This window comes from Pongo abelii, chromosome Y, assembly GCF_028885655.2.
Source record: "Pongo abelii isolate AG06213 chromosome Y, NHGRI_mPonAbe1-v2.0_pri, whole genome shotgun sequence".
NCBI lineage: Eukaryota > Metazoa > Chordata > Mammalia > Primates > Hominidae > Pongo > Pongo abelii.
The window spans coordinates 32,539,082-32,611,170 of NC_072009.2; positions in this window are offsets into that span (position 1 = coordinate 32,539,082).

Consider the following 72,089-nt stretch of genomic DNA (forward strand, 5'->3'; position numbering starts at 1 on the left):
CCAATCCACTCCTTTTCATTCCACTCCATTACCTTCCACTCCATTCCACTCCACTTAACTCCATTCCATTCCATTCCATTCCTTTCCTCTCGACTCCACATCACTCCACTCCTTTCATCTCCACTCCACTCTACACAATTGCACTTCCCTCCTTTCGATTCCATTCCATTCTCTTCCTCTTACTCTCCTCCATTCCACTCCACTCCACTCCATTCCTCTCCATTAAACTCCATTACATTTTATTCCATTACATTACAATCCATTGCATTCCCTTCCACTTCATTCCATTCCATGCCACTCCACTCCACTAGACACCAATCTGCTTCATTCAATTCCTATCCACTTGTCTCCATTCCCTTCCATTCCACTCCATTCCATTCATTTCCACTCCATTCCACTCCACTCCACTCCTCTCCATTTCACTCCATTCAATTCCATTGCAGTCCATTCCGTTCCACTTCTTTCCATTCCTCTCCATTCCAGTTCATTCCAATCCAATCCACTCCACTCCATTCCGTTCCTCTCCATTCCACTCATCTCCCTTCCTTCCCACTACACTCTACTCCACTCCATTCCGTGCCATTCCATTCCACTCCACTGGACTCCACTCCACTCCTTTAGATTCCATAGTACTCCATTTCACTGCATTCCAATACACACCACTGCGTTCCGTTGCATTCCCTTCCATTCCATTCGACTCCTCTCCATTCCACTCCACTCCACTCCACTCCATTAGAATCCATTGGATTCCATTTCAGTCCATTCCATTCCGTTCCACTCCATGCCACTCCACTCACCTCCACTCCCCTCCACTCTACTGCATTCTGTTCCATTCTATTCCATTCCAGTCAACTCTACTCCTTCCACTCCTCTCCACTCCATTCCATTCCACTCCACTGCACTCCAGTACATTCCATTGCATTCCAATCCCTTCCACTCCACTCCACTCCATTGCCGGGCACTCCTCTCTATTCCACTCCACTCCATTCCGTTCCATTCCATTGCATTCCACTCCATTCTATTCTGTTTCACTCCATTCCACTCTACTCCACTGTACTACATTCCCTTCCATTCCACTCCTTTGAAATCAGTTCTTTCCTTGCAGAGAACCTCTCTCGGTCACTAAGGCCGGAGTGTAGTCACACAATCTCAGCTCACATTTCTGTTCTCCATTCCATTGCATTCCATTCCATCCCATTCCATTTCTTTCTATTTCACTCCACTCCACTGCATTCCATTCCACTGCATCCCATTCTATTCCACTCTGTTCCTCTTCACTCCACTCCATTCTACTCCTGTCCACTACATTCATTTCCATTTCACACCACTGCATTCCATTCCATTCTTTCGACACGATATCACTGTGTCAAACAGCCTGGAGAGCTTAGGCACAATCTCAGCTCACATTACATCTCAACTCTCTATTGAACTGCATTCTATTGCATTAAATTCCATTGCATCCCATTCCATTCCTTGGCTTTCCATTACATTCAATTCCATTCCATTCCACTCCTTTCCACTCCACTCCACTCCAGTACGTTCCTTTTCATCCGATTCCATTCCACGCCATTGCACTCCTCTCCAATCCACTGCACTGCACTGCACTCCACACCATCCCATTACTTTCTGCTCCATTCCACAGCACTACACTCCTCACCACTCTACTCCACATCATTCCATTACTTTACTTCCGATTCCATTCCATTCCATTCCTCTCCATTCCACTGCACTCTACTTCAGTCCACTCGAATCCACCCAATTAAAAATTCTTTCCATTCCATTTCTTTCTTTCCAGAGTATCTCACTCTGTCACCCAGCGTGGAGTGCAGTGGCACAATCTCAGCTCACATATCATTTCATCATTCCATTACATTCCATTGCATTCCATTCCATTCCAGTGCACTCCACTCCACTCACTTCCACTCCACTACACTCCAATACATTCCATTCCATTCCATTCCAATCCCTTCCTTTCCACTCTGTTTTATCGACAGGATCTCCCTCTGTCACGCAGGCTCCAGCGCAGTGGCCAAATCACTGCACATATTTCTTCATTCCATTCGATTCAATTCCATTTCATTCCATTGGATTCCATTCCACTCCACTCCGTTCCATTCCACTCCACTCCGTTCCTTTCCTCTTCATTCCATTCCACTCCATTCCGCCCTCCTCCACGAAACTCCACTCCATTTCACTCCACACCACTACACTCCTCTCCATTCCATTCCATTCCATTCCATTCCATTCCATTCCATTCCATTCCTTTTTTTCCACAGGATTTCATTCCGTCACAAAGGCTGGAGTGCAGTGGAACAATAACAGCTCACATTTCCTTTCAGCAGTCCATTGCATTCCATTCCAACCCATTGCATTCCATTCTATTTCACTCCACGATACTCCACTCCACTCCGTTCCATTCCACTCCGTCCCATTCCATTCGTCTCCATTCGACTCCACTTCACTCCACTCCACTCCATTCCATTCAATTCCATTCCACTCCATTCCATTTCACTCTATTGCATTCCATTCCTTTCTATCCACAGGATATAACGTGTCACCCAGTCTGGAGTGCAGTGGCACAATCTCAGCTCACACTACATGTCAACTTTCCATTGTATTATATTCTATTACGATGGATTCCATTGCATTCCATTACATTCCACTACTGTCCTCTCAATTCTATGCCATTCAACTCCGTTCCACTCCACTGCACTCCACTTGATTCCACTCCATCCCATTCCTTTCCACCCCATTCCACTATAATCCATTCCACCCCACACCACTCCAATTCATGCCATTACGTTCCATTTCATTCCGTTCCTCCACATTCCAATCCACAAATGTCTACTCTGTTCCATTCCATTCCACTGCGTTCCATTCCATTCCTTTCTTTTGAGAGTATGACACTCAGTCACCCTGCCTAGAGCACATTGGTAAAATCTCAGCTCCCATTCCATTCCATCCCATTCCATTCCACTCCACTCCAGTCCACTCCATTCTGCTCTGCTCCATTCCAGTCCATTACACTGCACTCCATTCCCTTCCACTACACTCCAATCCACTCCACTCCACTCCACTACTATCCATTCCATTCCACTCCATTCCATGCCATTCCACTCCACTCCATTCCATTCCTTTCCTCTCCGCTCCACTCAATTCCATTCCACTCCACTTCACTCCAATCCATTCCACTCCTCTCCACTCCACTCCATTCCATTCTATTCCATTCCATTCTATTCTATTCCATTCCACTCCACTCCATTCGATTCCATTCCACTCCATTCCATTCCATTCCATTTAACTCCATTCCACTCCAGTCCACTAAATTGAATTTCACACCGTTCCACTCCTTTCCACTTCATTCCATTCCACTCCATTCCACTCCAATCCATACGACTCCATCCCACTCCTTTCCATTCCTTTCCACTCCACTCCACTCCAATCAACTGCCTTTCTCTCCACACCCTTCCATTTCATTTAATTCCACTCCACTCGACTCCACTCCATTCCACTCCCCTGCATTCCATTTGATTCAATTCCTTTCCACTCCATTCCATTCCATTCCAGTCCGTTCGACACCATTCCACTCTAATCCACTCTACTCCATTCCACCCCATTCGACTCCATTCCACTCCGTTACCTTCCACTCCAGTCCAATCCTATTCACTCCATTGACTTCTACTCCACTCCACACCACGATATTCCATTCAACTGCACTCCACTTCACTCAATTCCATTCCACTCCACTCCCCTCCACTCCACTCCATTCCATTCCATTCCACTCCACTCTACTCCAATGCATTCCATTCCACTCCACTTATCGCCACTGCATTCCATTACACTCTACTCCATTCCATTCTATTCCATTCCATTCCACTCCACTACATTCCACTCCAATCCACCTCATATCATTCCATTCCATTCCACTCCGTTCCATTCCATTGTACTCCAATGAAGTACATTCAGCTCCATTCCACTCCATTCCACACCACCCTACTCCACTCTACTCCTTTCCATTCCTTTCCAATCCACTCCATTGCATTCAATTCCACTCCATTCTATGCCAGTCCATTCTATTCCACTCCATTCCACTCTACTTCTTTCCACTGCATGCCATTACAGTCCACTGCATTCCATTTCATTCCACTCCACCCCGCTCCACTCCATTTCATTCGCTTCCATTCCACTCCATTCCCTTCCACTCTACTCCATTCCATTTCATTCCATTCCATTTCACTCCTTTGCATTCCATTCACTTCTTACGACAGGATATCACTATGTCACCCTGGCTGGAGTGCAGTGTCACAATCTCAGCTCATATTACATGTCAACTATACATTCCATTGCATTCTATTCCATTGCATTCCATTGCATTCTTTTAATTCCGTTGCATTCAATTCTATTCCTTTCCATTCCATTCCATTCCATTCCATTCCATTCCATTCCATTCCTCTCAATTCCATTCCATTCCACTCCATTCCAGTCCATTCCACTAAATTCCACTACACTACACTCAATTCTAGTCTATTGCACTCCATTCCATTCCACTCTGTTCCATTCCACGCCATTTGATTCCACTCCACTCCACTCCACTCCGCTGCACTCCATTCCCTTCTGTTCCATTCCCCTCCTCTCCATTCTATCACATTCCACTCCACTCCACTCCATTCCATTCCACTCCATTTCACTCCACTCCACTACATTTCATTCCACTCCGTTCCATTCCATTCCCTTCCATTCCATTCTATTCCACTCCATTCCTTTCCATTGCTTTCCATTCCATTCCACTCTGGCCCACTCCATTCCACTCCACTCCTCTACGTTCCATTACATCCAATTCCATTCCACTGCATTCCTATCCTCTCCTCTCCAGTGCACTCCACTCCTGTCCATTCCACTCCTTTCTATTCCATTCTGCTCCATTCCACTGCAATGCACTTCACTGCACTCCACTGCATTTCATTCAATTCCCTTCCATCCCATTGCATTCTTCATTCCACTCTGCTCCAACTCACTCCATTCCACTCCACTCCACTCCGTTCCATTCCATTCTACGGCATTCCATTCCATTCCTTTATTTCGAGAATATCTCACTCAGTCAGCCAGCCTGGAGTGCAGTGGCCCCATCCCACCTCCCGCTCCGTTCCATTCCACTCCGCTCCACTCCTTTCCTTTAAGTTCCGTCCACTCCACTACTTTCCATTACTTCCGATTCCATTCCACTCCATTGCACTCCTTTCCACTCTACTGCACTCCTCTCTACTCCATTTCACTGCATCTGACTCCATTTCGCTCCATTCCATTGCACTCAACTCCACCCCACTCCAGTCCACTTCATTCCATTCCATTCCGTTCCATTCCGCTCCATTCCACTCCAATCCACTTCACTTCACTCCACTCCACTCCAATGCACCCCATTGCATTCCATTCCATTCCAGTGCATTCCATTCCATTCCTTTCTTTCGAGAGTATCACACTCTGTCACCCTTCCTGGAGCGCAGTGTTACAATCTCAGCTTCCATTGCGTTCCATTCCATTCCATTCCATTCCATGAGACTCCTCTGCACTCCACTCCATTCCATTCCACTTCACCCATCATCACTCCACTCCACCCCTTTCCAATCCACTCCACTCCATTGCATTCCACTGTGCTCCATTCCATGCCACTCCGTTCTATTCCTCACCACTCCAATCGACTCCACTCCACTGCATTCCACTCCCCTCCATTCCATTCATTTCCATGCCATTCCGATGTATTTCACTCCACTCCACTGCACTCAATTCCTGTCCATTACCCTCCTCTCAAATACATTCCACTTCAGTACACTCCATTCGATTACATTCCACTCCAGTCCACTCCACTCCTCTCCATACCACTACATTCCATTCCATTTCGTTCCATTATACTCCCCTCCCTTGCATTCGTTTCCACACCATTCCACTCCACTCCATTCCATTCCAATCCACTCTAATCCACTCTACTCCACTCCTTTCCACTTCTTTCGATTCCTCTACTTTCAAATCCACTCCACTCCCTTCCACTCCAATCCAATCCAATCCATTCCATTCCATATAATTCCACTCCCTTCCACTCTACTCCATCCACTGTATTCGAATCCACTGCTGTTAACTCCACTCTGCTCCCCTCCATTCCAATCCACTCCGTTCTACTCTACTTCTCTCCATTCCATTCCTTCCAACTTCATTCCAATCTACTCCATTGCATTCCACTCCACTCAATTCCACTCCTTTCAGACCTTTCCACTCCATTCCATTCCTCTCCACTCTACTCCACTCCACTCCATTCCACTCAATTCCATTCCTTTCCATTACCCTCCATTCCACTCTACTCCATTCCATGCCATTCCTTTCCAAACTATTCCACGTCATTCCATTCCATTCCATTCCAATCCATTCTACTCCACTCCACTCCCTTTCCAATCCACTCCATTCCATTCCATTCCTTTCCATTCCATTCCATTCTACTCCATTCCTCTTCCCTCCACTCCACTCCACTCCATTCTATTCCACTCCATTCCACTGCACTCCAATCTTTCCCACTCCAATCCATTCCATTCTATTCCATTCCATTCCGTTCCACTCCATTCCATTCTACTCCTTTCCACTCCACTCCATTCTTTGCATTCCATTCCCTTCCACTGCTTTCCATTCCATTACTTTCAATTCTATTCTATTCTCCTCCGTTCCACTCAACTCTACTCCACTCCACTACATTCCATTACATCGAAATCCATTCCACTCCACTCCACTCCTCCACTTTGCTGCAATGCTCTCCTCTCAATTCCACTCCTTCTCATTCCATTCCGCTCCATTCCACTGCTATCCTCTCCACCTCAATCAACTCCGGTTCATTCAATTCCATTCCATTCCATCCCATTCCATTTCTCTCCATTCCATTCCACTCCACTCCACTTCACTCCAATCCACTCCATTCCGTTCTATTCTACTCCATTCTATTCCATTCCATTCCATTCCATTCCATTCCGTTCTGTTGTACTGCATTGCATTCTTTTCCTTTCTTTCAAGAGTATCTCACTCTGTCACTCAGCATGGAGTGCAGTGGCACAGTCTCAGCTCCCGTTCTGTTCTCTTCCTTTTCTTTCCGTTCCACTCCATTCAGCTCTGCTAGGCTCTGCTCCGTTCCGTTTCCTTCAATTCTACTCCAGTCCACTCCACTACATTGCGTTACATCCAATTGCATTCTCCTGCTTTACACTCCTCTACACTTAACTGCATTCCACTCCACTCCATTTCACGCCATCCCCTTGCATTCATCTCCATTGCACTGTATTCCGCTCCCCCTCACTCCGCTCCATTTCAATCCATTCCATTCCATCTCATTCCAGTTCTCTCCATTCCAGGCCACTCCACTTCACTCCACTGTGTTCCCATGCAGTCCACTCCATTCCATTCCATTCCATTCCTTTCTTTCAATGTTATCTCACTCTGTCACATAGCCTGGAGCACAGTCGCACAATCTCCGCTTCCGTTCCATTCCATTCCATGCCATTCCATTCCATTCCACTACACTCCTTTCCGCTAAAATCTACTCCACTGCATTCCACTCCACTCCACTCCATTCTATTGCACTCCACTCCACTCCATTCAATTCCATTCAATTCCATTCCTTTCCACTTCACTCCACTCCACTACATGCCACTCCATTCCTCTCCATTCCATTCTGTTCCATTCCTTTCCACCCCACTCCACACCATTCCACTCCACTCCATTCCATTCCACTTCAGTCCACTCCACTCATGTCCACTCCAGTCCACTCCATTCCACTGCACTATACTCCATTTTATTCCACTCCCCTCCAGTCCACTGCACTCCAATCCTTTCCATTCAATTTCAATCCACTCCATTCCATTCCTTTCCACTGCATTCCTTTCCGTTCCCTGCCATTCCACTCCATTCCACTCCTCTGCAACCCACTCCATTCTACTCCACTCTATTCCACTCCATTCCATTCCACTTCATTCCAATCCACTCCTTTTCATTCCACTCCATTACCATCCACTCCATTCCACTCCACTTAACTCCATTCCATTCCATTCCATTCCTTTCCTCTCGACTCCACATCACTCCACTCCTTTCATCTCCACTCCACTCCACACAATTGCACTTCCAACCTTTCGATTCCATTCCATTCTCTTCCTCTTACTCCCCTCCATTCCACTCCACTCCACTCCATTCTTCTCCATTAAACTCCATTGCATTTTATTCCATTACATTACAATCCATTGCATTCCCTTCCACTTCATTCCATTCCATGCCACTCCACTCCACTAGACACCAATCTGCTTCATTCAATTCCTATCCACTTGTCTCCATTCCCTTCCATTCCACTCCATTCCATTCATTTCCACTCCATTCCACTCCACTCCACTCCTCTCCATTTCACTCCATTCAATTCCATTGCAGTCCATTCCGTTCCACTTCATTCCATTCCTCTCCATTCCAGTTCATTCCAATCCAATCCACTCCACTCCATTCGATTCCTCTCCATTCCACTCATCTCCCTTGCTTCCCACTACACTCTACTCCACTCCATTCCGTGCCATTCCATTCCACTCCACTGGACTCCACTCCACTCCTTTAGATTCCATAGTACTCCATTTCACTGCATTCCAATCCACACCACTGCGTTCCGTTGCATTCCCTTCATTCCATTCGACTCCTCTCCATTCCACTCCACTCCACTCCACTCCATTAGAATCCATTGGATTCCATTTCACTCCATTCCATTCCGTTCCACTCCATGCCACTCCACTCACCTCCACTCCCCTCCACTCCACTGCATTCTGTTCCATTCTATTCCATTCCAGTCAACTCTACTCCTTCCACTCCTCTCCACTCCATTCCATTCCACTCCACTGCACTCCAGTACATTTCGTTGCATTCCACTCCCTTCCACTCCACTCCACTCCATTGCCGGGCACTCCTCTCTATTCCACTCCACTCCATTCCATTCCATTCCATTGCATTCCACTCCATTCTATTCTGTTTCACTCCATTCCACTCTACTCCACTGTACTACATTCCCTTCCGTTCCACTCCTTTGAAATCAGTTCTTTCCTTCCACAGAATCTCTCTCGGTCACTAAGGCTGGAGTGTAGTCACACAATCTCAGCTCACATTTCTGTTCTCCATTCCATTGCATTCCATTCCATCCCATTCCATTTCTTTCTATTTCACTCCACTCCACTGCATTCCATTCCACTGCATCCCATTCTATTCCACTCTGTTCCTCTTCACTCCACTCCTTTCTACTCCTGTCCACTACATTCCATTCCATTTCACACCACTGCATTCCATTCCATTCTTTCGACACGATATCACTGTGTCAAACAGCCTGGAGAGCTTAGGCACAATCTCAGCTCACATTACATGTCAACTCTCTATTGAACTGCATTCTATTGCATTAAATTCCATTGCATCCCATTCCATTCCTTTGCTTTGCATTACATTCAATTCCATTCCATTCCACTCCTTTCCACTCCACTCCACTCCAGTACGTTCCTTTACATCCGATTCCATTCCACGCCATTGCACTCCTCTCCATTCCACTGCACTGCACTCCACTCCACACCATCCCATTATTTTCTGCTCCATTCCACAGCACTACACTCCTCACCACTCCACTCCACATCATTCCATTCCTTTACATCCGATTCCATTCCATTCCATTCCTCTCCATTCCACTGCACTCTACTTCAGTCCACTCGAATCCACCCAGTTAAAAATTCTTTCCATTCCATTTCTTTCTTTCAAGAGTATCTCACTCTGTCACTCAGCGTGGAGTGCAGTGGCACAATCTCAGCTCACATATCATTTCATCATTCCATTACATTCTATTGCATTCCATTCCATTCCAGTGCACTCCACTCCACTCAATTCCACTCCACTCCACTCCAATACATTCCATTCCATTCCATTCCAATCTCTTCCATTCCACTCTGTTTTATCGACAGGATCTCCCTCTGTCACGCAGGCTCCAGCGCAGTGGCCAAATCACTGCACATATTTCTTCATTCCATTCGATTCAATTCCATTTCATTCCATTGGATTCCATTCCACTCCACTCCGTTCCATTCCACTCCACTCCGTTCCTTTCCTCTTCATTCCATTCCACTGCATTCCACTCTCCTCCACGACACTCCACTCCATTTCACTCCACACCACTACACTCCTCTCCATTCCATTCCATTCCATTCCATTCCATTCCATTCCATTCCATTCCATTCCATTCCATTTCTTTTTTTCCACAGGATTTCATTCCGTCACAAAGGCTGGAGTGCAGTGGAACAATAACAGCTCACATTTCCTTTCAGCAGTCCATTGCATTCCATTCCAACCCATTGAATTAAATTCTATTTCACTCCACGATACTCCACTCCACTCCGTTCCATTCCACTCCGTCCCATTCCATTCGTCTCCATTCGACTCCACTTCACTCCACTCCACTCCATTCCATTCAATTCCATTCCACTCCATTCCATTTCACTCTATTGCATTCCATTCCTTTCTATCCACAGGATATAACGTGTCACCCAGTCTGGAGTGCAGTGGCACAATCTCAGCTCACACTACGTGTCAACTTTCCATTGTATTATATTCTATTACAATGGATTCCATTGCATTCCATTACATTCCACTACTGTCCTCTCAATTCTATGCCATTCAACTCCGTTCCACTCCACTGCTCTCCACTTCATTCCACTCCATCCCATTCCTTTCCACCCCATTCCACTATAATCCATTCCACCCCACACCACCCCAATTCATGCCATTACGTTCCATTTCATTCCATTCCTCCACATTCCACTCCACTAATGTCCACTCTGTTCCATTCCATTCCACTGCGTTCCATTCCATTCCTTTCTTTTGAGAGTATGACACTCAGCCACCCTGCCTAGAGCACATTGGTAAAATCTCAGCTCCCATTCCATTCCATCCCATTCCATTCCACTCCACTCCAGTCCACTCCATTCTGCTCTGCTCCATTCCAGTCCATTACACTGTACTCCATTCCCTTCCACTACACTCCAATCCACTCCACTCCACTCCACTACTATCCATTCCATTCCACTCCATTCCATGACATTCCACTCCACTCCATTCCATTCCTTTCTTCTCCGCTCCACTCAATTCCATTCCACTCCACTTCCCTCCAATCCATTCCACTCCTCTCCTCTCCACTCCATTCCATTCTATTCCATTCCATTCCATTCTATTCCATTCTCCTCCACTCCATTCCATTCCATTCCACTCCATTCCATTCCATTCCGTTTAACTCCATTCCACTCCAGTCCACTAAATTGAATTTCACACCGTTCCACTCCTTTCCACTTCATTCCATTCCACTCCATTCCACTCCAATCCATACGACTCCATCCCACTCCTTTCCATTCCTTTCCACTCCACTCCACTCCAATCAACTGCGTTTCTCTCCACACCCTTCTATTTCATTTAATTCCACTCCACTCCACTCCACTCCATTCCACTCCCCTGCTTTCCAATTGATTCAACTCCTTTCCACTCCATTCCATTCCATTCCAGTCCGTTCGACACCATTCCACTCTAATCCACTCTACTCCATTCCACTCCATTCGACTCCATTCCACTCCGTTGCCTTCCACTCCATTCCACTCCTATTCACTCGATTCACTTCCACTGCACTCCACACCACGATATTCCATTCAACTGCACTCCACTTCACTCAATTCCATTCCACTCCACTCCCCTCCACTCCACTCCATTCCATTCCATTCCACTCCACTCTACTCCAATGCATTCCATTCCACTCCACTTATCGCCACTGCATTCCATTACAATCTACTCCATTCCATTCTATTCCATTCCATTCCACTCCACTACATTCCACTCCAATCCACCTCATATCATTCCATTCCATTCCACTCCGTTCCATTCCATTGTACTCCAATGAAGTACATTCAGCTAAATTCCACTCCACTCCACACCACTCTACTCCACTCTACTCCTTTCCATTCCTTTCCAATCCACTCCATTGCATTCAATTCCACTCCATTCTATGCCAGTCCATTCCATTCCACTCCATTCCACTCTACTTCTTTCCACTGCATGCCATTACAGTCCACTGCATTCCATTTCATTCCACTCCACCCCGCTCCACTCCACTGCATTCGTTTCCATTCCACTCCATTCCCTTCCACTCCACTCCATTCCATTTCATTCCATTCCATTTCACTCTTTTGCATTCCATTCACTTCTTACGACAGGATATCACTATGTCACCCTGGCTGCAGTGCAGTGTCACAATCTCAGCTCATATTACATGTCAACTATACATTCCATTGCATTCTATTCCATTGCATTCCATTGCATTCTTTTAATTCCGTTGCATTCAGTTCTATTCCTTTCCATTCCATTCCATTCCATTCCATTCCATTCCATTCCATTCCTCTCAATTCCATTCCATTCCACTCCATTCCAGTCCATTCCACTAAATTCCACTACACTACACTCAATTCTAGTCTATTGCACTCCATTCCATTCCACTCTGTTCCATTCCACGCCATTTGATTCCATTCCACTCCACTCCATTCCGCTGCACTCCATTCCCTTCTGCTCCATTCCCCTCCTCTCCATTCTATCACATTCCACTCCACTCCACTCCATTCCATTCCACTCCATTTCACTCCACTCCACTACATTTCATTCCACTCCGTTCCATTCCATTCCATTCCATTCCATTCTATTCCACTCCATTCCTTTCCATTGCATTCCATTCCATTCCACTCTGGCCCACTCCATTCCACTCCACTCCTCTACGTTCCATTACATCCAATTCCATTCCACTGCATTCCTATCCTCTCCTCTCCAGTGCACTCCACTCCTGTCCATTCCACTCCTTTCCATTCCATTCTGTTCCATTCCACTGCAATGCACTCCACTGCACTCCACTGCATTTCATTCAATTCCCTTCCATCCCATTGCATTCTTCATTCCACTCTGCTCCAACTCACTCCATTCCACTCCACTCCACTCCGTTCCATTCCATTCTACGGCATTCCATTCCATTCCTTTATTTCGAGAATATCTCACTCAGTCAGCCAGCCTGGAGTGCAGTGGCCCCATCCCACCTCCCGCTCCGTTCCATTCCACTCCGCTCCACTCCTTTCCTTTAAGTTCCATCCACTCCACTACTTTCCATTACTTCCGATTCCATTCCACTCCATTGCACTCCTTTCCACTCTACTGCACTCCTCTCTACTCCATTTCACTGCATTTGACTCCATTTCGCTCCATTCCATTGCACTCAACTCCACCCCAATCCAGTCCACTTCATTCCATTCCATTCCGTTCCATTTCTCTCCATTCTACTCCAATCCACATCACTTCACTCCACTCCACTCCAATGCACCCCATTGCATTCCATTCCATTCTACTGCATTCCATTCCATTCCTTTCTTTCGAGAGTATCACACTTTGTCACCCATCCTGGAGCGCAGTGTTACAATCTCAGCTTCCATTGCGTTCCATTCCATTCCATTCCATGAGACTCCTCTGCACTCCACTCCATTCCATTCCGCTTCACCCATCGTCACTCCACTCCACCCCTTTCCAATCCACTCCACTCCATTGCATTCCACTGTGCTCCATTCCATGCCACTCCGTTCTATTCCTCACCACTCCAATCGACTCCACTCCACTGCATTCCACTCCCCTCCATTCCATTCATTTCCATGCCATTCCGATGTATTTCACCCCACGCCACTGCATTCAATTCCTGTCCATTACCCTCCTCTCAAAAACATTCCACTTCAGTACACTCCATTCGATTACATTCCACTCCAGTCGACTCCACTCCTCTCCATACCACTACATTCCATTCCATTTCGTTCCATTCCACTCCACTCACTTCCATTCGTTTCCACACCATTCCACTCCACTCCATTCCATTCCAATCCACTCTAATCCACTCTACTCCACTCCTTTCCACTTCTTTCGATTCCTCTACTTTCAACTCCACTCCACTCCCTTCCACTCCAATCCAATCCAATCCATTCCATTCCATATAATTCCACTCCCTTCCACTCTACTCCATCCACTGTATTCCAATCCACTGCTGTTAACTCCACTCTGCTCCCCTCAATTCCAATCCACTCCGTTCTACTCTACTTCTCTCCATTCCATTCCTTCCAACTTCATTCCAATCTACTCCATTGCATTCCACTCCACTCCATTCCACTCCTATCAGACCTTTCCACTCCATTCCATTCCTCTCCACTCCACTCCATTCCACTCCATTCCACTCAATTCCAATCCATTCCATTTCCCTCCATTCCACTCTACTCCATTCCATGCCATTCCTTTCCAAACTATTCCACGTCATTCCATTCCATTCCATTCCAATCCATTCTACTCCACTCCACTCCCTTTCCAATCCACTCCATTCCATTCCATTCCTTTCCATTCCATTCCATTCTACTCCATTCCTCTTCCCTCCACTCCACTCCACTCCATTCTATTCCACTCCATTCCACTGCACTCCAATCTTTCCCACTCCAATCCATTCCATTCTATTCCATTCCATTACGTTCCACTCCATTCCATTCTACTCCTTTCCACTCCACTCCATTCTTTGCATTCCATTCCCTTCCACTGCTTTCCATTCCATTACTTTCAATTCTATTCTATTCTCCTCCGTTCCACTCAACTCTACTCCACTCCACTACATTCCATTACATCCAAATCCATTCCACTCCATTCCACTCCTCCACTTTGCTGCAATGCTCTCCTCTCAATTCCACTCCTTCTCATTCCATTCCGCTCCATTCCACTGCTATCCTCTCCACCTCAATCAACTCCGGTTCATTCAATTCCATTCCATTCCATCCCATTCCATTTCTCTCCATTCCATTCCACTCCACTCCACTTCACTCCAATCCACTCCATTCCGTTCCATTCTACTCCATTCTATTCCATTCCATTCCATTCCATTCCATTCCGTTCTGTTGTACTCCATTGCATTCTTTTCCTTTCTTTCATGAGTATCTCACTCTGTCACTCAGCATGGAGTGCAGTGGCACAGTCTCAGCTCCCGTTCTGTTCTCTTCCTTTTCTTTCCGTTCCACTCCATTCAGCTCTGCTAGGCTCTGCTCCGTTCCGTTTCCTTCCATTATACTCCAGTCCACTCCACTACATTGCGTTACATCCAATTGCATTCCACTGCTTTACACTCCTCTACACTTAACTGCATTCCACTCCACTCCATTTCACGCCATCCCCTTGCATTCATCTCCATTGCAATGTATTCCGCTCCCCCTCACTCCGCTCCATTTTAATCCATTCCATTCCATCTCATTCCAGTTCTCTCCATTCCAGGCCACTCCACTTCACTCCACTGTGTTCCCATGCAGTCCACTCCATTCCATTCCCTTCCATTCCTTTCTTTCAATGTTATCTCACTCTGTCACATAGCCTGGAGCACAGTCGCACAATCTCCGCTTCCGTTCCATTCCATTCCATGCCATTCCATTCCATTCCACTACACTCCATTCCGCTAAAATCTACTCCACTGCATTCCACTCCACTCCACTCCATTCTATTGCACTCCACTCCACTCCATTCAATTCCATTCAATTCCATTCCTTTCCACTTCACTCCACTCCACTACATGCCACTCCATTCCTCTCCATTCCATTCTGTTCCATTCCTTTCCACCCCATTCCACACCATTCCACTCCACTCCATTCCATTCCACTTCAGTCCACTCCACTCATCTCCACTCCAGTCCACTCCATTCCACTGCACTATACTCCATTTTATTCCACTCCCCTCCAGTCCACTGCACTCCAATCTTTTCCATTCAATTTCAATCCACTCCATTCCATTCCTTTCCACTGCATTCCTTTCCGTTCCCTTCCATTCCACTCCATTCCACTCCTCTGCAACCCACTCCATTCTACTCCACTCTATTCCACACCATTCCATTCCACTCCATTCCAATCCACTCCTTTTCATTCCACTCCATTACCTTCCACTCCATTCCACTCCACTTAACTCCATTCCATTCCATTCCATTCCTTCCCTCTCGACTCCACATCACTCCTCTCCTTTCATCTCCACTCCACTCCACACAATTGCACTTCCCTCCTTTCGATTCCATTCCATTCTCTTCCTCTTACTCCCCTCCTTTCCACTCCACTCCACTCCATTCCTCTCCATTAAACTCCATTACATTTTATTCCATTACATTACACTCCATTGCATTCCCTTCCACTTCATTCCATTCCATGCCTCTCCACTCCACTAGACACCAATCTGCTTCATTCAATTCCTATCCACTTGTCTCCATTCCCTTCCATTCCACTCCATTCCATTCATTTCCACTCCATTCCACTCCACTCCACTCCTCTGCATTTCACTCCATTCAATTCCATTGCAGTCCATTCCGTTCCACTTCATTCCATTCCTCTCCATTCCAGTTCATTCCAATCCAATCCGCTCCACTCCATTCCATTCCTCTCCATTCCACTCATCTCCCTTCCTTCCCACTACACTCTACTCCACTCCATTCCGTTCCATTCCATTCCACTCCACTGGACTCCACTCCACTCCTTTAGATTCCATAGTACTCCATTTCACTGCATTCCAATCCACACCACTGCGTTCCGTTGCATTCCCTTCCATTCCATTCCACTCCTCTCCATTCCACTCCACTCCACTCCACTCCATTAGAATCCATTGGATTCCATTTCACTCCATTCCATTCCGTTCCACTCCATGCCACTCCACTCACCTCCACTCCCCTCCACTCCACTGCATTCTGTTCCATTCTATTCCATTCCAGTCAACTCTACTCCTTCCACTCCTCTCCACTCCATTCCATTCCACTCCACTGCACTCCAGTACATTCCATTGCATTCCACTCCCTTCCACTCCACTCCACTCCATTGCCGGGCACTCCTCTCTATTCCACTCCACTCCATTCCATTCCATTCCATTGCATTCCATTCCATTCTATTCTGTTTCACTCCATTCCACTCTACTCCACTGTACTACATTCCCTTCCATTCCACTCCTTTGAAATCAGTTCTTTCCTTCCACAGAATCTCTCTCGGTCACTAAGGCTGGAGTGCAGTCACACAATCTCAGCTCACATTTCTGTTCTCCATTCCATTGCATTCCATTCCATCCCATTCCATTTCTTTCTATTTCACTCCACTCCACTGCATTCCATTCCACTGCATCCCATTCTCTTCCACTCTGTTCCTCTTCACTCCACTCCATTCTACTCCTGCCCACTACATTCCATTCCATTTCACACCACTTCATTCCATTCCATTCTTTCGACACGATATCACTCTGTCAAACAGCCTGGAGAGCTTAGGCACAATCTCAGCTCACATTCCATGTCAACTCTCTATTGAACTGCATTCTATTGCATTAAATTCCATTGCATCCATTCCATTCCTTTGATTTCCATTACATTCAATTCCATTCCATTCCACTCCTTTCCACTCCACTCCACTCCAGTACGTTCCTTTACATCCGATTCCATTCCACGCCATTGCACTCCTCTCCAATCCACTGCACTGCACTCCACTCCACACCATCCCATTACTTTCTGCTCCATTCCACAGCACTACACTCCTCACCACTCCACTCCACATCATTCCATTCCTTTACATCCGATTCCATTCCATTACATTCCTCTCCATTCCACTGCACTCTACTTCAGTCCACTCGAATCCACCCAGTTAAAAATTCTTTCCATTCCATTTCTTTCTTTCAAGAGTATCTCACTCTGTCACTCAGCGTGGAGTGCAGTGGCAGAATCTCATCTCACATATCATTTCATCATTCCATTACATTCTATTGCATTCCATTCCATTCCAGTGCAATCCACTCCACTCAATTCCACTCCACTCCACTCCAATACATTCCATTCCATTCCATTCCAATCCCTTCCATTCCACTCTGTTTTATCGACAGGATCACCCTCTGTCACGCAGGCTCCAGCGCAGTGGCCAAATCACTGCGCATATTTCTTCATTCCATTCGATTCAATTCCATTTCATTCCATTGGATTCCATTCCGATCCACTCCGTTCCATTCCACTCCACTCCGTTCCTTTCCTCTCCATTCCATTACACTCCATTCCACTCTCCTCCACGACACTCCACTCCATTTCACTCCACTCCACTACACTCCTCTCCACACCACTCCACTCCCCTCCATTCCATTCCATTCCACTCCATTCCATTCCATTCCATTCCATTCCATTCCATTCCATTCCATTCCTTTTTTTCCCCAGGATTTCTTTCCGTCACAAAGGCTGGGGTGCAGTGGAACAATAACAGCTCACATTTCCTTTCAGTAGTCCATTGCATTCCATTCCAACCCATTGCATTCCATTCTATTTCACTCCACGATACTGCACTCCACTCCGTTCCATTCCACTCCGTCCCATTCCATTCGTCTCCATTCGACTCCACTCCACTCCATTCCATTCAATTCCATTCCACTCCATTCCATTTCACTCTATTGCATTTCCATTCCTTTCTATCCACAGGATATGACGTGTCACCCATTCTGGAGTGCAGTGGCACAATCTCAGCTCACACTACATCTCAACTTTCCATTGTATTATATTCTATTACAATGGATTCCATTGCATTCCGTTACATTCCACTACTGTCCACTCAATTCTAGGCCATTCAACTCCGTTCCACTCCACTGCACTCCACTTCATTCCACTCCATCCCATTCCTTTCCACCCCATTCCACTATAATCCATTCCAACCCACACCACTCCAATTCATGCCATTACATTCCATTTCATTCCATTCCTCCACATTCCACTCCACTAATGTCCACTCTGTTCCATTCCATTCCACTGCGTTCCATTCCATTCCTTTCTCAGTCACCCTGCCTAGAGCACATTGGTAAAATCTCAGCTCCCATTCCATTCCATCCCATTCCATTCCACTCCACTCCAATCCACTCCATTCTGCTCTGCTCCATTCCAGTCCATTACACTGCACTCCATTCCCTTCCACTACACTCCAATCCACTCCACTCCACTCCACTACTATCCATTCCATTCCACTCCATTCCATGCCATTCCACTCCACTCCATTCCATTCCTTTCCTCTCCGCTCCACTCAATTCCATTCCACTCCACTTCACTCCAATCCATTCCACTCCTCTCCACTCCACTCCCTTCCATTCTATTCCATTCCATTCCTTTCTATTCCATTCCACTCCACTCCATTCCATTCCATTCCACTCCATTCCATTCCATTCCATTTAACTCCATTCCACTCCAGTCCACTGAATTCAATTTCACTCCGTTCTACTCCTTTCCACTTCATTCCATTCCACTCCATTCCACTCCAATCCATACGACTCCATCCCACTCCTTTCCATTCCTTTCCAATCCACTCCACTCCAATCAACTGCGTTTCTCTCCACTCCCTTCCATTTCATTTAATTCCACTCCACTCCACTCCACTCCATTCCACTCCACTCCATTCCATTTGATTCAATTCCATTCCACTCCATTCCATTCCATTCCAGTCCGTTCGACACCATTCCACTCTAATCCACTCTACTCCATTCCACTCCATTCGACTCCATTCCACTCCGTTACCTTCCACTCCTTTCCACTCCTATTCACTCCATTCACTTCCACTCCACTCCACACCACGATATTCCATTCAACTGCACTCCACGTCACTCAATTCCATTCCACTCCACTCCCCTCCACTCCACTCCATTCCATTCCATTCCACTCCACTCTACTCCAATGCATTCCATTCCACTCCACTTATCGAAACTGCATTCCATTACACTCTACTCCATTCCATTCTATTCCATTCCATTCCACTCCACTACATTCCACTCCAATCCACCTCATATCATTCCAATCCATTCCACTCCGTTCCATTCCATTGTACTCCATTGAAGTACATTCAGCTCCATTCCACTCCACTCCACACCACTCTACTCCACTCTACTCCTTTCCATTCCTTTCCAATCCACTCCATTGCATTCAATTCCACTCCATTCTATGCCAGTCCATTCCATTCCACTCCATTCCACTCTACTTCTTTCCACTCCATGCCATTACAGTCCACTGCATTCCATTTCATTCCACTCCACCCCACTCCACTCCACTTCATTCGCTTCCTTTCCATTCCATTCCGTTCCACTCCACTCCATTCCATTTCATTCCATTTCATTTCACTCCATTGCATTCCATTCACTTCTTACGACAGGATATCACCATGTCACCCTGGCTGGAGTGCAGTTTCACAATCTCAGCTCATATTACATGTCAACTATACATACCATTGCATTCTATTCCATTGCATTCCATTGCATTCTTTTAATTCCGTTGCATTCAATTCTATTCTATTCCATTCCATTCTATTCCTTTACATTCCATTCCATTCCTCTCAATTCCATTCCATTCCACTCCATTCCAGTCCATTCCACTAAATTCCACTACACTACACTCAATTCTAGTCTATTGCACTCCATTCCATTCCACTCTGTTCCATTCCACTCCATTTGATTCCATTCCACTCCACACCATTCCGCTGCACTCCATTCCATTCTGCTCCATTCCCCTCCTCTCCATTCTATCACATTCCACTCCACTCCACTCCATTCCATTCCACTCCATTTCACTCCATTCCACTACATTTCATTCCACTCAGTTCCATTCCATTCCGTTCGATTCCATTCTATTAAACTCCATTCCTTTCCATTGCATTCCATTCCATTCCACTCTTGCCCACTCCATTCCACTCCACTCCTCTACGTTCCATTACATCCAATTCCATTCCACTGCATTCTTATCCTCTCCTCTCCAGTGCAATCCACTCCGGTCCATTCCACTCCTTTCCATTCCATTCTGCTCCATTCCACTGCAATGCACTCCACTGCACTCCACTGCATTTAATTCAATTCGCTTCCATCCCATTGCATTCTTCATTCCACTCTGCTCCAACTCACTCCATTCCACTCCACTCCACTCCGTTCCATTCCATTCTACGGCATTCCATTCCATTCCTTTATTTCGAGAATATCTCACTCAGTCAGCCAGCCTGGAGTGCAGTGGCCCCATCCCACCTCCCGCTCCGTTCCATTCCACTCCGCTCCACTCCTTTCCTTTCCGTTCCATCCACTCCCCTACTTTCCATTACTTCCGATTCCATTCCACTCCATTGCACTCCTTTCCACTCTACTGCACTCCTCTCTACTCCATTTCACTGCATCTGATTCCATTTCGCTCCATTCCATTGCACTCAACTCCACCCCAATCCAGTCCACTTCATTCCATTCCATTCCGTTCCATTCCTCTCCATTCCACTCCAATCCACTTCACTTCACTCCACTACACTCCAATGCACCCCTTTGCATTCCATTCCATTCCACTGCATTCCATTCCATTCCTTTCTTTCGAGAGTATCACACTCTGTCACCCATCCTGGAGCGCAGTGGTACAATCTCAGCTTCCATTGCGTTCCATTCCATTCCATGAGACTCCTCTGCACTCCACTCCATTCCATTCCACTTCACCCATCGTCACTAAACTCCACCCCTTTCCAATCCACTCCAATCCATTGCATTCCACTGTGCTCCATTCCACACCACTCCGTTCTATTCCTCACCACTCCAATCCAATCCACTCCACTGCATTCCTCTCCCCTCCATTCCATTCAATTCCACGCCATTCCGATGTATTTCACTCCACTCCACTCCTCTCAATTCCTGTCCATTACCCTCCTCTCAAATACATTCCACTTCAGTACACTCCATTCGATTACATTCCACTCCAGTCCACTCCACTCCTCTCCATTCCACTACATTCCATTCCATTTCGTTCCATTCCACACCCCTCCCTTCCATTCGTTTCCACACCATTCCACTCCACTCCATTCCATTCCAATCCACTCTAATCCACTCTACTCCACTCCTTTCCACTTCTTTCGATTCCTCTACTTTCAACTCCACTCCACTCCCTTCCACTCCAATCCAATCCAATCCATTCCATTCCATATAATTCCACTCCCTTCCACTCTACTCCATCCACTGTATTCCAATCCACTGCTGTTAACTCCACTCTGCTCCCCTCCATTCCAATCCACTCCATTCTACTCTACTTCTCTCCATTCCATTGCTTTCCACTTCATTCCAATCTACTCCATTGCATTCCACTCCACTCCATTCCACTCCTTTCAGACCTTTCCACTCCATTCCATTCCTCTCCACTCCACTCCATTCCACTCCATTCCACTCAATTCCATTCCATTCCATTCCCCTCCATTCCACTCTACTCCATTCCATGCCATTCCTTTCGAAACTATTCCACGCCACTCCATTCCATTCCATTCCAATCCATTCTACTCCACTCCACTCCATTCTATTCCACTCCATTCCACTGCACTCCAATCTTTCCCACTCCAATCCATTCCATTCTATTCCATTCCATTCCGTTCCACTCCATTCCATTCTACTCCTTTCCACTCCACTCCATTCTTTGCATTCCATTCCCTTCCACTGCTTTCCATTCCATTACTTTCAATTCTATTCTATTCTCCTCCGTTCCACTCAACTCTACTCCACTCCACTACATTCCATTACATCCAAATCCATTCCACTCCATTCCACTCCTCCACTTTGCTGCAATGCTCTCCTCTCAATTCCACTCCTTCTCATTCCATTCCGCTCCATTCCACTGCTATCCTCTCCACCTCAATCAACTCCGGTTCATTCCATTCCATTCCATCCCATTCCATTTCTCTCCATTCCATTCCACTCCACTCCACTTCACTCCAATCCACTCCATTGCATTTCATTCCACTCCATTCTATTCCATTCCATTCCATTCCATTCCATTCCATTCCGTTCTGTTGTACTCCATTGCATTCTTTTCCTTTCTTTCATGAGTATCTCACTCTGTCACTCAGCATGGAGTGCAGTGGCACAGTCTCAGCTCCCGTTCTGTTCTGTTCCTTTTCTTTCTGTTCCACTCCATTCAGCTCTGCTAGGCTCTGCTCCGTTCCATTTCCTTCCATTCTACTCCAGTCCACTCCACTACATTGCGTTACATCCAATTGCATTCCACTGCTTTACACTCCTCTACACTTAACTGCATTCCACTCCACTCCATTTCACGCCATCCCCTTGCATTCATCTCCATTGCACTGTATTCCGCTCCACCTCACTCCGCTCCATTTCAATCCATTCCATTCCATCTCATTCCAGTTCTCTCCATTCCAGGCCACTCCACTTCACTCCACTCTGTTCTCATGCAGTCCACTCCATTCCATTCCATTCCATTCCTATCTTTCAATGTTATCTCACCCTGTCACATAGCCTGGAGCACAGTCGCACTATCTCCGGTTCTGTTCCATTCCATTCCATGCCATTCCATTCCATTCCACTGCACTCCATTCCACTAAAATCTACTCCACTGCATTCCACTCCACTCCACTCCATTCTATTGCACTCCACTCCACTCCAATCAATTCCGTTCAATTCCATTCCTTTCCATTTCACTCCACTCCACTACATGCCACTCCATTCCTCTCCATTCCATTCTGTTCCATTCCTTTCCACCCCACTCCACACCATTCCACTCCACTCCATTCCATTCCATTTCAGTCCACTCCACTCATCTCCACTCCAGTCCACTCCATTCCACTGCACTATAGTACATTTTATTCCACTCCCCTCCAGTCCACTGCACTCCAATCTTTCCATTCAATTTCAATCCACTCCATTCCATTCCTTTCCACTAAATTCCATTCCATTCCCTTCCATTCCACTCCATTCCACTCCTCTGCAACCCACTCCATTCTACTCCACTCCATTCCACTCCATTCCATTCCACTCCGTTCCAATCCACTCCTTTTCATTCCACTCCATTATCTTCCACTCCATTCCACTCCTCTTAAATCAATTCCATTCCATTCCATTCCATTCCTTTCCTCTCGACTCCACATCACTCCACTCCTTTCATCTCCACTCCACTCCACACAATTGCACTTCCCTCCTTTCGATTCCATTCTATTCTCTTCCTCTTACTCCCCTCCATTCCACTCCACTCCACTCCATTCCTCTCCATTCCACTCCATTCCATTTTATTCCATTACATTCCACTCCATTGCATTCCCTTCCACTTCATTCCATTCCATGCCACTCCACTCCACTCCACTCCAATCTGCTTCATTCAATTCCTATCCACTTGTCTCCATTCCCTTCCATTCCACTCCATTCCATTCATTTCCACTCCATTCCACTCCACTCCACTCCTCTCCATTTCACTCCATTCAATTCCATTGCAGTCCATTCCGTTCCACTTCATTCCATTCCTCTCCATTCCAGTTCATTCCAATCCAATCCACTCCACTCCATTCCATTCCTCTCCATTCCACTCATCTCCCTTCCTTCCCACTCCACTCTAATCCACTCCATTCCGTGACATTCCATTCCATTTGGTTCCATTCCATTCCACTCCACTAGACTCCACTCCACTCCTTTAGATTTCATAGTACTCCACTTCACTGCATTCCAATCCACACCACTGCGTTCCGTTGCATTCCCTTCCATTCCATTCGACTTCTCTCCATTGGACTCCACTCCACTCCACTCCTTTAGAATCCATTGGATTCCATTTCACTCCATTCCATTCCATTCCACTCCATGCCACTCCACTCCCCTCCACTCCCCTCCACTCCACTGTATTCTGTTCCATTCTATTCCATTCCAGTCTACGCTACTCCTTCCACTCCTGTTCACTCCATTCCATTCCACTCCACTGCACTCCACTACATTCCATTGCATTCCACTCCCTTCTACTCCACTCCACTCCATTGCAGTGCACTCCTCTCTATTCCACTCCACTCCATTCCATTCCATTCCATTGCATTCCACTCCATTCTATTCTGTTTCACTCCATTCCACTCTACTCCACTGTACTACATTCCCTTCCATTCCACTCCTTTGAAATCAGTTCTTTCCTTCCACAGAATCTCTCTCGGTCACTAAGGCTGGAGTGTAGTCACACAATCTCAGCTCACATTTCTCTTCTCCATTCCATTGCATTCCATTCCATCCTATTCCATTTCTTTCTATTTCACTCCACTCCACTGCATTCCATTCCACTGCATCCCATTCCATTCCACTCTGTTCCTCTTCACTCCACTCCATTCTACTCCTGTCCACCACATTCCATTCCATTTCACACCACTGCTTTCCATTCCATTCTTTCGACACGACATCACTGTGTCAAACAGCCTGGAGAGCTTAGGCACAATCTCAGCTCACATTACATGTCAACTCTCTATTGAACTGCATTCTATTGCATTAAATTCCATTGCATCCCATTCCATTCCTTTGCATTCCATTACATTCAATTCCATTCCATTCCACTCCTTTCCACTCCACTCCACTCCACTACGTTCCTTTACATCCGATTCCATTCCACGCCATTGCACTCCTCTTCACTCCACTGCACTGCACTCCACTCCACAACATCCCATTACTTTCTGCTCCATTCCCCAGCACTACCCTCCTCACCATTCCACTCCACATCATTCCATTCCTTTACATCCGATTCCATTCCATTCCATTCCTCTCCATTCCACTGCACTCTACTTCAGTCCACTCGAATCCACCCAATTAAAAATTCTTTCCATTCCATTTCTTTCTTTCAAGAGTATCTCACTCTGTCACCCAGCGTGGAGTGCAGTGGCACAATCTCAGCTCACATATCATTTCATCATTCCATTACATTCCATTGCATTCCATCCCATTCCAGTGCACTCCACTCCACTCAATTCCACTCCCCTCCACTCCAATACGTTCCATTCCATTCCATTCCAAACCCTTCCATTCCACTCTGTTTTATCGACAGGATCTCCCTCTGTCACGCAGGCTCCAGCGCAGTGGCCAAATCACTGCACATATTTCTTCATTCCATTCGATTCAATTACATTTCATTCCATTGGATTCCATTGCACTCCACTCCGTTCCATTCCACTCCACTCCGTTCCTTTCCTCTTCATTCCATTCCACTCCGTTCCACTCTCCTCCACGACACTCCACTTCATTTCACTCCTCACCACTACACTCCTCTCCATTCCATTCCATTCCATTCCATTCCATTCCATTCCATTCCATTCCATTCCTTTTTTTCCACAGGATTTCATTCCGTCACAAAGGCTGGAGTGCAGTGGAACAATAACAGCTCACATTTCCTTTCAGCAGTCCATTACATTCCATTCCAACCCATTGCATTCCATTCTATTTCACTCCACGATACTCCACTCCACTCCGTTCCATTCCACTCCGTCCCATTCCATTCGTCTCCATTCGACTCCACTCCACTCCACTCCACTCCATTCCATTCAATTCCATTCAACTCCATTCCATTTCACTCTATTGCATTCCATTCCTTTCTATCCACAGGATATAACGTGTCACCCAGTCCGGAGTGCAGTGGCACAATCTCGGCTCAAACTACATCTCAACTTTCTATTGTATTATATTCTATTACAAAGGATTCCATTGCATTCCATTACATTCCACTACTGTCCTCTCAATTCTATGCCATTCAACTCCGTTCCACTCCACTGCACTCCACTTCATTCCACTCCATCCCATTCCTTTCCACCCCATTCCACTATAATCCATTCCACCCCACACCACTCCAATTCATGCCATTACGTTCCATTTCATTCCATTCCTCCACTTTCCACTCCACTAATATCCACTCTGTTCCATTCCATTCCACTGCGTTCCATTCCATTCCTTTCTTTTGAGAGTATGACACTCAGTCACCCTGCCTAGAGAACATTGGTAAAATCTCAGCTCCGATTCCACTCCATCCCATTCCATTCCACTCCACTCCAGTCCACTCCATTCTGCTCTGCTCCATTCCAGTCCATTACACTGCACTCCATTCCCTTCCACTACACTCCAATCCACTCCACTCCACTCCACTACTATCCATTCCATTCCACTCCATTCCATGCCATTCCACTCCACTCCATTCCATTCCTTTCTTCTCCGCTCCACTCAATTCCATTCCACTCCACTTCACTCCAATCCATTCCACTCCTCTCCACTCCACTCCATTACATTCTATTCCATTCCATTCCATTCTATTCCATTCCACTCCACTCCATTCCATTCCATTCCTATCCATTCCATTCCATTCCATTTAACTCCATTCCACTCCAGTCCACTAAATTCAATTTCACTCCGTTCCACTCCTTTCCACTTCATTCCATTCCACTCCATTCCACTCCAATCCATACGACTCCATCCCACTCCTTTCCATTCCTTTCCACTCCACTCCACTCCAATCAACTGCGTTTCTCTCCACTCCCTTACATTTCATTTCATTCCACTCCACTCCACTCCACGCCATTCCTCTCCACTGCATTCCATTTGATTCAATTCCTTTCCACTCCATTCCATTCCATTCCAGTCCGTTCGACACCATTCCACTCTAATCCACTCTACTCCATTCCACTCCATTCGACTCCATTCCACTCCGTTACCTTCCACTCCATTCCACTCCTATTCAGTCCATTCACTTCCACTCCACCCCACACCACGATATTCCATTCAACTGCACTCCACTTCACTCAATTCCATTCCACTCCACTCCCCTCCACTCCACTCCATTCCATTCCATTCCACTCCACTCTACTCCAAAGCATTCCATTCCACTCCACTTATCGCCACTGCATTCCATTACACTCTACTCCATTCCATTCTATTCCATTCCATTCCACTCCACTACATTCCACTCCAATCCACCTCATTTCATTCCATTCCGTTCCACTCCGTTCCATTCCATTGTACCCCATTGAAGTACATTCAGCTCCATTCCACTCCACTCCACACCACTCTACTCCACTCTACTCCTTTCCATTCCTTTCCAATCCACTCCATTGCATTCAATTCCACTCCATTCTATGCCAGTCCATTCCTTTCCACTCCATTCCACTCTACTTCTTTCCAATCCATGCCATTACAGTCCACTGCATTCCATTTCATTCCACTCCACCCCGCTCCACTCCACTGCATTCGCTTCCATTCCACTCCATTCCCTTCCACTCCACTCCATTCCATTTCATTCCATTCCATTTCACTCCATTGCATTCCATTCACTTCTTACGACAGGATATCATTATGTCACCCTGGCTGGAGTGCAATGTCACAATCTCAGCTCATATTACATGTCAACTATACATTCCATTGCATTCTATTCCATTGCATTCCATTGCATTCTTTTGATTCCGTTGCATTCAATTCTATTCCTTTCCATTCCATTCCATTCCATTCCATTCCTCTCAATTCCATTCCATTCCACTCCATTCCAGTCCATTCCACTAAATTCCACTACACTACACTCAATTCTAGTCTATTGCACTCCATTCCATTCCACTCTGTTCCATTCCACTCCATTTGATTCCATTCCTCTCCACTCCATTCCGCTGCACTCCATTCCATTCTGCTCCATTCCCCTCCTCTCCATTCTATCACATTCCACTCCACTCAACTACATTCCATTCCACTCCATTTCACTCCACTCCACTACATTTCATTCCACTCCGTTCCATTCCATTCCATTCCATTCCATTCTATTCCACTCCATTCCTTTCCATTGCATTCCATTCCATTCCACTCTGGCCCACTCCATTCCACTCCACTCCTCTACGTTCCATTACATCCAATTCCATTCCACTGCATTCCTATCCTCTCCTCTCCAGTGCACTCCACTCCTGTCCATTCCACTCCTTTCCATTCCATTCTGCTCCATTCCACTGCAATGCACTCCACTGCACTCCACTGCATTTCATTCAATTCCCTTCCATCCCATGGCATTCTTCATTCCACTCTGCTCCAACTCACTCCATTCCACTCCACTCCACTCCGTTCCATTCCATTCTACGGCATTCCATTCCATTCCTTTATTTCGAGAATATCTCACTCAGTCAGCCAGCCTGGAGTGCAGTGGCCCCATCCCACCACCCGCTCCGTTCCATTCCACTCTGCTCCACTCCTTTCCTTTCCGTTCCATCCACTCCACTACTTTCCATTACTTCCGATTCCATTCCACTCCATTGCACTCCTTTCCACTCTACTGCACTCCTCTCTAGTCCATTTCACTGCATCTGATTCCATTTCGCTCCATTCCATTGCACTCAACTCCACCCCACTCCAGTCCACTTCATTCCATTCCATTCCGTTCCATTCCTCTCCATTCCACTCCAGTAAACTTCGCTTCAGTCCACTCCACTCCAATGCACCCCATTGCATTCCATTCCATTCCACTGCATTCCATTCCATTCCTTTCTTTCGAGAGTATCACACTGTGTCACCCATCCTGGAGCGCAGTGGTACAATCTCAGCTTCCATTGCGTTCCATTCCATTCCATTCCATTCATGAGACTCCTCTGCACTCCACTCCATTCCATTCCACTTCACCCATGGTCACTCCACTCCACCCCTTTCCAATCCACTCCACTCCATTGCATTCCACTGTGCTCCATTCCATGCCACTGCGTTCTATTCCTCACCACTCCAATCGACTCCACTCCACTGCATTCCACACCCCTCCATTCCATTCATTTCCATGCCATTCCGATGTATTTCACTCCACTCCACTCCACTCAATTCCTGTCCATTACCCTCCTCTCAAATACATTCCACTTCAGTACACTCCATTCGATTACATTCTACTCCAGTCCACTCCACTCCTCTCCATTCCGCTACATTCCATTCCATTTCGTTCCATTCCACTCCCCTCCCTTCCATTCGTTTCCACACCATTCCACTCCACTCCATTCCATTCCAATCCACTCTAATCCACTCTAATCCACTCCTTTCCACTTCTTTCGATTCCTCTACTTTCAACTCCACTCCACTCCCTTCCACTCCAATCCAATCCAATCCATTCCATTCCATATAATTCCACACCCTTCCACTCTACTCCATCCACTGTATTCCAATCCACTGCTGTTAACTCCACTCTGCTCCCCTCCATTCAAATCCACTCCGTTCTTCTCTACTTCTCTCCATTCCATTCCTTCCAACTTCATTCCAATCTACTGCATTGCATTCCACTCCACTCCATTCCACTCCTTTCAGACATTTCCACTCCATTCCATTCCTCTCCACTCCACTCCATTCCACTCCATTCCACTCAATTCCATTCCATTCCATTCCCCTCCATTCCACTCTAATCCATTCCATGCCATTCCTTTCCAAACTATTCCACGTCATTCCATTCCATTCCATTCCAATCTATTCTACTCCACTCCACTCCCTTTCTAATCCACTCCATTCCATTCCATTCCTTTCCATTACATTCCATTCTACTCCGTTCCTCTTCCCTCCACTCCACTCCATTCTATTCTACTCCATTCCACTGCACTCCAATCTTTCCCACTCCAATCCATTCCATTCTATTCCATTCCATTCCGTTCCACTCCATTCCATTCTACTCCTTTCCACTCCACTCCTTTCTTTGCATTCCATTCCCTTCCACTGCTTTCCATTCCATTAGTTTCAATTCTATTCTATTCTCCTCCGTTCCACTCAACTCTACTCCACTCCACTACATTCCATTACATCCAAATCCATTCCACTCCATTCCACTCCTCCACTTTGCTGCAATGCTCTCCTCTCAATTCCACTCCTTCTCATTCCATTCCGCTCCATTCCACTGCTATCCTCTCCACCTCAATCAACTCCGGTTCATTCAGTTGCATTCCATTCCATCCCATTCCATTTCTCTCCATTCCATTCCACTCCACTCCACTTCACTCCAATCCACTCCATTCCATTCCATTCTACTCCATTCTATTCCATTCCATTCCATTCCATTCCATTCCGTTCTGCTGTACTCCATTGCATTCTTTTCCTTTTTTTCGAGAGTATCTCACTCTGTCACTCAGCATGGAGTGCAGTGGCACAGTCTCAGCTCCCGTTCTGTTCTGTTCCTTTTCTTTCCGTTCCACTGCATTCAGCTCTGCTAGGCTCTGCTCCGTTCCATTTCCTTCCATTCTACTCCAGTCCACTCCACTACATTGCGTTACATCCAATTGCATTCCACTGCTTTACACTCCTCTACACTTAACTGCATTCCACTCCACTCCATTTCACGCCATCCCCTTGCATTCATCTCCATTGCACTGTATTCCGCTCCCCCTCACTCCGCTCCATTTCAATCCATTCCATTCCATCTCATTCCAGTTCTCTCCATTCCAGGCCACTCCACTTCACTCCACTCTGTTCCCATGCAGTCCACTCCATTCCATTCCATTCCATTCCTTTCTTTCAATGTTATCTCACTCTGTCACATAGCCTGGAGCACAGTCGCACTATCTGTGCTTCCGTTCCATTCCATTACATGCCATTCCATTCCATGCCATTCCATTCCATTCCACTACACTCCATTCCGCTAAAATCTACTCCACTGCATTCCACTCCACTCCACTCCATTCTATTGCACTCCACTCCACTCCATTCAATTCCGCTCAATTCCTTTCCTTTCCACTTCCCTCCACTCCACTACATGCCACTCCATTCCTCTCCATTCCATTCTGTTCCATTCCTTTCCACCCCACTCCACACCATTCCACTCCACTCCATTCCATTCCATTTCAGTCCACTCCACTCATCTCCACTCCAGTCCACTCCATTCCACTGCACTATACTCCACTTTATTCCACTCCCCTCCAGTCCACTGCACTCCAATCCTTTCCATTCAATTTCAATCCACTCCATTCCATTCCTTTCCACTACATTCCTTTCCGTTCCATTCCATTCCACTCCATTCCACTCCTCTGCAACCCACTCCATTCTACTCCACTCCATTCCACTCCATTCCATTCCACTCCATTCCAATCCACTCCTTTTCATTCCACTCCATTACCTTCCACTCCATTCCACTCCACTTAACTCCATTCCATTCCATTCCATTCCTTTCCTCTCGACTCCACATCACTCCAGTCTTTTCATCTCCACTCCACTCCACACAATTGCTCTTCCCTCCTTACGATTCCATTACATTCTATTCCTCTTACTCCCCTCCATTCCACTCCACTCCACTCCATTCCTCTCCATTCCACTCCATTCCATTTTATTCCATTACATTCCACTACATTGCATTCCCTTCCACTTCATTCCATTCCATGCCACTCCACTCCATTCCACTCCAATCTGCTTCATTCAATTCCTATCCACTTGTCTCCATTCCCTTCCATTCCACTCCATTCCATTCATTTCCACTCCATTCCACTCCACTCCACTCCTCTCCATTTCACTCCATTCAATTCCATTGCAGACCATTCCGTTCCACTTCATTCCATTCCTCTCCATTCCAGTTCATTCCAATCCAATCCACTCCACTCCATTCCATTCCTCTCCATTCCACTCATCTCCCTTCCTTCCCACTCCACTCTACTCCACTCCATTCCGTGCCATTCCATTCCAATCCACTGGACTCCACTCCACTCCTTTAGATTCCATAGTACTCCATTTCACTGTATTCCAATCCACACCACTGCGTTCCGTTGCATTCCCTTCCATTCCATTCGACTCCTCTCCATTCCACTCCACTCCACTCCACTCCAATAGAATCCATTGGATTCCATTTCACTCCATTCCATTCCATTCCACTCCATGCCACACCACTCACCTCCACTCCCCTCCACTCCACTGCATTCTGTTCCATTCTATTCCATTCCAGTCCACTCTAAGCCTTCCACTACTGTCCACTCCATTCCATTCCACTCCACTGCACTCCACTGCATTCCATTGCATTCAACTCACTTCCACTCCACTCCACTCCATTGCCGGGCACTCCTCTCTATTCCACTCCACTCCATTCCATTCCATTCCATTGCATTCCACTCCATTCTATTCTGTTTCACTCCATACCACTCTACTCCACTGTACTACATTCCCTTCCATTCCACTCCTTTGAAATCAGTCCTTTCCTTCCACAGAACCTCTCTCGGTCACTAAGGCTGGAGTGTAGTCACACAATCTCAGCTCACATTTCTGTTCTCCATTCCATTGCATTCCATTCCATCCCATTCCATTTCTTTCTATTTCACTCCACTCCACTGCATTCCATTCCACTGCATCCCATTCCATTCCACTCTGTTCCTCTTCACTCCACTCCATTCTACTCCTGTCCTCTACATTCCATTCCATTTCACACCACTGCATTCCATTCCATTCTTTCGACACGATATCACTGTGTCAAACAGCCAGGAGAGCTTAGGCACAATCTCAGCTCACATTACATCTCAACTCTCTATTGAACTGCATTCTATTGCATTAAATTCCATTGCATCCCATTCCATTCCTTTGCTTTCCATTACATTCAATTCCATTCCATTCCAATCCTTTCCACTCCACTCCACTCCAGTACGTTCCTTTACATCCGATTCCATTCCACGCCATTGCACTCCTCTCCAATCCACTGCACTGCACTCCACTCCACACCATCCCATTACTTTCTGCTCCATTCCACAGCACTACACTCCTCACCACTCCACTAAACATCATTCCATTCCTTTACATCCGATTCCGTTCCATTCCATTCCTCTCCATTCCACTGCACTCTACTTCAGTCCACTCGAATCCACTCAATTAAAAATTCTTTCCATTCCATTTCTTTCTTTCAAGAGTATCTTGTGGAGTGCGTGGAGTGCAGTGGCACAATCTCAGCTCACATATCATTTCATCATTCCATTACATTCCATTGAATTCCATTCCATTCCAGTGCAATCCACTCCACTCAATTCCACTCCACTCGACTCCAATACATTCCTTTCCATTCCATTCCAATCCCTTCCATTCCACTCTGTTTTATCGACAGGATCTCCCTGTGTCACGCAGGATCCAGCGCCGTGGCCAAATCACTGCACATATTTCTTCATTCCATTCGATTCAATTCCATTTCATTCCATTGGATTCCATTCCACTCCACTCCGTTCCATTCCACTCCACTCCGTTCCTTTCCTCCCCATTCCATTCCACTCCATTCCACTCTCCTCCACGACACTCCACTCCATTTCACTCCACGACACTACACTCCTCTCCACACCACTGCACTCCATTCCATTCCATTCCATTCCATTCCATTCCTTTTTTTCCACAGGATTTCATTCCGTCAAAAAGGCTGGAGTGCAGTGGAACAATAACAGCTCACATTTCCTTACAGCAGTACATTGCATTCCATTCCAACCCATTGCATTCCATTCTATTTCACTCCACGATACTCCACTCCACTCCGTTCCATTCCACTCCGTCCCATTCTATTCGTCTCCATTCGACTCCACTCCACTCCACTCCACGCCGTTCCATTCAATTCCATTCCACTCCATTGCATTTCACTCTATTTCATTCCATTCCTTTCTATCCACAGGATAGAACGTGTCACCCAGTCTGGAGTGCAGTGGCACAATCTCAGCTCAAACTACATCTCAACTTTCCATTGTATTATATTCTATTACAATGGATTCCATTGCATTCCATTACATTCCACTACTGTCCTCTCAATTCTATGCCATTCAACTCCGTTCCACTCCACTGCACTCCACTTCATTCCACTACATCCCATTCCTTTCCACCACATTCCACTATAATCCATTCCACCCCACACCAACCCAATTCATGCCATTACGTTGCATTTCATTCCATTCCTCCACATTCCACTCCACTAATGTCCACTCTGTTCCATTCCATTCCATTGCATTCCATTCCATTCCTTTCTTTTGAGAGTATGACACTCAGTCACCCTGCCTAGAGCACATTGGTAAAATCTCAGCTCCCATTCCATTCCATCCCATTCCATTCCACTCCACTCCAGTCCACTCCATTCTGCTCTGCTCCATTCCAGTCCATTACACTGCACTCCATTCCCTTCCACTACACTCCAATCCACTCCACTCCACTCCACTACTATCCATTCCATTCCACTCCATTCCATGCCATTCCACTCCACTCCATTCCATTCCTTTCCTCTCCGCTCCACTCAATTCCATTCCACTCCACTTCACTCCAATCCATTCCACTCCTCTCCACTCCACTCCATTCCATTCTATTCCATTCCATTCCATTCTATTCCATTCCACTCCACTCCATTCCATTCCATTCCATTTAACTCCATTCCACTCCAGTCCACTAAATTCAATTTCACTCCGTTCCACTCCTTTCCACTTCATTCCATTCCACTCCATTCCACTCCAATCCATACAACTCCATCCCACTCCTTTCCATTCCTTTCCACTCCACTCCACTCCAATCAACTGCGTTTCTCTCCACTCCCTTCCATTTCATTTCATTCCACTCCACTCCACTCCACTCCATTCCACTCCACTCCATTCCATTTGATTCAATTCCTTTCCACTCCATTCCATTCCATTCCAGTCCGTTCGACAGCATTCCACTCTAATCCACTCTACTCCATTCCACTCCATTCGACTCCATTCCACTCCGTTACCTTCCACTCCATTCCACTCCTATTCACTCCATTCATTTCCACTCCACCCCACACCACGATATTCCATTCAACTGCACTCCAATTCACTCAATTCCATTCCACTCCACTCCCCTCCAATCCACTCCATTCCATTCCATTCCACTCCACTCTACTCCAATGCATTCCATTCCACTCCACTTATCGCCACTGCATTCCATTACACTCTACTCCATTCCATTCTATTCCATTCCATTCCACTCCACTACATTCCACTCCAATCCACCTCATATCATTCCATTCCATTCCACTCCGTTCCATTCCATTGTACCCCATTGAAGTACATTCAGCTCCATTCCACTCCACTCCACACCACTCTACTCCACTCTACTCCTTTCCATTCCTTTCCAATCCACTCCATTGCATGAATTTCACTCCATTCTATGCCAGTCCATTCCATTCCACTCCATTCCACTCTACTTCTTTCCACTCCATGCCATTACAGTCCACTGCATTCCATTTCATTCCACTCCACCCCGCTCCACTCCACTGCATTCGCTTCCATTCCACTCCATTCCCTTCCACTCCACTCCATTCTATTTCATTCCATTCCATTTCACTCCATTGCATTCCATTCACTTCTTACGACAGGATATCACTATGTCACCCTGGCTGGAGTGCAGTGTCACAATCTCAGCTCATATTACATGTCAACTATACATTCCATTGCATTCTATTCCATTGCATTCCATTGCATTCTTTTAATTCCGTTGCATTCAATTCTATTCCTTTCCATTCCATTCCATTCCATTCCATTCCATTCCTCTCAATTCCATTCCATTCCACTCCATTCCAGTCCATTCCACTAAATTCCACTACACTACACTCAATTCTAGTCTATTGCACTCCATTCCATTCCACTCTTTTCCATTCCACTCCATTTGATTCCATTCCTCTCCACTCCATTCCGCTACACTCCATTCCATTCTGCTCCATTCCCCTCCTCTCCATTCTATCACATTCCACTCCACTCCACTCCGTTCCATTCCACTCCATTTCACTCCACTCCACTACATTTCATTCCACTCCGTTCCATTCCATTCCATTCCATTCCATTCTCTTCCACTCCATTCCTTTCCATTGCATTCCATTCCATTCCACTCTGGCCCACTCCATTCCACTCCACTCCTCTACGTTCCATTACATCCAATTCCATTCCACTGGATTCCTATCCTCTCCTCTCCAGTGCACTCCACTCCTGTCCATTCCACTCCTTTCCATTCCATTCTGCTCCATTCCACTGCAATGCACTCCACGGCACTCCACTGCATTTCATTCAATTCCCTTCCATCCCATGGCATTCTTCATTCCACTCTGCTCCAACTTACTCCATTCCACTCCACTCCACTCCGTTCCATTCCATTCTACGGCATTCCATTCCATTCCTTTATTTCGAGAATATCTCACTCAGCCAGCCAGCCTGGAGTGCAGTGGCCCCATCCCACCTCCCGCTCCGTTCCATTCCACTCCGCTCCACTCCTTTCCTTTCCGTTCCATCCACTCCACTACTTTCCATTACTTCCGATTCCATTCCACTCCATTGCACTCCTTTCCACTCTACTGCACTCCTCTCTAGTCCATTTCACTGCATCTGATTCCATTTCGCTCCATTCCATTGCACTCAACTCCACCCCACTCCAGTCCACTTCATTCCATTCTATTCCGTTCCATTCCTCTCCATTCCACTCCAGTAAACTTCACTTCAGTCCACTCCACTCCAATGCACCCCATTGCATTCCATTCCATTCCACTGCATTCCATTCCATTCCTTTCTTTCGAGAGTATCACACTCTGTCACCCATCCTGGAGCGCAGTGGTACAATCTCAGCTTCCATTGCGTTCCATTCCATTCCATTCCATTCATGAGACTCCTCTGCCCTCCACTCCATTCCATTCCACTTCACCCATCGTCACTCCACTCCACCCCTTTCCAATCCACTCCACTCCATTGCATTCCACTGTGCTCCATTCCATGCCACTGCGTTCTATTCCTCACCACTCCAATCGACTCCACTCCACTGCATTCCACACCCCTCCATTCCATTCATTTCCATGCCATTCCGATGTATTTCACTCCACTCCACTCCACTCAATTCCTGTCCATTACCCTCCTCTCAAATACATTCCACTTCAGTACACTCCATTCGATTACATTCTACTCCAGTCCACTCCAATCCTCTCCATTCCGCTACATTCCATTCCATTTCGTTCCATTCCACTCCCCTCCCTTCCATTCGTTTCCACACCATTCCACTCCACTCCATTCCATTCCAATCCACTCTAATCCACTCTACTCCACTCCTTTCCACTTCTTTCGATTCCTCTACTTTCAACTCCACTCCACTCCCTTCCACTCCAATCCAATCCAATCCATTCCATTCCATATAATTCCACTCCCTTCCACTCTACTCCATCCACTGTATTCCAATCCACTGCTGTTAACTCCACTCTACTCCCCACCATTCCAATCCACTCCGTTCTTCTCTACTTCTCTCCATTCCATTCCTTCCAACTTCATTCCAATCTACTCCATTGCATTCCACTCCACTCCATTCCACTCCTTTCTGACCTTTCCACTCCATTCCATTCCTCTCCACTCCACTCCATTCCACTCCATTCCACTCAATTCCATTCCATTCCATTCCCCTCCATTCCACTCTAATCCATTCCATGCCATTCCTTTCCAAACTATTCCACGTCATTCCATTCCATTCCATTCCAATCTATTCTACTCCACTCCACTCCCTTTCTAATCCACTCCATTCCATTCCATTCCTTTCCATTACATTCCATTCTACTCCGTTCCTCTTCCCTCCACTCCACTCCATTCTATTCTACTCCATTCCACTGCACTCCAATCTTTCCCACTCCAATCCATTCCATTCTATTCCATTCCATTCCGTTCCACTCCATTCCATTCTACTCCTTTCCACTCCACTCCATTCTTTGCATTCCATTCCCTTCCACTGCTTTCCATTCCATTAGTTTCAATTCTATTCTATTCTCCTCCGTTCCACTCAACTCTACTCCACTCCACTACATTCCATTACATCCAAATCCATTCCACTCCATTCCACTCCTCCACTTTGCTGCAATGCTCTCCTCTCAATTCCACTCCTTCTCATTCCATTCCGCTCCATTCCACTGCTATCCTCTCCACCTCAATCAACTCCGGTTCATTCAGTTGCATTCCATTCCATCCCATTCCATTTCTCTCCATTCCATTCCACTCCACTCCACTTCACTCCAATCCACTCCATTCCATTCCATTCTACTCCATTCTATTCCATTCCATTCCATTCCATTCCATTCCGTTCTGTTGTACTCCATTGCATTCTTTTCCTTTTTTTCGAGAGTATCTCACTCTGTCACTCAGCATGGAGTGCAGTGGCACAGTCTCAGCTCCCGTTCTGTTCTGTTCCTTTTCTTTCCATTCCACTGCATTCAGCTCTGCTAGGCTCTGCTCCGTTCCATTTCCTTCCATTCTACTCCAGTCCACTCCACTACATTGCGTTACATCCAATTGCATTCCACTGCTTTACACTCCTCTACACTTAACTTCATTCCACTCCACTCCATTTCACGCCATCCCCTTGCATTCATCTCCATTGCACTGTATTCCGCTCCCCCTCACTCCGCTCCATTTCAATCCATTCCATTCCATCTCATTCCAGTTCTCTCCATTCCAGGCCACTCCACTTCACTCCACTCTGTTCCCATGCATTCCACTCCATTCCATTCCATTCCATTCCTTTCTTTCAATGTTATCTCACTCTGTCACATAGCCTGGAGCACAGTCGCACTATCTGCGCTTCCGTTCCATTCCATTCCATGCCATTCCATTCCATTCCACTACACTCCATTCCGCTAAAATCTACTCCACTGCATTCCACTCCACTCCACTCCATTCTATTGCACTCCACTCCACTCCATTCAATTCCATTCCTTTCCACTTCACTCCACTCCACTACATGCCACTCCATTCCTCTCCATTCCATTCTGTTCCATTCCTTTCCACCCCACTCCACACCATTCCACTCCACTCCATTCCATTCCATTTCAGTCCACTCCACTCATCTCCACTCCAGTCCACTCCATTCCACTGCACTATACTCCACTTTATTCCACTCCCCTCCAGTCTACAGCACTCCAATCCTTTCCATTCTATTTCAATCCACTCCATTCCATTCCTTTCCACTACATTCCTTTCCGTTCCCTTCCATTCCACTCCATTCCACTCCTCTGCAACCCACTCAATTCTACTCCACTCCATTCCACTCCATTCCATTCCACTCCATTCCCATCCACTCCTTTTCATTCCACTCCATTACCTTCCACTCCATTCCACTCCACTTAACTCCATTCCATTCCATTCCATTCCTTTCCTCTCGACTCCACATCACTCCACTCTTTTCATCTCCACTCCACTCCACACAATTGCTCTTCCCTCCTTTCGATTCCATTCCATTCTCTTCCTCTTACTCCCCTCCATTCCACTCCACTCCACTCCATTCCTCTCCATTCCACTCCATTCCATTTTATTCCATTACATTCCACTCCATTGCATTCCCTTCCACTTCATTCCATTCCATGCCACTCCACTCCACTCCACTCCAATCTGCTGCATTCAATTCCTATCCACTTGTCTCCATTCCCTTCCATTCCACTCCATTCCATTCATTTCCACTCCATTCCACTCCACTCCACTCCTCTCCATTTCACTCCATTCAATTCCATTGCAGTCCATTCCGTTCCACTTCATTCCATTCCTCTCCATTCCAGTTCATTCCAATCCAATCCACTCCACTCCATTCCATTCCTCTCCATTCCACTCATCTCCCTTCCTTCCCACTCCACTCTACTCCACTCCATTCCGTGCCATTCCATTCCACTCCACTGGACTCCACTCCACTCCTTTAGATTCCATACTACTCCATTTCACTGCATTCCAATCCACACCACTGCGTTCCGTTGCATTCCCTTCCATTCCATTCGACTCCTCTCCATTCCACTCCACTCCACTCTACTCCAATAGAATCCATTGGATTCCATTTCACTCCATTCCATTCCATTCCACTCCATGCCACACCACTCACCTCCACTCCCCTCCACTCCACTGCATTCTGTTCCATTCTATTCCATTCCAGTCCACTCTACTCCTTCCACTACTGTCCACTCCATTCCATTCCACTCCACTGCACTCCACTGCATTCCATTGCATTCCACTCCCTTCCACTCCACTCCACTCCATTGCCGGGCACTCCTGTCTATTCCACTCCACTCCATTCCATTCCATTCCATTGCATTCCACTCCATTCTATTCTGTTTCACTCCATACCACTCTACTCCACTGTACTACATTCCCTTCCATTCCACTCCTTTGAAATCAGTCCTTTCCTTCCACAGAATCTCTCTCGGTCACTAAGGCTGGAGTGTAGTCACACAATCTCAGCTCACATTTCTGTTCTCCATTCCATTGCATTCCATTCCATCCCATTCCATTTCTTTCTATTTCACTCCACTCCACTGCATTCCATTCCACTGCATCCCATTCCATTCCACTCTGTTCCTCTTCACTCCACTCCATTCTACTCCTGTCCACTACATTCCATTCCATTTCACACCACTGCATTCCATTCCATTCTTTCGACACGATATCACTGTGTCAAACAGCCAGGAGAGCTTAGGCACAATCTCAGCTCACATTACATCTCAACTCTCTATTGAACTTCATTCTATTGCATTAAATTCCATTGCATCCCATTCCATTCCTTTGCTTTCCATTACATTCAATTCCATTCCATTCCAATCCTTTCCACTCCACTCCACTCCAGTACGTTCCTTTACATCCGATTCCATTCCACGCCATTGCACTCCTCTCCAATCCACTGCACTGCACTCCACTCCACACCATCCCATTACTTTCTGCTCCATTCCACAGCACTACACTCCTCACCACTCCACTAAACATCATTCCATTCCTTTACATCCGATTCCGTTCCATTCCATTCCTCTCCATTCCACTGCACTCTACTTCAGTCCACTCGAATCCACTCAATTAAAAATTCTTTCCATTCCATTTCTTTCTTTCAAGAGTATCTTGTGGAGTGCGTGGAGTGCAGTTTCACAATCTCAGCTCACATATCATTTCATCATTCTATTACATTCCATTGCATTCCATTCCATTCCAGTGCACTCCACTCCACTCAATTCCACTCCACTCCACTCCAATACATTCCATTCCATTCCATTCCAATCCCTTCCATTCCACTCTGTTTTATCGACAGGATCTCCTTGTGTCACGCAGGATCCAGCGCCGTGGCCAAATCACTGCACATATTTCTTCATTCCATTCGATTCAATTCCATTTCATTCCATTGGATTCCATTCCACACCACTCCGTTCCATTCCACTCCACTCCGTTCCTTTCCTCCTCATTCCATTCCACTCCATTCCACTCTCCTCCACGACACTCCACTCCATTTCACTCCACGACACTACACTCCTCTCCACACCACTGCACTCCATTCCATTCCATTCCATTCCATTCCATTCCATTCCATTCCATTCCATTCCTTTTTTTCCACAGGATTTCATTCCGTCACAAAGGCTGGCATGCAGTGGAACAATAACAGCTCACATTTCCTTTCAGCAGTCCATTACATTCCATTCAAACCCATTGCATTCCATTCTATTTCACTCCACGATACTCCACTCCACTCCGTTCCATTCCACTCCGTCCCTTTCCATTCGTCTCCATTCGACTCCACTCCACTCAACTCCACTCCATTCCATTCAATTCCATTCCACTCCATTCCATTTCACTCTATTGCATTCCATTCCTTTCTATCCACAGGATATAACGTGTCACCCAGTCCGGAGTGCAGTGGCACAATCTCGGCTCAAACTACATCTCAACTTTCCATTGTATTATATTCTATTACAAAGGATTCCATTGCATTCCATTACATTCCACTACTGTCCTCTCAATTCTATGCCATTCAACTCCATTCCACTCCACTGCACTCCACTTCATTCCACTCCATCCCATTCCTTTCCACCCCATTCCACTATAATCCATTCCACCCCACACCACTCCAATTCATGCCATTACGTTCCATTTCATTCCATTTCTCCACTTTCCACTCCACTAATGTCCACTCTGTTCCATTCCATTCCACTGCGTTCCATTCCATTCCTTTCTTTTGAGAGTATGACACTCAGTCACCCTGCCTAGAGAACATTGGTAAAATCTCAGCTCCCATTCCATTCCATCCCATTCCATTCCACTCCACTCCAGTCCACTCCATTCTGCTCTGCTCCATTCCAGTCCATTACACTGCACTCCATTCCCTTCCACTACACTCCAATCCACTCCACTCCACTCCACTACTATCCATTCCATTCCACTCCATTCCATGCCATTCCACTCCACTCCATTCCATTCCTTTCCTCTCCGCTCCACTCAATTCCATTCCACTCCACTTCACTCCAATCCATTCCAATCCTCTCCACTCCACTCCATTCCATTCAATTCCATTCCATTCCATTCTATTCCATTCCACTCCACTCCATTCCATTCCATTCCACTCCATTCCATTCCATTCCATTTAACTCCATTCCACTCCTGTCCACTAAATTCAGTTTCACTCCGTTCCACTCCTTTCCACTTCATTCCATTCCACTCCATTCCACTCCAATCCATACGACTCCATCCCACTCCTTTCCATTCCTTTCCACTCCACTCCACTCCAATCAACTGCGTTTCTCTCCACTCCCTTCCATTTCATTTAATTCCACTCCACTCCACTCCACTCCATTCCACTCCACTCCATTCCATTTGATTCAATTCCTTTCCACTCCATTCCATTCCATTCCAGTCCGTTCGACACCATTCCACTCTAATCCACTCTACTCCATTCCACTCCATTCGACTCCATTCCACTCCGTTACCTTCCACTCCATTCCACTCCTATTCACTCCATTCACTTCCACTCCACCCCACACCACGATATTCCATTCAACTGCACTCCACTTCACTCAATTCCATTCCACTCCACTCCCCTCCACTCCACTCTATTCCATTCCATTCCACTCCACTCTACTCCAATGCATTCCATTCCACTCCACTTATCGCCACTGCATTCCATTACACTCTACTCCATTCCATTCTATTCCATTCCATTCCACTCCACTACATTCCACTCCAATCCACCTCATATCATTCCATTCCATTCCACTCCGTTCCATTCCATTGTACCCCATTGAAGTACATTCAGCTCCATTCCACTCCACTCCACACCACTCTACTCCACTCTACTCCTTTCCATTCCTTTCCAATCCACTCCATTGCATTCAATTCCACTCCATTCTATGCCAGTCAATTCCATTCCACTCCATTCCACTCTACTTCTTTCCACTCCATGCCATTACAGTCCACTGCATTCCACTTCATTCCACTCCACCCCGCTCCACTCCACTGCATTCGCTTCCATTCCACTCCATTCCCTTCCACTCCACTCCATTTCATTTCATTCCATTCCATTTCACTCCATTGCATTCCATTCACTTCTTACGACAGGATATCACTATGTCACCCTGGCTGGAGTGCAGTGTCACAATCTCAGCTCATATTACATGTCAACTATACATTCCATTGCATTCTATTCCATTGCATTCCATTGCATTCTTTTAATTTCGTTGCATTCAATTCTATTCCTTTCCATTCCATTCCATTCCATTCCATTCTATTCCTCTCAATTCCATTCCATTCCACTCCATTCCAGTCCATTCCACTAAATTCCACTACACTACACTCAATTCTAGTCTATTGCACTCCATTCCATTCCACTCTGTTCCATTCCACTCCATTTGATTCCATTCCACTCCACTCCATTCTGCTGCACTCCATTCCATTCTGCTCCATTCCCCTCCTCTCCATTCTATCACATTCCACTCCACTCCACTCCATTCCATTCCACTCCATTTCACTCCACTCCACTACATTTCATTCCACTCCGTTCCATTCCATTCCATTCCATTCCATTCCATTCTATTCCACTCCATTCCTTTCCATTGCATTCCATTCCATTCCACTCTGGCCCACTCCATTCCACTCCACTACTCTACGTTCCATTACATCCAATTCCATTCCACTGCATTCCTATCCTCTCCTCTCCAGTGCACTCCACTCCTGTCCATTCCACTCCTTTCCATTCCATTCTGCTCCATTCCACTGCAATGCACTCCACTGCACTCCAATGCATTTCATTCAATTCCCTTCCATCCCATGGCATTCTTCATTCCACTCTTCTCCAACTCACTCCATTCCACTCCACTCCACTCCGTTCCATTCCATTCTACGGCATTCCATTCCATTCCTTTATTTCGAGAATATCTCACTCAGTCAGCCAGCCTGGAGTGCAGTGGCCCCATCCCACCTCCCGCTCCGTTCCATTCCACTCCGCTCCACTCCTTTCCTTTCCGTTCCATCCACTCCACTACTTTCCATTACTTCCGATTCCATTCCACTCCATTGCACTCCTTTCCACTCTACTGCACTCCTCTCTAGTCCATTTCACTGCATCTGATTCCATTTCGCTCCATTCCATTGCACTCAACTCCACCCCACTCCAGGCCACTTCATTCCATTCCATTCCGTTACATTCCTCTCCATTCCACTCCAGTAAACTTCACTTCAGTCCACTCCACCCCAATGCACCCCATTGCATTCCATTCCATTCCACTGCATTCCATTCCATTCCTTTCTTTCGAGAGTATCACACTCTGTCACCCATCCTGGAGCGCAGTGGTACAATCTCAGCTTCCATTGCGTTCCATTCCATTCCATTCCATTCATGAGACTCCTCTGCACTCCACTCCATTCCATTCCACTTCACCCATCGTCACTCCACTCCACCCCTTTCCAATCCACTCCACTCCATTGCATTCCACTGTGCTCCATTCCATGCCACTGCGTTCCATTCCTCACCACTCCAATCGACTCCACTCCACTGCATTCCACTCCCCTCCATTCCATTCATTTCCATGCCATTCCGATGTATTTCACTCCACTCCACTCCACTCAATTCCTGTCCATTACCCTCCTCTCAAATACATTCCACTTCAGTACACTCCATTCGATTACATTCTACTCCAGTCCACTCCACTCCTCTCCATTCCGCTACATTCCATTCCATTTCGTTCCATTCCACTCCCCTCCCTTCCATTCGTTTCCACACCATTCCACTCCACTCCATTCCATTCCAATCCACTCTAATCCACTCTACTCCACTCCTTTCCACTTCTTTCGATTCCTCTACTTTCAACTCCACTCCACTCCCTTCCACTCCAATCCAATCCAATCCATTCCATTCCATATAATTCCACTCCCTTCCACTCTACTCCATCCACTGTATTCCAATCCACTGCTGTTAACTCCACTCTGCTCCCCTCCATTCCAATCCACTCCGTTCTACTCTACTTCTCTCCATTCCATTCCTTCCAACTTCATTCCAATCTACTCCATTGCATTCCACTCCACTCCATTCCACTCCTTTCAGACCTTTCCACTCCATTCCATTTCTCTCCACTCCACTCCGTTCCACTCCATTCCACTCAATTCCATTCCATTCCATTCCCCTCCATTCCACTCTACTCCATTCCATGCCATTCCTTTCCAAACTATTCCACGTCACTCCATTCCATTCCATTCCAATCCATTCTACTCCACTCCACTCCCTTTCCAATCCACTCCATTCCATTCCATTCCTTTCCATTCCATTCCATTCTTCTCCATTCCTCTTCCCTCCACTCCACTCCACTCCATTCTATTCCACTCCATTCCACTGCACTCCAATCTTTCCCACTCCAATCCATTCCATTCTATTCTATTCCATTCCGTTCCACTCCATTCCATTCTACTCCTTTCCACTCCACTCCATTCTTTGCATTCCATTCCCTTCCACTGCTTTCCATTCCATTAGTTTCAATTCTATTCTATTCTCCTCCGTTCCACTCAACTCTACTCCACTCCACTACATTCCATTACATCCAAATCCATTCCACTCCTTTCCACTCCTCCACTTTGCTGCAATGCTCTCCTCTCAATTCCACTCCTTCTCATTCCATTCCGCTCCATTCCACTGCTATCCTCTCCACCTCAATCAACTCCTGTTCATTCCATTCCATTCCATCCCATTTCATTTCTCTCCATTCCATTCCACTCCACTCCACTTCACTCCAATCCACTCCATTCCATTCCATTCTACTCCACTCTATTCCATTCCATTCCATTCCATTCCATTCCATTCCGTTCTGTTGTACTCCATTGCATTCTTTTCCGTTCTTTCGAGAGTATCTCACTCTGCCACTCAGCATGGAGTGCAGTGGCACAGTCTCAGCTCCCGTTCTGTTCTGTTCCTTTTCTTTCCGTTCCACTCCATTCATCTCTGCTAGGCTCTGCTCCGTTCCATTTCCTTCCATTCTACTCCAGTCCACTCCACTACATTGCGTTACAGCCAATTGCATTCCACTGCTTTACACTCCTCTACACTTAACTGCATTCCACTCCACTCCATTTCACGCCATCCCCTTGCATTCATCTCCATTGCACTGTATTCCGCTCCCCCTCACTCCGCTCCATTTCAATCCATTCCATTCCATCTCATTCCAGTTCTCTCCATTCCAGGCCACTCCACTTCACTCCACTGTGTTCCCATGCAGTCCACTCCATTCCATTCCATTCCATTCCTTTCTTTCAATGTTATCTCACTCTGTCACACAGCCTGGAGCACAGTCGCACAATCTCCGCTTCCATTCCATTCCATTACATGCCATTCCATTCCATTCCACTACACTAGATTCCACTAAAATCTACTCCACTGCAATCCACTCCACTCCACTCCATTCTATTGCACTCCACTCCACTCCATTTAATTCCATTCAATTCCATTTATTTCCACTTCACTCCACTCCACTACATGCCACTCCATTCCTCTCCATTCCATTCTGTTCCATTCCTTTCCACACCACTACACACCATTACACTCCACTCCATTCCATTCCATTTCAGTCCACTCGACTCATCTCCACTCCAGTCCACTCCATTCCACTGCACTATACTCCATTTTATTCCACTCCCCTCCAGTCCACTGCACTCCAATTCTTTCCATTCAATTTCAATCCACTCCATTCCATTCCTTTCCACTACATTCCTTTCCATTCCCTTCCATTCCACTCCATTCCACTCCTCTGCAACCCACTCCATTCTACTAAACTCCATTCCACTCCATTCCATTCCACTCCATTCCAATCCACTCCTTTTCATTGCACTCCATTACCTTCCTCTCCATTCCACTCCAATTAACTCCATTCCATTCCATTCCATTCCTTTCCTCTCGACTCCACATCACTCCACTCCTTTCATCTCCACTCCACTCCACACAATTGCACTTCCCCCCTTTCAATTCCATTCCATTCTCCTCCTCTTACTCCCCTCCATTCCACTCCACTCCACTCCATTCCTCTCCATTCCACTCCATTCCATTTTATTCCATTACACTCCACTCCATTGCATTCCCTTCCACTTCATTCCATTCCATGCCACTCCACTCCACTCCACTCCACTCCAATCTGCTTCATTCAATTCCTATCCACTTGTCTCCATTCCCTTCCATTTCACTCCATTACATTCATTTCCACTCCATTCCACTCCACTCCACTCCTCTCCATTTCACTCCATTCAATTCCATTGCAGTCCATTCCGTTCCACTTCATTCCATTCCTCTCCATTCCAGTTCATTCCAATCCAATCCACTCCACTCCATTCCATTCCTCTCCATTATACTCATCTCCCTTCCTTCCCACTCCACTCTACTCCACTCCATTCCATGACATTCCATTCCATTTGGTTCCATTCCATTCCACTCCAGTAGACTCCACTCCACTCCTTTAGATTCCATAGTACTCCATTTCACTGCATTCCAATCCACACCACTGCGTTCCGTTGCATTCCCTTCCATTCCATTCCACTCCTCTCCATTCCACTCCACTCCACTCCACTCCATTCCAATCCATTGGATTCCATTTCACTCCATTCCATTCCATTCCACTCCATGCCACTCCACTCACTTCCACTCCCCTCCACTCCACTGCATTCTGTTCCATTCTATTCTATTCCAGTCCACTCTACTCCTTCCACTCCTGTCCACTTCATTCCATTCCACTCCACTGCACTCCACTACATTCCATTGCATTCCACTCCCTTCCACTCCACTCCACTCCATTGCAGGGCACCCCTCTCTATTCCACTACACTCCATTCCATTCCATTCCATTGCATTCCACTCCATTTTATTCTGTTTCACTCCATTCCACTCTAATCCACTGTACTACATTCCCTTCCATTCCACTACTTTCAAATCAGTTCTTTCCTTCCACAGAATCTCTCTCGGTCACTAAGGCTGGAGTGTAGTTACACAATCTCAGCTCACATTTCTGTTCTCCATTCCATTGCATTCCATTCCATCCCATTCCATTTCTTTCTATTTCACTCCACTCCACTGCATTCCATTCCAATGCATCCCATTCCATTCCACTCTGTTCCTCTTCACTCCACTCCATTCTACTCCTGTCCACTACATTCCATTCCATTTCACACCACTGCATTCCATTCCATTCTTTCAACACCATATCACTGTGTCAAACAGCCTGGAGAGCTTAGGCACAATCTCAGCTCACATTACATGTCAACTCTCTATTGAACTGCATTCTATTGCATTAAATTCCATTGCATCCCATTCCAGTCCTTTGCATTCCATTACATTCAATTCCATTCCATTCCACTCCTTTCCACTCCACTCCACTCCAGTACGTTCCTTTACATCCGATTCCATTCCACGCCATTGCACTCCTCTCCACTCCACTGCACTGCACTCAACTCCACACCATCCAATTACTTTCTGCTCCATTCCACAGCACTACACTCCTCACCACTCCACTCCACATCATTCCATTCCTTTACATCCGATTCCATTCCATTCCATTCCTCTCCATTCCACTGCACTCTACTTCAGTCCACTCGAATCCACCCAATTAAAAATTCTTTCCATTCCATTTCTTTCTTTCAAGAGTATCTCACTCTGTCACCCAGCGTAGAGTGCAGTGGCACAATCTCAGCTCACATATCATTTCATCATTCTATTACATTCCATAGCATTCCATTCCATTCCAGTACACTCCACTCCACTCAATTCCACTCCACTCCACTCCAATACATTCCATTCCATTCCATTCCAATCCCTTCCATTCCACTCTGTTTTATCGACAGGATCTCCCTGTGTCACGCAGGATCCAGCGCCGTGGCCAAATCACTGCACATATTTCTTCATTCCATTCGATTCAATTCCATTTCATTCCATTGGATTCCATTCCACTCCAGTCTGTTCCATTCCACTCCACTCCGTTCCTTTCCTCCCCATTCCATTCCATTACATTCCACCCTCCTCCACGACACTCCACTCCATTTCACTCCACACCACTACACTCCTCTCCATTCCATTCCATTCCATTCCATTCCATTCCATTCCTTTTTTTCCACAGGATTTCATTCCGTCACAAAGGCTGGAGTGCAGTGGAACAATAACAGCTCACATTTCCTTACAGCAGTACATTGCATTCCATTCCAACCCATTGCATTCCATTCTATTTCACTCCACGATACTCCAATCCTCTCCGTTCCATTCCACTCCGTCCCATTCCATTCGTCTCCATTCGACTCCACTCCACTCCACTCCACTCCATTCCATTCAATTCCATTCCACTCCATTCCATTTCACTCTATTGCATTCCATTCCTTTCTATCCACAGGATAGAACGTGTCACCCAGTCCGGAGTGCAGTGGCACAATCTCGGCTCAAACTACATCTCAACTTTCCATTGTATTATATTCTATTACAAAGGATTCCATTGCATTCCATTACATTCCACTACTGTCCTCTCAATTGTATGCCATTCAACTCCGTTCCACTCCACTGCACTCCACTTCATTCCACTCCATCCCATTCCTTTCCACCCCATTCCACTATAATCCATTCCACCCCACACCACTCCAATTCATGCCATTACGTTCCATTTCATTCCATTCCTCCACTTTCCACTCCACTAATGTCCACTCTGTTCCATTCCATTCCACTGCGTTCCATTCCATTCCTTTCTTTTCAGAGTATGACACTCAGTCACCCTGCCTAGAGCACATTGGTAAAATCTCAGCTCCGATTCCATTCCATCCCATTCCATTCCACTCCACTCCAGTCCACTCCATTCTGCTCTGCTCCATTCCAGTCCATTACACTGCACTCCATTCCCTTCCACTACACTCCAATCCACTCCACTCCACTCCACTACTATCCATTCCATTCCACTCCATTCCATGCCATTCCACTCCACTCCATTCTATTCCTTTCCTCTCCGCTCCACTCAATTCCATTCCACTCCAATTCACTCCTATCCATTCCACTCCTCTCCACTCCACTCCATTCCATTCTATTCCATTCCATTCAATTCTATTCCATTCCACTCCACTCCATTCCATTCCATTCCAATCCATTCCATTCCATTCCATTTAACTCCATTCCACTCCAGTCCACTAAATTCAATTTCACTCCGTTCAACTCCTTTCCACTTCATTCCATTCCACTCCATTCCACTCCAATCCATACGACTCCATCCCACTCCTTTCCATTCCTTTCCACTCCACTCCACTCCAATCAACTGCGTTTCTCTCCACTCCCTTCCATTTAATTTAATTCCACTCCACTCCACTCCACTCCATTCCACTCCACTCCATTCCATTTGTTTCAATTCCTTTCCACTCCATTCCATTCCATTCCAGTCCGTTGGACACCATTCCACTCTAATCCACTCTACTCCATTCCACTCCATTCGACTCCATTCCACTCCGTTACCTTCCACTCCATTCCACTCCTATTCACTCCATTCACTTCCACTCCACCCCACACCACGATATTCCATTCAACTGCACTCCACGTCACTCAATTCCATTCCACTCCACTCCCCTCCACTCCACTCCATTCCATTCCATTCCACTCCACTCTACTCCAATGCATTCCATTTCACTCCACTTATCGCCACTGCATTCCATTACAATCTACTCCATTCCATTCTATTCCATTCCATTCCACTCCACTACATTCCACTCCAATCCACCTCATATCATTCCATTCCATTCCACTCCGTTCCATTCCATTGTACCCCATTGAAGTACATTCAGCTCCATTACACTCCACTCCACACCACTCTACTCCACTCTACTCCTTTCCATTCCTATCCAATCCACTCCATTGCATTCAATTCCACTCCATTCTATGCCAGTCCATTCCATTCCACTCCATTCCACTCTACTTCTTTCCAATCCATGCCATTACAGAACACTGCATTCCATTTCATTCCACTCCACCCCGCTCCACTCCACTGCATTCGCTTCCATTCCACTCCATTCCCTTCCACTCCACTCCATTTCATTTCATTCCATTCCATTTCACTCCATTGCATTCCATTCACTTCTTACGACAGGATATCACTATGTCACCCTGGCTGGAGTGCAGTGTCACAATCTCAGCTCATATTACATGTCAACTATACATTCCATTGCATTCTATTCCATTGCATTCCATTGCATTCTTTTAATTCCGTTGCATTCAATTCTATTCCTTTCCATTCCATTCCGTTCCATTCCATTCCGTTCTGTTGTACTCCATTGTATTTTTTTCCTTTCTTTCGAGAGTATCTCACTCTGTCACTCAGCATGGAGTGCAGTGGCACAGTCTCAGCTCCCGTTCTGTTCTGTTCCTTTTCTTTCCGTTCCACTCCATTCAGCTCTGCTAGGCTCTGCTCCGTTCCATTTCCTTCCATTCTACTCCAATCCACTCCACTACATTGCGTTACATCCAATTGCATTCCACTGCTTTACACTCCTCTACACTTAACTGCATTCCACTCCACTCCATTTCACGCCATCCCCTTGCATTCATCTCCATTGCACTGTATTCCGCTCCACCTCACTCCGCTCCATTTCAATCCATTCCATTCCATCTCATTCCAGTTCTCTCCATTCCAGGCCACTCCACTTCACTCCACTCTGTTCCCATGCAGTCCACTCCATTCCATTCCATTCCATTCCTTTCTTTCAATGTTATCTCATTCTGTCACATAGCCAGGAGCACAGTCACACTATCTCCGCTTCTGTTCCATTCCATTCCATGCCATTCCATTCCATTCCACTACACTCCATTCCACTAAAATCTACTCCACTGCATTCCACTCCACTCCACTCCATTCTATTGCACTCCACTCCACTCCATTCAATTCCGTTCAATTCCTTTCCTTTCCACTTCCCTCCACTCCACTACATGCCACTCCATTCCTCACCATTCCATTCTGTTCCATTCCTTTCCACCCCACTCCACACCATTCCACTCCACTCCATTCCATTCCATTTCAGTCCATTCCACTCATTTCCACTCGTCCACTTCATTCAATTGCACTATACTCCATTTTATTCCACTCCCCTCCAGTCCACTGCACTCCAATCCTTTCCTTTCAATTTCAATCCACTCCATTCCATTCCTAACCACTACATTCCATTCCATTCCCTTCCATTCCACTCCATTCCACTCCTCTGCAACCCACTCCATTCTACTCCTCTCCATTAAACTTCATTCCATTCCACTCCATTCCAATACACTCCTTTTCATTCCACTCCATTACCTTCCACTCCATTCCGCTCCACTTAACTCCATTCCATTCCATTCCATTCCTTTCCTCTCGACTCCACATCACTCCACTCCTTTCATCTCCACTCCACTCCACACAATTGCACTTCCCTCCTTTCGATTCCATTCCATTCTCTTCCTCTAACTCCCCTCCATTCCACTCCACTCCACTCCATTCCTCTCCATTCCACTCCATTCCATTTTATTCCATTACATTCCACTCCATTGCATTCCCTTCCACTTCATTCCATTCCATGCCACTCCACTCCACTCCACTCCAATCTGCTTCATTCAATTCCTATCCACTTGTCTCCATTCCCTTCCATTCCATTCCATTCCATTCATTTCCACTCCATTCCACTCCACTCCACTCCTCTCCATTTCATTCCATTCAATTCCATTGCAGTCCATTCCGTTCCACTTCATTCCATTCCTCTCCATTCCAGTTCATTCCAATCCAATCCACTCCACTCCATTCCATTCCTCTCCATTCCACTCATCTCCCTTCCTTCCCACTCCACTCTACTCCACTCCATACCGTGCCATTCCATTCCATTTGGTTCCATTCCATTCCACTCCACTAGACTCCCCTCCACTCCTTTAGATTCCATAGTACTCCATTTCACTGCATTCCAATCCACACCACTGCGTTCCGTTGCATTCCCTTCCATTCCATTCCACTCCTCTCCATTCCACTCCACTCCACTCCACTCCATTAGAATCCACTGGTTTCCATTTCACTCCATTCCATTCCATTCCACTCCATGCCACTCCACTCACCTCCACTCCCCTCCACTCCACTGCATTCTGTTCCATTCTATTCCATTCCAGTCCACTCTACTCTTTCCACTCCTGTCCACTCCATTCCATTCCACTCCACTGCACTCCTCTACATTCCATTGGATTACACTCCCTTCCACTCCACTCCACTCCATTGGAGTGCACTCCTCTCTATTCCAGTCCACTCCATTCCATTGCATTCCACTCTATTCTATTCTGTTTCACTCCATTCCACTCTACTCCACTGTACTACATTCCCTTCCATTCCACTCCTTTGAAATCAGTTCTTTCCTTCCACAGAATCTCTTTCGGTCACTAAGGCTGGAGTGTAGTCACACAATCTCAGCCCACATTTCTCTTCTCCATTCGATTGCCTTCCATTCCATCCCATTCCATTTCTTTCTATTTCACTCCACTCCACTGCATTACATTCCACTGCATTCCATTCCATTCCTCTCTGTTCCTCTTCACTCCACTCCATTCTACTCCTGTCCACTACATTCCATTCCATTTCACACCACTGCATTCCATTCTATTCTTTCGACACGATATCACTGTGTCAAACAGCCTGGAGAGCTTAGGCACAATCTCAGCTCACATTACATGTCAACTCTCTATTGAACTGCATTCTATTGCATTAAATTCCATTGCATCCCATTCCATTCCTTGGCTTTCCATTACATTCAATTCCATTCCATTCCACTCCTTTCCACTCCACTCCACTCCAGTACGTTCCTTTACATCCGATTCCATTCCACGCCATTGCACTCCTCTCCACTCCACTGCACTACACTCCACTCCACACCATCCCATTACTTTCTGCTCCATTCCACAGCACTACACTCCTCACCACTCCACTCCACATCATTCCATTCCTTTACATCCGATTCCATTCCATTCCATTCCTCTCCATTCCACTGCACTCTACTTCAGTCCACTCGAATCCACCCAATTAAAAATTCTTTCCATTCCATTTCTTTCTTTCAAGAGTATCTTCTGGAGTGCGTGGAGTGCAGTGGCACAATCTCAGCTCACATATCATTTCATCATTCCATTACAATCCATTGCATTCCATTCCATTCCAGTGCACTCCACTCCACTCAATTCCACTCCACTCCACTCCAATACGTTCCATTCCATTCCATTCGAATCCCTTCCATTCCACTCTGTTTTATCGACAGGATCTCACTCTGTCACGCAGGCTCCAGCGCAGTGGCCAAATCACTGCACATATTTCTTCATTCCATTTGATTCAATTCCATTTCATTCCATTGGATTCCATTCCACCCCACTCCGTTCCATTCCACTCCACTCCGTTCCTTTCCTCTTCATTCCATTCCACTCCATTCCACTCTCCTCCACGACACTCCACTCCATTTCACTACACACCACTACACTCCTCTCCATTCCATTCCATTCCATTCCATTCCATTCCTTTTTTTCCACAGGATTTCATTCCGTCACAAAGGCTGGAGTGCAGTGGAACAATAACAGCTCACATTTCCTTTCAGCAGTCCATTGCATTCCATTCCAACCCATTGAATTCCATTCTATTTCACTCCACGATACTCCACTCCACTCCGTTCCATTCCACTCCGTCCCATTCCATTCGTCTCCATTCGACTCCACTCCACCCCACTCCACTCCATTCCATTCAATTCCATTCCACTTCATTCCATTTCACTCTATTGCATTCCATTCCTTTCTATCCACAGGATATAACGTGTCACCAAGTCTGGAGTGCAGTGTCACAATCTCAGCTCACACTACATCTCAACTTTCCATTGTATTATATTCTATTACAATGGATTCCATTGCATTCCATTACATTCCACTACTGTCCTCTCAATTCTATGCCATTCAACTCCGTTCCACTCCACTGCACTCCACTTCATTACACTCCATCCCATTCCTTTCCACCCCATTCCACTATAATCCATTCCACCCCACACCACTCCAATTCATGCCATTACGTTCCATTTCATTCCATTCCTCCACATTCCACTCCACTAATGTCCACTCTGTTCCATTCCATTCCACTGCGTTCCAATCCATTCCTTTCTTTTGAGAGTATGACACTAAGTCACCCTGCCTAGAGCACATTGGTAAAGTCTCAGCTCCCATTCCATTCCATGCCATTCCATTCCACTCCACTCCAAACCACTCCATTCTGCTCTGCTCCATTCCAGTCCATTACACTGCACTCCATTCCCTTCCACTACACTCCAATCCACTCCACTCCACTCCACTACTATCCATTCCATTCCACTCCATTCCACACCATTCCACTCCACTCCATTCCATTCCTTTTCTCTCCGCTCCACCCAATTCCATTCCCCTCCAATTCACTCCAATCCATTCCACTCCTCTCCACTCCACTCCATTCCATTCTATTCCATTCCATTCCATTCCATTCTATTCCATTCCACTCCACTCCATTCCATTCCATTCCACTCCATTCCATTCCATTCCATTTAACTCCATTCCACTCCAGTCCACTAAATTCAATTTCACTCCGTTCCACTCCTTTCCACTTCATTCCATTCCACTCCGTTCCACTCCAGTCCATACGACTCCATCCCACTCCTTTCCATTCCTTTCCACTCCACTCCACTCCAATCAACTGCGTTTCTCTCCACTCCCTTCCATTTCATTTCATTCCACTCCACTCCACTCCACTCCATTCCACTCCACTCCTTTCCATTTGATTCAATTCCATTCCACTACATTCCATTCCATTCCAGTCCGTTCGACACCATTCCACTCTAATCCACTCTACTCCATTCCACTCCAGTCGACTCCATTCCACTCCGTTACCTTCCACTCCATTCCACTCCTATTCACTCCATTCACTTCCACTCCACTCCACACCACGATATTCCATTCAACTGCACTCCACTTCACTCAATTTCATTCCACTCTACTCCCCTCCACTCCACTCCATTCCATTCCATTCCACTCCACTCTACTCCAATGCATTCCATTCCACTCCACTTATCGCCACTGCATTCCATTACACTCTACTCCATTCCATTCTATTCCATTCCCTTCCACTCCACTACATTCCACTCCAATCCACCTCATATCATTCCATTCCATTCCACTCCGTTCCATTCCATTGTACTCCATTGAAGTACATTCAGCTCCATTCCACTCCACTCCACACCACTCTACTCCACTTTACTCCTTTCCATTCCTTTCCAATCCACTCCATTGCATTCAATTCCACTCCATTCTATGCCAGTCCATTCCATTCCACTCCATTCCACTCTACTTCTTTCCACTCCATGCCATTACAGTCCACTGCATTCCATTTCATTCCACTCCACCCCGCTCCACTCCACTGCATTCGCTTCCATTCCACTCCATTCCCTTCCACTCCACTCCATTCCATTTCATTCCATTCCGTTTCACTCCATTGCATTCCATTCACCTCTTACGACAGGATATCACTATGTCACCCTGGCTGGAGTGCAGTGTCACAATCTCAGCTCATATTACATGTCAACTATACATTCCATTGCATTCTATTCCATTGCATTCCATTGTATTCTTTTAATTCCGTTGCATTCAATTCTATTCCTTTCCATTCCATTCCATTCCATTCCATTCCATTCCATTCCATTCCATTCCTCTCAATTCCATTCCATTCCACTCCATTCCAGTCCATTCCACTAAATTCCACTACACTACACTCAATTCTAGTCTATTGCACTTCATTACATTCCACTCTGTTCCATTGCACTCCATTTGATTCCATTCCACTCCACTCCATTCCGCTGCACTCCATTCCCTTCTGCTCCATTCCCCTCCTCTCCATTCTATCACATTCCACTCCACTCCACTCCATTCCATTCCACTCCATTTCACTCCACTCCACTACATTTCATTCCACTCCGTTCCATTCCGTTCCATTCCATTCCATTCTATTCCACTCCATTCCTTTCCATTGCATTCCATTCCATTCCACTCTGGCCCACTCCATTCCACTCCACTCCTCTACGTTCCATTACATCCAATTCCATTCCACTGCATTCCTATCCTCTCTTCTCCAGTGCACTCCACTCCTGTCCATTCCACTCCTTTCCATTCCATTCTGCTCCATTCCACTGCAATGCACTCCACTGCACTCCACTGCATTTCAGTCAATTCCCTTCCATCCCATTGCATTCTTCATTCCACTCTGCTGCAACTCACTCCATTCCACTCCACTCCACTCCGTTCCATTCCATTCTACGGCATTGCATTCCATTCATTTATTTCGAGAATATCTCACTCAGTCAGCCAGCCTGGAGTGCAGTGGCCCCATCCCACCTCCCGCTCCGTTCCATTCCACTCTGCTCCACTCCTTTCCTTTCCGTTCCATCCACTCCACTACTTTCCATTACTTCCCATTCCATTCCACTCCATTGCACTCCTTTCCAATCTACTGCACTCCTCTCTACTCCATTTCACTGCATCTGATTCCATTTCGCTCCATTCCATTGCACTCAACTCCACCCCACTCCAGTCCACTTCATTCCATTCCATTCCGTTCCATTCCTCTCCATTCCACTCCAGTAAACTTCAATTCAGTCCACTCCACCCCAATGCACCCCATTGCATTCCATTCCATTCCACTGCATTCCATTCCATTCCTTTCTTTCGAGAGTATCACACTCTGTCACCCATCCTGGAGCGCAGTGGTACAATCTCAGCTTCCATTGCGTTCCATTCCATTCATGAGACTCCTCTGCACTCCACTCCATTCCATTCCACTTCACCCTTCGTCACTCCACTCCACCCCTTTCCAATCCACTCCACTCCATTGCATTCCACTGTGCTCCATTCCATGCCACTGCGTTCTATTCCTCACCACTCCAATCGACTCCACTCCACTGCATTCCACTCCCCTCCATTCCATTCATTTCCATGCCATTCCGATGTATTTCACTCCACTCCACTCCACTCAATTCCTGTCCATTACCCTCCTCTCAAATACATTCCACTTCAGTACACTCCATTCGATTACATTCTACTCCAGTCCACTCCACTCCTCTCCATTCCGCTACATTCCATTCCATTTCGTACCATTCCACTCCCCTCCCTTCCATTCGTTTCCACACCATTCCACTCCACTCCATTCCATTCCAATCCACTCTAATCCACTCTACTCCACTCCTTTCCACTTCTTTCGATTCCTCTACTTTCAACTCCACTCCACTCCCTTCCACTCCAATCCAATCCAATCCATTCCATTCCATATAATTCCACTCCCTTCCACTCTACTCCATCCACTGTATTCCAATCCACTGCTGTTAACTCCACTCTGCTCCCCTCCATTCCAATCCACTCCGTTCTACTCTACTTCTCTCCATTCCATTCCTTCCAACTTCTTTCCAATCTAGTCTATTGCATTCCACTCCACTCCATTCCACTCCCTTCAGACATTTCCACTCCATTCCATTCCTCTCCACTCCACTCCATTCCACTCCATTCCACTCAATTCCATTCCATTCCATTCCCCTCCATTCCACTCTACTCCATTCCATGCCATTCCTTTCCAAACTATTCCACGTCACTCCATTCCATTCCATTTCAATCCATTCTACTCCACTCCACTCCCTTTCCAATCCACTCCATTCCATTCCATTCCTTTCCATTCCATTCCATTCTACTCCATTCCTCTTCCCTCCACTCCACCCCATTCTATTCCACTCCATTCCACTGCACTCCAATCTTTCCCACTCCAATCCATTCCATTCTATTCCATTCCATTCCGTTCCACTCCATTCCATTCTACTCCTTTCCTCTCCACTCCATTCTTTGCATTCCATTCCCTTCCACTGCCTTCCATTCCATTACTTTCAATTCTATTCTATTCTCCTCCGATCCACTCAACTCTACTCCACTCCACTACATTCCATTACATCCAAATCCATTCCACTCCATTCCACACCTCCACTTTGCTGCAATGCTCTCCTCTCAATTCCACTCCTTCTCATTCCATTCCACTCCATTCCACTGCTATCCTCTCCACCTCAATCAACTCCGGTTCATTCCATTCCATTCCATCCCATTCCATTTCTCCCCATTCCATTCCACTCCACTCCACTTCACTCCAATCCACTCCATTCCATTCCATTCTACTCCATTCTATTCCATTCCATTCCATTCCATTGCATTCCGTTCTGTTGTACTCCATTGCATTCTTTTCCTTTCTTTCGAGAGTATCTCACTCTGTCACTCAGCATGGAGTGCTGTGGCACAGTCTCAGCTCCCGTTCTGTTCTGTTCCTTTTCTTTCCGTTCCACTCCATTCAGCTCTGCTAGGCTCTGCTCCGTTCCATTTCCTTCCATTCTACTCCAGTCCACTCCACTACATTGCGTTACATCCAATTGCATTCCACTGCTTTACACTCCTCTACACTTAACTGCATTCCACTCCACTCCATTTCACGCCATCCCCTTGCATTCATCTCCATTGCACTGTATTCCGCTCCTCCTCACTCCGCTCCATTTCAATCCATTCCATTCCATCTCATTCCAGTTCTCTCCATTCCACACCACTCCACTTCACTCCACTCTGTTCCCATGTAGTCTAATCCATTCCATTCCATTCCATTCCATTCTTTCAATGTTATCTCACTCTGTCACATAGCCTGGAGCACACTCGCACTATCTCCGCCCCTGTTCCATTCCATTCCATGCCATTCCATTCCATTCCACTACACTCCATTCCACTAAAATCTACTCCACTGCATTCCACTCCACTCCACTCCCTTCTATTGCACTCCACTCCACTCCATTCAATTCCATTCAATTCCATTCCTTTCCACTTCACTCCACTCCACTACATGCCACTCCATTCCTCTCCATTCCATTCTGTTCCATTCCTTTCCACCCCACTCCACACCATTCCAATCCACTCCATTCCATTCCATTTCAGTCCACTCCACTCATCTCCAATCCCGTCCACTCCATTCCACTGCACTATACTCCATTTTATTCCACTCCCCTCCAGTCCACTGCACTCCAATCCTTTCCATTCAATTTCAATCCACTCCATTCCATTCCTTTCCACTACATTCCATTCCATTCCGTTCCATTCCATTCCATTCCACTCCTCTGCAACCCACTCCATTCTACTCCAGTCCATTCAACTCCATTCCATTCCACTCCATTCCAATCCACTCCTTTTCATTCCACTCGTTTACCTTCCACTGCATTCCACTCCACTTAACTCCATTCCGTTCCATTCCAATCCTTTCCTCTCGACTCCACATCACTCCACTCCTTTCATCTCCACTCAACTACACACAATTGCACTTCCCTCCTTTCGATTCCATTCCATTCTCTTCCTCTTACTCCCCTCCATTCCACTCCACTCCACTCCATTCCTCTTCATTCCACTCCATTCCATTTTATTCCATTACATTCCACTCCATTGCATTCCCTTCCACTTCATTCCATTCCATGCCACTCCACTCCACTCCACTCCAATCTGCTTCATTCAGTTCCTATCCACTTGTCTCGATTCCCTTCCATTCCACTCCATTCCATTCATTTCCACTCCATTCCACTCCACTCCACTCCTCTCCATTTCACTCCATTCAATTCCATTGCAGTCCATTCCGTTCCACTTCATTCCATTCCTCTCCATTCCAGTTCATTCCAATCCAATCCACTCCACTCCATTCCATTCCTCTCCATTCCACTCATCTCCCTTCCTTCCCACTCCACTCTACTCCACTCCATTCCGTGCCATTCCATTCCACTCCACTGGACTCCACTCCACTCCTTTAGATTCCATAGTACTCCATTTCACTGCATTCCAATCCACACCACTGCGTTCCGTTGCATTCCCTTCCATTCCATTCGACTCCTCTCCATTCCACTCCACTCCACTCTACTCCAATAGAATCCATTGGATTCCATTTCACTCCATTCCATTCCATTCCACTCCATGCCACACCACTCACCTCCACTCCCCTCCACTCCACTGCATTCTGTTCCATTCTATTCCATTCCAGTCCACTCTACTCCTTCCACTACTGTCCACTCCATTCCATTCCACTCCACTGCACTCCACTGCATTCCATTGCATTCCACTCCCTTCCACTCCACTCCACTCCATTGCCGGGCACTCCTGTCTATTCCACTCCACTCCATTCCATTCCATTCCATTCCATTGCATTCCACTCCATTCTATTCTGTTTCACTCCATACCACTCTACTCCACTGTACTACATTCCCTTCCATTCCACTCCTTTGAAATCAGTCCTTTCCTTCCACAGAATCTCTCTCGGTCACTAAGGCTGGAGTGTAGTCACACAATCTCAGCTCACATTTCTGTTCTCCATTCCATTGCATTCCATTCCATCCCATTCCATTTCTTTCTATTTCACTCCACTCCACTGCATTCCATTCCACTGCATCCCATTCCATTCCACTCTGTTCCTCTTCACTCCACTCCATTCTACTCCTGTCCACTACATTCCATTCCATTTCACACCACTGCATTCCATTCCATTCTTTCGACACGATATCACTGTGTCAAACAGCCAGGAGAGCTTAGGCACAATCTCAGCTCACATTACATCTCAACTCTCTATTGAACTTCATTCTATTGCATTAAATTCCATTGCATCCCATTCCATTCCTTTGCTTTCCATTACATTCAATTCCATTCCATTCCAATCCTTTCCACTCCACTCCACTCCAGTACGTTCCTTTACATCCGATTCCATTCCACGCCATTGCACTCCTCTCCAATCCACTGCACTGCACTCCACTCCACACCATCCCATTACTTTCTGCTCCATTCCACAGCACTACACTCCTCACCACTCCACTAAACATCATTCCATTCCTTTACATCCGATTCCGTTCCATTCCATTCCTCTCCATTCCACTGCACTCTACTTCAGTCCACTCGAATCCACTCAATTAAAAATTCTTTCCATTCCATTTCTTTCTTTCAAGAGTATCTTGTGGAGTGCGTGGAGTGCAGTTTCACAATCTCAGCTCACATATCATTTCATCATTCTATTACATTCCATTGCATTCCATTCCATTCCAGTGCACTCCACTCCACTCAATTCCACTCCACTCCACTCCAATACATTCCATTCCATTCCATTCCAATCCCTTCCATTCCACTCTGTTTTATCGACAGGATCTCCTTGTGTCACGCAGGATCCAGCGCCGTGGCCAAATCACTGCACATATTTCTTCATTCCATTCGATTCAATTCCATTTCATTCCATTGGATTCCATTCCACACCACTCCGTTCCATTCCACTCCACTCCGTTCCTTTCCTCCTCATTCCATTCCACTCCATTCCACTCTCCTCCACGACACTCCACTCCATTTCACTCCACGACACTACACTCCTCTCCACACCACTGCACTCCATTCCATTCCATTCCATTCCATTCCATTCCATTCCATTCCATTCCATTCCTTTTTTTCCACAGGATTTCATTCCGTCACAAAGGCTGGCATGCAGTGGAACAATAACAGCTCACATTTCCTTTCAGCAGTCCATTACATTCCATTCAAACCCATTGCATTCCATTCTATTTCACTCCACGATACTCCACTCCACTCCGTTCCATTCCACTCCGTCCCTTTCCATTCGTCTCCATTCGACTCCACTCCACTCAACTCCACTCCATTCCATTCAATTCCATTCCACTCCATTCCATTTCACTCTATTGCATTCCATTCCTTTCTATCCACAGGATATAACGTGTCACCCAGTCCGGAGTGCAGTGGCACAATCTCGGCTCAAACTACATCTCAACTTTCCATTGTATTATATTCTATTACAAAGGATTCCATTGCATTCCATTACATTCCACTACTGTCCTCTCAATTCTATGCCATTCAACTCCATTCCACTCCACTGCACTCCACTTCATTCCACTCCATCCCATTCCTTTCCACCCCATTCCACTATAATCCATTCCACCCCACACCACTCCAATTCATGCCATTACGTTCCATTTCATTCCATTTCTCCACTTTCCACTCCACTAATGTCCACTCTGTTCCATTCCATTCCACTGCGTTCCATTCCATTCCTTTCTTTTGAGAGTATGACACTCAGTCACCCTGCCTAGAGAACATTGGTAAAATCTCAGCTCCCATTCCATTCCATCCCATTCCATTCCACTCCACTCCAGTCCACTCCATTCTGCTCTGCTCCATTCCAGTCCATTACACTGCACTCCATTCCCTTCCACTACACTCCAATCCACTCCACTCCACTCCACTACTATCCATTCCATTCCACTCCATTCCATGCCATTCCACTCCACTCCATTCCATTCCTTTCCTCTCCGCTCCACTCAATTCCATTCCACTCCACTTCACTCCAATCCATTCCAATCCTCTCCACTCCACTCCATTCCATTCAATTCCATTCCATTCCATTCTATTCCATTCCACTCCACTCCATTCCATTCCATTCCACTCCATTCCATTCCATTCCATTTAACTCCATTCCACTCCTGTCCACTAAATTCAGTTTCACTCCGTTCCACTCCTTTCCACTTCATTCCATTCCACTCCATTCCACTCCAATCCATACGACTCCATCCCACTCCTTTCCATTCCTTTCCACTCCACTCCACTCCAATCAACTGCGTTTCTCTCCACTCCCTTCCATTTCATTTAATTCCACTCCACTCCACTCCACTCCATTCCACTCCACTCCATTCCATTTGATTCAATTCCTTTCCACTCCATTCCATTCCATTCCAGTCCGTTCGACACCATTCCACTCTAATCCACTCTACTCCATTCCACTCCATTCGACTCCATTCCACTCCGTTACCTTCCACTCCATTCCACTCCTATTCACTCCATTCACTTCCACTCCACCCCACACCACGATATTCCATTCAACTGCACTCCACTTCACTCAATTCCATTCCACTCCACTCCCCTCCACTCCACTCTATTCCATTCCATTCCACTCCACTCTACTCCAATGCATTCCATTCCACTCCACTTATCGCCACTGCATTCCATTACACTCTACTCCATTCCATTCTATTCCATTCCATTCCACTCCACTACATTCCACTCCAATCCACCTCATATCATTCCATTCCATTCCACTCCGTTCCATTCCATTGTACCCCATTGAAGTACATTCAGCTCCATTCCACTCCACTCCACACCACTCTACTCCACTCTACTCCTTTCCATTCCTTTCCAATCCACTCCATTGCATTCAATTCCACTCCATTCTATGCCAGTCAATTCCATTCCACTCCATTCCACTCTACTTCTTTCCACTCCATGCCATTACAGTCCACTGCATTCCACTTCATTCCACTCCACCCCGCTCCACTCCACTGCATTCGCTTCCATTCCACTCCATTCCCTTCCACTCCACTCCATTTCATTTCATTCCATTCCATTTCACTCCATTGCATTCCATTCACTTCTTACGACAGGATATCACTATGTCACCCTGGCTGGAGTGCAGTGTCACAATCTCAGCTCATATTACATGTCAACTATACATTCCATTGCATTCTATTCCATTGCATTCCATTGCATTCTTTTAATTTCGTTGCATTCAATTCTATTCCTTTCCATTCCATTCCATTCCATTCCATTCTATTCCTCTCAATTCCATTCCATTCCACTCCATTCCAGTCCATTCCACTAAATTCCACTACACTACACTCAATTCTAGTCTATTGCACTCCATTCCATTCCACTCTGTTCCATTCCACTCCATTTGATTCCATTCCACTCCACTCCATTCTGCTGCACTCCATTCCATTCTGCTCCATTCCCCTCCTCTCCATTCTATCACATTCCACTCCACTCCACTCCATTCCATTCCACTCCATTTCACTCCACTCCACTACATTTCATTCCACTCCGTTCCATTCCATTCCATTCCATTCCATTCCATTCTATTCCACTCCATTCCTTTCCATTGCATTCCATTCCATTCCACTCTGGCCCACTCCATTCCACTCCACTACTCTACGTTCCATTACATCCAATTCCATTCCACTGCATTCCTATCCTCTCCTCTCCAGTGCACTCCACTCCTGTCCATTCCACTCCTTTCCATTCCATTCTGCTCCATTCCACTGCAATGCACTCCACTGCACTCCAATGCATTTCATTCAATTCCCTTCCATCCCATGGCATTCTTCATTCCACTCTTCTCCAACTCACTCCATTCCACTCCACTCCACTCCGTTCCATTCCATTCTACGGCATTCCATTCCATTCCTTTATTTCGAGAATATCTCACTCAGTCAGCCAGCCTGGAGTGCAGTGGCCCCATCCCACCTCCCGCTCCGTTCCATTCCACTCCGCTCCACTCCTTTCCTTTCCGTTCCATCCACTCCACTACTTTCCATTACTTCCGATTCCATTCCACTCCATTGCACTCCTTTCCACTCTACTGCACTCCTCTCTAGTCCATTTCACTGCATCTGATTCCATTTCGCTCCATTCCATTGCACTCAACTCCACCCCACTCCAGGCCACTTCATTCCATTCCATTCCGTTACATTCCTCTCCATTCCACTCCAGTAAACTTCACTTCAGTCCACTCCACCCCAATGCACCCCATTGCATTCCATTCCATTCCACTGCATTCCATTCCATTCCTTTCTTTCGAGAGTATCACACTCTGTCACCCATCCTGGAGCGCAGTGGTACAATCTCAGCTTCCATTGCGTTCCATTCCATTCCATTCCATTCATGAGACTCCTCTGCACTCCACTCCATTCCATTCCACTTCACCCATCGTCACTCCACTCCACCCCTTTCCAATCCACTCCACTCCATTGCATTCCACTGTGCTCCATTCCATGCCACTGCGTTCCATTCCTCACCACTCCAATCGACTCCACTCCACTGCATTCCACTCCCCTCCATTCCATTCATTTCCATGCCATTCCGATGTATTTCACTCCACTCCACTCCACTCAATTCCTGTCCATTACCCTCCTCTCAAATACATTCCACTTCAGTACACTCCATTCGATTACATTCTACTCCAGTCCACTCCACTCCTCTCCATTCCGCTACATTCCATTCCATTTCGTTCCATTCCACTCCCCTCCCTTCCATTCGTTTCCACACCATTCCACTCCACTCCATTCCATTCCAATCCACTCTAATCCACTCTACTCCACTCCTTTCCACTTCTTTCGATTCCTCTACTTTCAACTCCACTCCACTCCCTTCCACTCCAATCCAATCCAATCCATTCCATTCCATATAATTCCACTCCCTTCCACTCTACTCCATCCACTGTATTCCAATCCACTGCTGTTAACTCCACTCTGCTCCCCTCCATTCCAATCCACTCCGTTCTACTCTACTTCTCTCCATTCCATTCCTTCCAACTTCATTCCAATCTACTCCATTGCATTCCACTCCACTCCATTCCACTCCTTTCAGACCTTTCCACTCCATTCCATTTCTCTCCACTCCACTCCGTTCCACTCCATTCCACTCAATTCCATTCCATTCCATTCCCCTCCATTCCACTCTACTCCATTCCATGCCATTCCTTTCCAAACTATTCCACGTCACTCCATTCCATTCCATTCCAATCCATTCTACTCCACTCCACTCCCTTTCCAATCCACTCCATTCCATTCCATTCCTTTCCATTCCATTCCATTCTTCTCCATTCCTCTTCCCTCCACTCCACTCCACTCCATTCTATTCCACTCCATTCCACTGCACTCCAATCTTTCCCACTCCAATCCATTCCATTCTATTCTATTCCATTCCGTTCCACTCCATTCCATTCTACTCCTTTCCACTCCACTCCATTCTTTGCATTCCATTCCCTTCCACTGCTTTCCATTCCATTAGTTTCAATTCTATTCTATTCTCCTCCGTTCCACTCAACTCTACTCCACTCCACTACATTCCATTACATCCAAATCCATTCCACTCCTTTCCACTCCTCCACTTTGCTGCAATGCTCTCCTCTCAATTCCACTCCTTCTCATTCCATTCCGCTCCATTCCACTGCTATCCTCTCCACCTCAATCAACTCCTGTTCATTCCATTCCATTCCATCCCATTTCATTTCTCTCCATTCCATTCCACTCCACTCCACTTCACTCCAATCCACTCCATTCCATTCCATTCTACTCCACTCTATTCCATTCCATTCCATTCCATTCCATTCCATTCCGTTCTGTTGTACTCCATTGCATTCTTTTCCGTTCTTTCGAGAGTATCTCACTCTGCCACTCAGCATGGAGTGCAGTGGCACAGTCTCAGCTCCCGTTCTGTTCTGTTCCTTTTCTTTCCGTTCCACTCCATTCATCTCTGCTAGGCTCTGCTCCGTTCCATTTCCTTCCATTCTACTCCAGTCCACTCCACTACATTGCGTTACAGCCAATTGCATTCCACTGCTTTACACTCCTCTACACTTAACTGCATTCCACTCCACTCCATTTCACGCCATCCCCTTGCATTCATCTCCATTGCACTGTATTCCGCTCCCCCTCACTCCGCTCCATTTCAATCCATTCCATTCCATCTCATTCCAGTTCTCTCCATTCCAGGCCACTCCACTTCACTCCACTGTGTTCCCATGCAGTCCACTCCATTCCATTCCATTCCATTCCTTTCTTTCAATGTTATCTCACTCTGTCACACAGCCTGGAGCACAGTCGCACAATCTCCGCTTCCATTCCATTCCATTACATGCCATTCCATTCCATTCCACTACACTAGATTCCACTAAAATCTACTCCACTGCAATCCACTCCACTCCACTCCATTCTATTGCACTCCACTCCACTCCATTTAATTCCATTCAATTCCATTTATTTCCACTTCACTCCACTCCACTACATGCCACTCCATTCCTCTCCATTCCATTCTGTTCCATTCCTTTCCACACCACTACACACCATTACACTCCACTCCATTCCATTCCATTTCAGTCCACTCGACTCATCTCCACTCCAGTCCACTCCATTCCACTGCACTATACTCCATTTTATTCCACTCCCCTCCAGTCCACTGCACTCCAATTCTTTCCATTCAATTTCAATCCACTCCATTCCATTCCTTTCCACTACATTCCTTTCCATTCCCTTCCATTCCACTCCATTCCACTCCTCTGCAACCCACTCCATTCTACTAAACTCCATTCCACTCCATTCCATTCCACTCCATTCCAATCCACTCCTTTTCATTGCACTCCATTACCTTCCTCTCCATTCCACTCCAATTAACTCCATTCCATTCCATTCCATTCCTTTCCTCTCGACTCCACATCACTCCACTCCTTTCATCTCCACTCCACTCCACACAATTGCACTTCCCCCCTTTCAATTCCATTCCATTCTCCTCCTCTTACTCCCCTCCATTCCACTCCACTCCACTCCATTCCTCTCCATTCCACTCCATTCCATTTTATTCCATTACACTCCACTCCATTGCATTCCCTTCCACTTCATTCCATTCCATGCCACTCCACTCCACTCCACTCCACTCCAATCTGCTTCATTCAATTCCTATCCACTTGTCTCCATTCCCTTCCATTTCACTCCATTACATTCATTTCCACTCCATTCCACTCCACTCCACTCCTCTCCATTTCACTCCATTCAATTCCATTGCAGTCCATTCCGTTCCACTTCATTCCATTCCTCTCCATTCCAGTTCATTCCAATCCAATCCACTCCACTCCATTCCATTCCTCTCCATTATACTCATCTCCCTTCCTTCCCACTCCACTCTACTCCACTCCATTCCATGACATTCCATTCCATTTGGTTCCATTCCATTCCACTCCAGTAGACTCCACTCCACTCCTTTAGATTCCATAGTACTCCATTTCACTGCATTCCAATCCACACCACTGCGTTCCGTTGCATTCCCTTCCATTCCATTCCACTCCTCTCCATTCCACTCCACTCCACTCCACTCCATTCCAATCCATTGGATTCCATTTCACTCCATTCCATTCCATTCCACTCCATGCCACTCCACTCACTTCCACTCCCCTCCACTCCACTGCATTCTGTTCCATTCTATTCTATTCCAGTCCACTCTACTCCTTCCACTCCTGTCCACTTCATTCCATTCCACTCCACTGCACTCCACTACATTCCATTGCATTCCACTCCCTTCCACTCCACTCCACTCCATTGCAGGGCACCCCTCTCTATTCCACTACACTCCATTCCATTCCATTCCATTGCATTCCACTCCATTTTATTCTGTTTCACTCCATTCCACTCTAATCCACTGTACTACATTCCCTTCCATTCCACTACTTTCAAATCAGTTCTTTCCTTCCACAGAATCTCTCTCGGTCACTAAGGCTGGAGTGTAGTTACACAATCTCAGCTCACATTTCTGTTCTCCATTCCATTGCATTCCATTCCATCCCATTCCATTTCTTTCTATTTCACTCCACTCCACTGCATTCCATTCCAATGCATCCCATTCCATTCCACTCTGTTCCTCTTCACTCCACTCCATTCTACTCCTGTCCACTACATTCCATTCCATTTCACACCACTGCATTCCATTCCATTCTTTCAACACCATATCACTGTGTCAAACAGCCTGGAGAGCTTAGGCACAATCTCAGCTCACATTACATGTCAACTCTCTATTGAACTGCATTCTATTGCATTAAATTCCATTGCATCCCATTCCAGTCCTTTGCATTCCATTACATTCAATTCCATTCCATTCCACTCCTTTCCACTCCACTCCACTCCAGTACGTTCCTTTACATCCGATTCCATTCCACGCCATTGCACTCCTCTCCACTCCACTGCACTGCACTCAACTCCACACCATCCAATTACTTTCTGCTCCATTCCACAGCACTACACTCCTCACCACTCCACTCCACATCATTCCATTCCTTTACATCCGATTCCATTCCATTCCATTCCTCTCCATTCCACTGCACTCTACTTCAGTCCACTCGAATCCACCCAATTAAAAATTCTTTCCATTCCATTTCTTTCTTTCAAGAGTATCTCACTCTGTCACCCAGCGTAGAGTGCAGTGGCACAATCTCAGCTCACATATCATTTCATCATTCTATTACATTCCATAGCATTCCATTCCATTCCAGTACACTCCACTCCACTCAATTCCACTCCACTCCACTCCAATACATTCCATTCCATTCCATTCCAATCCCTTCCATTCCACTCTGTTTTATCGACAGGATCTCCCTGTGTCACGCAGGATCCAGCGCCGTGGCCAAATCACTGCACATATTTCTTCATTCCATTCGATTCAATTCCATTTCATTCCATTGGATTCCATTCCACTCCAGTCTGTTCCATTCCACTCCACTCCGTTCCTTTCCTCCCCATTCCATTCCATTACATTCCACCCTCCTCCACGACACTCCACTCCATTTCACTCCACACCACTACACTCCTCTCCATTCCATTCCATTCCATTCCATTCCATTCCATTCCTTTTTTTCCACAGGATTTCATTCCGTCACAAAGGCTGGAGTGCAGTGGAACAATAACAGCTCACATTTCCTTACAGCAGTACATTGCATTCCATTCCAACCCATTGCATTCCATTCTATTTCACTCCACGATACTCCAATCCTCTCCGTTCCATTCCACTCCGTCCCATTCCATTCGTCTCCATTCGACTCCACTCCACTCCACTCCACTCCATTCCATTCAATTCCATTCCACTCCATTCCATTTCACTCTATTGCATTCCATTCCTTTCTATCCACAGGATAGAACGTGTCACCCAGTCCGGAGTGCAGTGGCACAATCTCGGCTCAAACTACATCTCAACTTTCCATTGTATTATATTCTATTACAAAGGATTCCATTGCATTCCATTACATTCCACTACTGTCCTCTCAATTGTATGCCATTCAACTCCGTTCCACTCCACTGCACTCCACTTCAT